The following is a 72,089-nucleotide window of genomic DNA, read 5'->3' as shown; positions in this document are numbered from 1 at the left end:
ATTTTGTCTATATTGTTGCTTTATATGCTTTTAAGTATTTTTATTCCTTATATGTATTTTCTGTGTAATATGTTATTACTGCTTTCCTTAAACTGGCATTCCGTTCATATTTCCTCCACTTTTGGAAAATTCACACTATCACACGTACACGCGAGGTGTGCTTAGCGCACCCGCAAATTTCTTCATAGAATCCAAATTTTAAGGGAGTTGGCGCATGCGCGGGGGTGCCCGAATAACGGGGACCGCGTAGCCTTCTCACTCGAGCAGTCCGCTCGGGAACCTTGTGTCTAGCAAACCCATTCTTAGTCTACTTAGGGTAGAGCGAAGCCAAAACCTTGTAAGAACATGCATCATTTTAAACCTAGGAGGCTTAATACCCTTGGTGTATTAAGTTCATTAGTCAACCTTACCAAATGTCCAAAAGAGTCCATGACTCTAAGTGACACTACTCACTATCTATGTGCATTATTTGAAGGATAAATATGTGGAATATGTAGACCTAGTACTCTATAGATAAGTATTTCAAGAAAAACTGATCTTTTGTTGCAGGTTGACGTGGAGCATCTAAAATTAATGTCGGAGGTTGAAGACAATTAAAAGAAATTAGTGGAGATAAAGCGTTAGATATCCTAGATCAACTTTAAATTGTATTATTAAACTGGCATGTAATAAATTTTATTTTCTTGTAAATTAGTTGTAAGAAGAGTTATGGAATGATACATAAAAGACATGTTTGTCCTTCAATGTTCGTTAGGCCTACCTCTGGCATAAAGAGGTCCCTTGCATTATAAAACGCGATGTATTATGTGCAATAATGTGTTTATATGCAATAATATTATCCTTACCGTATACTGACTCATTTTCCTTTCCTTTTTCTTGTTTTTATCTTTTTTCTTTTTAAACTTATTTTCAAAACAGAAAAGGTTGACTTGTGCTAAAAGGGAACTGGCGGAGCATCCATATTTCACACGGTCTAAAGCCAAGAAATCAGATTCTGACTCATCACTAATCACCTGGTTAACTAAAAGGACTCGTTCTAAAATGGAGCAAAGTTTGATCAATGCAACCACTTCATCTGAGCCATCTCTTAGTTTACCAATCACGAGTGATCCCACATCCTCTAATGAACCAGAAACACATTTGGAGACCATTGCTCGTCTGGAGCGACGAGTTGCCGAACTAAGTCATATGGTACTTCATAACCGGTCATTTTCTCAAACACCGCCACATATGACTCCGTCCCAGGGAGTTCGTCAAACTTTGCCTGTGCCACATCCATTCCCAAATTTGGACGAATTTAACCAAGCAAATTATTTCACCACTTCTCAGCCAGTTCGTTCCGAACACCTCACTCAAAATGCTCCCTTTTTATTTACAACCACCTCTTCAAAAGCTCAATTCATACCGCCAGCACATGACACACATCAAGTTCCGCCGGTGTATACTTATACCACAGCTCCACCCATGACACAGATTCAAGGACAATGTCGCACAGATGTTGATCATTATGTCGAAGTTGAAAATGAGGCACGGTCAGTTAATGATGAAATGATAAATAGAAAGCTCAAAAGTTTGGAAGATGCCATGAGAAGTTTGCGTGGACTTGGTAGTAACCAAAGCGTGAGATATGAAGAATTATGTGCATTTCCTGAGGTAGAATTGCCACCAGGTTACAAGATTCCAAAATTTGAGAAGTTTGATGGGTCGGGGAACCCTTTCTTCCATTTGAAGGTCTATTGTGAAAAGTTGATTGGTGTGGGGAAGAATGAAGGGATAAGAGTCAAACTATTCAATCAGAGTTTGAGTGGAAAAGCCTTGGAGTGGTATTCTAAGCAAGATACAACCAAATGGCGTACTTGGGATGATTTGGCAAATGCTTTTGTGGATCACTACAAGTTTCATGTTGAGATCGCTCCTGACAGAATCTCAATTACAAAGTTGAAGAAGAAGTTCACCGAATCATTTCGAGAATATGCTATACGGTGGAGGGAAGAAGCATCTAGGGTACACCCACCCATGGAGGAGACAGAAATGGTTACTTTCTTCATTCAAGCACTAGAACCGGAATACTATGAACGTTTGGTGACAATGAGTGGAAAAACTTTTGCAGAAGTGATCAAAGCTGGGGACATGATCGAAGAGGGCATTAAGACAGGGAGAATAACAAGTCTAGCAGCTTTGCAGTCTACCAGTAGGGCTATACAAACTGGTACTCTCGGAAATGGAAAGAAAAAAGAGAAAGAAGCAGCATCGGTGATGGCTTTGGGAAACACCTCGTACCGCCATCAACAACCACCACGATACCAGCCTAACGCTCCTCACTCACAGTATTTCCAATATTCTCCATATCCATACGACCAAACTTTGTCATCTTACCAACCTCAATCACCACAAATATCTTACCCCGTTTACAACACACAACCAGCATATCGAGCTCCACGGCCACCAACATATCCAGCTCCACCATCACAACCTCATCATCCAAACAATGCATCCGCACCTCGCCCAAATAAACCGTTTCGCAATTTCACACCATTGGGAGAACCACTGAGCGTTGTTTTCGAAAGACTGCAAGCTTCAGGCTTAGTACATCCTGTGGAAGGTAGAATTCCAGATCCATTACCCAGAAGCTTTGATCCCACTAAAACATGTGCATATCATTCGGGGGTAAAAGGCCATTCCACTGATCGTTGTTACGCATTGAAGCATAAGGTTGAGGATCTTATTGAAGCAAAACAGATCACGGTCAAACCACCAACACCAAATGTGGTTAACAATCCACTCCCGACCCATGATGGGGCCACGATAAATATGATTGGAATAGATGAAAATGTTGACGACCCAGCCGAATTTATAGTGCCTGTGGATCGTGTGGAGGAACATGATTTTGTAGCCGTTGCTTCTCCGGCTGTAGTGATAAGGGGTTGTGTGCCTGTCGAGATATTAGGAGCTTCATCAACGCCTGTGGAAGTAGTTCAAGCACCAAATCAGTTACTAGTGCTCGATACAAAAGCCGTACCATGGAATTATCAACAAACTGTGATGGAATGTCGAGGAAAGGGCACGATCACTGACAAGGTTAAGACATCAGGAATGACAAGGTCTGGAAGATGCTATTCTCCAGAAGAGCTAGTTAGATTGGGGCAAGTTAAGGAAACCAATGTACCTCCCAAAAGGGTCGTGACTGAATTCGAAGCAGAAGAATTTCTGAGGAAGATTAAGGCTAGTGAGTATTCAGTTGTGGATCAGTTGAAAAAGACCAATGCTCAAATTCCTATTCTCTCTTTGCTTTTGAGTTCAGATATGCACAGAAATGCACTGTTGAAGATCTTGAATGAAGCATATGTCCCAAGCGAAACAACTAGTGAGGCGTTAGCTGGGATGATTGAGCGCGTACTTGACAGCCATCGAATCAGCTTCGATAATGAAGAACTGCCGCCAGAAGGATGTATGCATAACAAAGCGCTCTATATAACTGTCAAGTGTCGTAACATGTTTGTGGCTAAAGTATTGATTGATGGGGGTTCTGGACTCAACATCTGTCCATTAGCAAGTCTGAAGAAGATCGGATATAATGTTAGTGAGCTCAAGACCAGTGATATGAATATTCGAGCATTTGATGGGGCTCAAAGGCGCCCTATTGGGGAAATAGAGTTGAAAGTGTTGATTGGCCCTGTTGAATTCATCATGGATTTTCAAGTACTCGATATTTCCACGACATACAACATGCTGTTAGGTAGACCGTGGATCCACCTGGCTGGGGCTGTACCATCCACTTTACACCAAACTGTCAAATTCGAATGGGATCAGCAACAAATATGTATACACGGAGAAGGAGACACGTCTTTCTATCTAGAGCAATCCACCCCATTCGTCGAGGCAGAAGGAGGGTTCGACGGAGCAACTTACCACGCTTGGGAGGTTGTGAATGTCACTAAGGAGAGTGAAGTATGTCAAACTCAAGAGTTCAAAAGATCATGTGCCGCAATTATGGTTGCAAAAGAAATGGTGAGAAATGGGTACCAACCTGGATTTGGGCTAGGGAAAACACTAAATGGGCGGGTTGAGCCAGTCGTTCTCCCTACGCAACAGTTTACATTCGGTTTGGGATATGAGCCAACTGAGGAAGAAGTGAAGAAAGCACGAAAAAATAAAATGAAGGAGATTGCATTGCCAAAACCTATTCCTACCATCGATAAAACTTTCTCAAAACCTTCAGATCTGATTGATGAAGTTGCCTATGATGATATCGTGGAGGGAGTCAAGAACCTGTTCGTGGAAGATGAAGATGATCATGCTGCGATAATCAAAGACTTTGCTGAAATATTGACTTTATAGGCTGCTGAGCCAGGACCTGAGTTGCAAAATTGAACTTCTATCTTAGCCCCGGTTCGTCGGGAGTTTCAGTTTTTCAGTTTAAATTTCCTTTTGTAGTAGGCCGGAGGCATCAACTAGAACATTTAGTTCCTTTTGTCATGTTGCCTCTATGTTTTGTTACGGCCTTTTTAAATTAAGATTCTGTCATTTTGTTTGTAACGAACTACGTTTGGCCTGACTTCCTGTTGGATACGTAGGCAGCCCACATCGGGTTCGGCCACTCTTTTCAAATCATTTCAGTATCTTTGTTTATGGTTGGAACTACGTTTGGCCTGACTTCCTGTTGGATACGTAGGCAGCCCACATCGGGTTCGGCCACTTTTTCAAAATATTTCAGTGTTTTTGTTGTATGGTTGGAACTACGTTTGGCCTGACTTCCTGTTGGATACGTAGGCAGCCCACATCGGGTTCGACCACTTTTTCAAAATATTTCAGTGTTTTTGTTGTATGAGTGGAACTACGTATGGCCTGATTTCCTTTTGGATACGTAGGCAACCCACATAGGGTTCGGCCCCTTTATTAAAAAACAAAAAAAACTCAAAAGTCTTTATTTGTATCACGAACTACGTCTGGCCTGATTCCTTTGGGATACGTAGGCAACCCGAGGCGGGTTCGGCCCTTCTATCTTAAAATTTTTATCTTCATTTTGTCCAAACATTTTGGTTCCTATAAAATACATAAGGATTTTTATACAAGACTTGGTCTTCCCACCGCTTAAATTCATGTGTCTTAGTATCTTGAAACTGGGACAAATTTTTGAAATCGGTCAAATCACTTTCAAAAAATTTTCATTACAATTTTCTCACTTTTCGATCGTTTAGAACCAAGCGTTTCCAGGACTTGAAACTGGGACAAATTTCGAAGTCGGTCAAATCACTTTCGAAAACTTTCATTATAAGTTCTTATTTTTCAATTGTCCAGAATCAAGCATCTCTAAGACTGAAACTGGGACAAATTTTTAGAAGTAGCATAAAAGTGGTCTTAAACAAAAGTCCATCCATATTTCTAAAATGTGAGTAAATTCAAAAATCGAGTCTTCTTAATCATGTTACATATTAGAGCCACTAAGTATTTCCTTTCAAAGTCATCTAAATCTCATTACTTTTATTTTCAAAATACATTTTTTTTATAACTGAAACTCCCCGGCAAAGCAAGATATGTGGTGAGACATCGAAGAACGCGGACGCGACCGAGACAAAAGTCAATTCAAGGGCCAAGTTCCCCGACATGCACAAGTCAACCAATTTTCTTTTAAACTCACAATTTTTCTTTGTTGAGACAGGTCCAATTAACATGAACACGGTGCATGTATTAAATTATGGGCGTGATCAAAAAGTTAACTTTCTTCAAAATGCAAATACTCTTCAGCGTGGATGCAAAGGTAGCTTATGCCGAACGGTGGGCGTCGTTCCACTCATCACGAAATTTCAATTGCAACAGTGGACACAAGTTCATCTTCTCAACCAAGGGCTGTAAGTATAATTCTTTTAGACCCAACTATTTATTCTTATCACTAACAATTGTTTTAGCTCGTGACATTCATCGATGGATCGAATACATATAATCATGGACACTGACCTTGATCACCTGTTATCGGTTACAATTCCTCAATTTCGACATCATTTCATACATATTCAAATCATTATCAAATTCTTTTAAAATGAGGTATTTTAATAAGATAGCAAGATCTAAATATTGCATCGTATATCAAATTGTGGGGTTAATTATAGATTTAATTTCCGTCACAACGGGACAGGGATTAAGATGTGGATATCTTTTTACAATACTATTTCTAAAGTGGACGTGGATTTACATTTACATTGTGGATGCGAGCATGGAAGTGAAAATAGAATTATATTACGGAAAATATACCTACAATTGTAGAAAGTGGATACAGATTTACGTTTTCGAAAGTAAAGTGGATTTATTTTGCGCCGTATAATACGGATGTGAAAGTAGATATAGGTTTGTTTTGCACCGTATAATACAGGCGTGAAAGTCGACGTGGATTTATATTTTGTACCGTGAAAAATGGGCATGGATTTACATTTTTGCACCATAGGAAGTGGACATGATTAGGCGCCCACCTTAGAATGCGGGTATGTCAATTTTCAATATAGGCGCCCACCTTAGAATGCGGGTATTTCGATTTTTAATTTAGGCGCCCACCTTAGAATGCGGGTATTTCGATTTTTAATTTAGGCACCCACCTTAGAATGCGGGTATTTCAAAATTTAATTTAGGCACCCACCTTAGAATGCGGGTATGTCAATTTTCAATTCAGGCACCCACCTTAGAATGCGGGTATTTCAATGTTCAATTCAGGCACCCACCTTAGAATGCGGGTATTTCAATGTTCAAATTAGGCGCCCACCTTAGAATGCGGGTATGTCAATTTCAATCTAGGCGCCCACCTTAGAATGCGGGTATGTCAATTTCAATCAAGGCACCCACCTTAGAATGCGGGTATGTCAATTTCAATCCAGGCACCCACCTTAGAATGCGGGTATTTCAATGTTCAATTCAGGCACCCACCTTAGAATGCGGGTATTCCAATGTTCAATTCAGGCACCCACCTTAAGAATGCGGGTATTTCAATGTTCAAATTAGGCACCCACCTTAGAATGCGGGTATGTCAATTTTCAATTTTGGCGCCCATCTTAGAATGCGGGTATTTCAATGTTCAGTTCAGGCACCCACCTCCGAATGCGGGTATCTTATATTTCAGTTCAGGCACCCACCTCCGAATGCGGGTATCTTATATTTCAGTTCAGGCACCCACCTCCGAATGCGGGTATTTTATATTCAAGTTCAGGCACCTACCTCCGAATGCGGGAATCTTATATTTCAGTTCCGGCATCCACCTCCGAATGTGGATTCAACTTTCGAAGCAGGGGTTGCAAGTGTAACTTCTCCAACCCTGCCTTATTTACATATATTTCTTTATTGCTAACATTTGTTTTTAGCTGATGGCTTTTGGTAATATCAAAGTTGGCATCACACATCAAATCGTGGAACTATTTCTTCGGCAGCGAACTGGGGCAATTTGTCGGGAAGGATAGTCAAACTTCCCGACACGGGTCAAAGATCTACCTCGAACACTCGTCTCTAATTGCAAGTATTCTCTTGCGTTCCAGCAATTCAATTTTTAGAATTCTAAAGTTTCTATCACAATACCCAGTGTTATCATAATTCAGCACTGGGACAATATTTTGCAAGTTTTGCGCCAATTGGGGTTCAAGTGTCGTAATTGTCCCAGAACTACACTCGACCTGATTCTCGTATAGCCCGAGATATGTAGGCAACTCAGAGACCGGAGTCCGGTCATAATCCTCTCAAGTTTCCTTTAGCCGGGACAAAATAGGCTACTAAGTCAACGTCTTTGCCCGACAACTCTTTTCATCATTACCGGGCAAAGAGGGACAAGTTGTTGACACCCAATTTTGTCCCGTCTCTCTGCCAAAATACCTATTTTTAAGCTTCTAATATTTTTGGAAAAAATAAAAAAATATATATTATGTTTACTATAATTATTAGCCTCTTATCAATACCGCTATTGTATCATTCTATCAATTATTATTATTTACCGTATTTTTATTATTATTATTATTATTCACAATTTTTATCATTTCAGTATTTTTACCAGCTTACGCACACACGTCGCATTTATCTTTGTATAATTAAATAATAGTATTTATCTTACTGTGGATTTTCGGAATATTATTGCACGGCTAGTACAACACCATTTTTTCTTATCCGAGCGTTGAAGATTGCATATTTTGTATTGAGAAATATTTAACACAAGTTATTTAAACAGATATTTTATTTAAATTTAGAAGCCAAACTATTTCTCGCACTCAGTCCGTATTTTGATTTATCGGATTCCAAATCAAAGTCCAATCAATTCATAAATATTTTTTAACCAGCCTATATTTTTACCTTAATTTTTAGACCAGTCCGTGTTTTAATTCGTTAGCCCATTCTTTTAATATCCGGTCTAAAAATTGACCCGGTCCGTAAATGAACCGGGTCTGACCCATTTCAGTGAAAATAAGGGGAACCCTTTTAGGGTTTCCCCTCATTTCTTTCCCACCTTCCTCCGCCTCCCTCTTCATCGTCACCTCCTCGTCTCCGCCTCCCCTCCCCTCTTTCCTCTCATCTCCGCCGCGGCTCTCCCTTCCCCTCCTCCCTTTTTCGCCCGCCGCTCCTTTCCTTCATCCCTTCCCTTTCCCTTAACCCTCCAAAACCCTAGCGCCGCAACCCTCTTCCCCCCACGTTACCCCCACTACTTTTCCGACATCATCACACCCATATCCATCATCTCCACTCACGCCCGACATCTCCACTCCTCACTGCCATTCCACTTCATCGTGTCGCTCCTCTGCCATCCCTCTGTTCCACTCCATCCTCACCACGTGACCCCCATCCTGCACCCATACCTCTGGCACCACGTGACCATCATCTCCATCACACCCATACCCCCACGTGCTCTGACATCACCACGTTACTTCTCCCTCTGTTCCTTTCGCCATTTTTGTCTTGAACCCAAAACCCTATAAAATGGGGTTGATTCATCGATAAAAGGGGGGATTATTGGATTCAGGAAGCCCCCCAAGGATTGAAACCTTAAAATCGAGAAAACCCCCCAAAAGAACGAAATCCTTGATTCTGAAAGTTTCCTCAATAACTGATTTTCGGTTCAAGGAATCCTTTGAAAAGTAATTTCTTTTAGCTGTCACAATATCCCGAAAACATCGAATCAAAAAAATATTTAAACAATTTTTTTCGTCTACTCTGCGTTTGTCGCGAATTCGAGTCTCGCGACATCGAATTTGAAGTGTTCGAGCATGAATCGAAGGCCCCGTACTCATTTCGCTGCACCTAGAAAAGGTCAGAGTAATCCCTAGTTTCTATCCTTAAAATTTCATCTTAATCTATGTTTGGCATATTGTTAGTATGTGATTAGTGTATATTTACTGCCTGTCTGGATTGCTGTTTGAATTAGAGTATTGTAAAATTATAGGAATTGTTTAGTTTGGAAAATAAAGATTATTGTGATCGTCTTAGTTAGTTTAGCTTAACTCTCATTTTTTTACTCAGCTTGATTAATATGTCATGAACTTAGTCGTTCCAGATTCAAATCGAGATATATGTTGATCCATGTTTAAACCAGTATAAATACGATATATTTCTGTCTTGGTTACATGCTTATCAGGAGTCCATCGTAATGAGAGACTATAATAAACTGGTCCTGTTGTCTATGCTCCCTTCTTCTCCCTCAATTCGTTTGACATGAATGATCCAAACCATCAGTTCTTATTTATTAAAAGATGTTTTAAATCCCAATGGTTTCCTTCAGTTATCATATTGAAGAATTAACTCAAAGCATGTGTTAGTTTGAATACTGATATGTTCAGCTACTGTTTATGTAAGATTGTGTGAAATGACATGACTAAACTCTTGAGATATGCTAATTTACTTGAACATGATTAAATCCCTGTTCAAAATTTTGCCTAACCATGAGAATATGCGAGGATCATTCATATAAAAAATGCATTTCTGTTTTCACTTTACTTATTAAATATTAAAACTTGGAAGGTATCTCACGAATTCTTTAGTTTATTTGGTTATGAGTCGATTCAGATCTTTTAAAATTTCTTAAAGCTCCTAAATGGCATGTCACTTATGTAGGTTTGATCCTAGTTTCTGTCCAGATCCCTCTGAGTCTCTTAATGTTCCTTGAGTCTTAATTGAAGCTGATCATTATTCAGATTCCTCTGAAACTTTAAATTTATCTGTGAGTTTGTTTGTTTCTTTTTTTATTCACTTAGGTTCTGCTGTTTTTTTCAAGCATCTGGTATATGCCAAGTTGAATATGAACCTTTGTATATCGGGTTGATGTTGTTGAATGTTGTGTCCCCTTTTGTGAAGTTGCCTTTTGTATATCTTGAAATAATGCCTGAAATACTTCAACTGTGTAGCCTTATGGTAATTTGTTTTCAGTATTGATTTGCCTAGTCTTTGTGTTCTTCTTAAATTAGTTAAAGGTATTCAGATTGGACAAATGAAAGATCAAGGTCCATCCATGTGAACTAATTTTACTTAATTGGAATAGAACATCTTTGGGATTCTTAACATACTAGAAAGCAGTTTTTAAAATGTGTAGATTGGAGTTGAGTTGTTAAAAACTATTCTTACCTTACACAATTCCATGTTGCTTCATGAATTTACTATTAGTTGAGTTTTCTTTAACCTGTATAACCAATGTCAGATTTGTTTAGACTGAATTCAGGCACACCCAGTTTGTATATTTTTTCCTCTTCTCTTTATGCTGCTCGTGTTGTAGAACACAAGTAGTGGGGTATTTGTTGTGTGTTTGAAGTATCTTGAAGTCTTTTTTTCGAAGGAATGAGTGAATACGCATTAGTTAAGCTCTATATATATTCCATAATGTCGGTATACATCTCGTTAGAATTCTGCATATGTTGCAAGTATATCTCGTTGAAGTATGTTTATGAATGAGATACACTTAAATATACATAGTATATGCACAATCTACTGATCTGTTTTTGAGCTCATATTCATATGTTTAGCCTTATTTATTGGTTATGTACTAACTCTTTTTCTCTCGTTTCTTTGCATAAACCTCGCGTATGAGCCCGAGGGACTCGTCTCCCTGCCGCATTTGATGTTGGGTTAAAAACCCAACTTAATTTCTCCGAGTCATTCGTCATTCAATCCATCCACAGCAAAATGAAATCTACTGGGCCAAAGCCCAATAGCAGCAGCTCTGCCGTCCAAATGGGCTGAGCCCACTCAACTTATTTACCCCTCTATTCTATTCCTTTATGTATTTATTTAGTATCACATGACTAACATTTTGTTCTTTTGTATTGATTTGGTTGAACTTTTTTTTAGGGAAATTAGTAAGTTTAGTAGTGGCTGGTTAGTTTAAAGAAGGTTAACAGTCGATAAGTTTATTTCCCCCTCTTCTCATATTAAATTATTTATAAGGTATATTTATTTTATTGAGAATAATTGATTTGCAAAACGGCACGACTATATATTTTAAGTAAAGAAAAAATTATATTTTATTCTTACTGTTATAGATATTTCAAAACAGCATTAATATGCGAATATAAGCTCAAGTATACTTTATAGATAAATTCTTCAAATTTGGAATTAATCATGCATATTTTTAACTAGGTATGATTAATAAGAAAATTCACTTCCGTTTGAAATCCTGTTTATAAGCTTAGATTTTCTTACATTGCTATAATCCAATAATACGATTTATTTAAAGGGCAAAACTGTCAAATCTCTTCTCAATAGCTATTATTTATGGGTAAATTATCATGTTTTATATATATAAAAAAAAAAACTTATATTAAACAGCATTCTATTTTAAAATTTAGCCACATTTATAAATCTTCCTTAAATGACATTTTATCTTAACAATGCTTGTAAGTTTTATTGCAAATTATCATATTATCTTATCATACACGCTATCATATTTCCTACAAATCTTATTAAATATTATCTTTTTTTCATTTAAGGTTTCATCAATATTTTTAGTCTCATTCCATATTTAGGATCTTCTTTTATGCACGCCATTATGTTTTCTACAAGTATTACTTCAAACAATATCATCATCACTTTCATTTAAAGTCTTAACAATATTTACAAGTTTCATAAAAAATGGCGTTTAAAGTTCCTTTACACAAATTATTATCCTTTTTCTCTAAATCTTATTTTTTATTAACATGATTTTCTTCTCAAAACTTTAGCAATATTTTAAAGTCATTTTTTTTTAAAATTTAATCCTACATTTAATTTAATTAATTAACCTAAGTTGGTCGGATAACCGTAAGTTAACGGATCCTAAAGGATGCCTAATCCCTTCCCTTTAGGATAATATAGAGCCCTTACCTAGAATCACACTGGTTAAGCAGACTATTAACAGAGGTTTAGTTTCAACTTTACCTTAGTTAACATTTAGATGTCCTAATTCATCGTTAAATTAATTAGGTGGCGACTCCTTAAAACAAACAAATAGGAATCACCAATACGTCATACTCCCTAAATCAACCCGGTTAAAATGGGGTGTGACATCACTAATACATATAAATATATACTTATACGAGATGTCTCAAGTAGTATTGTAAGGCATAAATAACAAAAGAATTTATTCTAAGAATATAAAATTCTATTAAATTAAATAATTGAGTGTTATGGTGGTCTGAGTGATTATCCGAGCTTTCACTCAAAGTTGAGTGACTTTTGGAAGACAAATCAAAGTTGAGTGATTATGGTGATCAATTATCCAAAGTTGAGTGACCATCCAAGCTTCTACCTCAAAATTGAGTGACTTTTGGAAGATAAAATAAAATTGAGTGACTATGATGGTCAACTACGCAAAATCGAGTGATCATCCAAGCTTCTAACTCTCAGTTTAATTCTTCGGTCAATGAAAAGGTATATATATATATATATATATATATATATATATATATATGTACCAAAAAGAATTGTACAATACCTTTCTTTTTTTGTACTCCGATATAAGATTATAGTACCAAGCTAAAACTATCTTCCCTACACAGAGTTTAGTAACAACAACTTCATTTGATAAATCATTAGAGTCAGCTACGCTCCACAAAAAATTACATACTAACAAGCTCTTGTATAGATTGACACGACACTTTGACTTGTCCCTTCTAGAATATAATAATCCGACAATATGCATGACTCGAACAACTTCACACTAATTCTTGAGGTCAAAACTCCACCAATAAGAAAGTCTTTTTCATTAAAATAATATTCTCTTTTGTAGCAAATAAACAATGCTTTTAAAAGGTGTTTTATGAGCTAGCCCCAGGACAAGGCGTACCCAAAATGCACGAGGCGCACCCAACATGCACGAGGCATACTAACGGAGTGTAAGTATTGTGGGGTGCAAGCCCCAACCTTCCGGGCATTCACCTAGACGTAAGCCCAAATATTCTAGACATTCATTTAGGGCGTAAGCTTCGAAAACTTTTTCAAATTTGAGCCAAATTGCTTTATAATTTTTTTTTAAAAAGTTAAATATTCAAAAGTTAACTCATTGTAAATTCTCAAAAAGTCAAAAGTTTTTTCTAATTGTTTATCTTAATATCATAATCTTACCTCTTTGATGTTTACGGAATAACATATACACTTTAGACCTTTGTATGCAATGTGCAAACTACAAAACAAAGAGTTTTTATGGTTGCATTTTCCTTCTTTATGCTTTATTTTCTTTAAATATTTTTTATTATTCTTTAATTTATCTTTTTCAAGGTAATTTTAGTTTTAAAATTTCTACTGGTATCACTCTAATTTAGATAATGTTTTGAAGACTTTATTCTGGCTATTTGTAGTATAATGAGTATTAATTTGTTATCTAGTTTTAGGTTTTAAACAATAACTTTATATTATTGTCATTTTTATCCTTAAATTATTAGGATAGCGCATCAATTTTACAGCACTAATTATGTTTCATCAGAGTCATGTTATTGATGTAAAGCATCTTTACATCATTCACATTTTCATTTTTTTTTTAAATGATTTGTGCACATGTTAATAGTAGATATATACATTTTCCTATTTTTTTTTTATAATTTTAATGTGTTTTTTTATTTATATTTATTTTGTTAATTTATAAAATATTAAGAATTAAATATCCATGGGCTTACGCCTCGTGCCTCGGGGCTTACCCTCGCCTTATACCCGCACGTTTTAAAACACTGTAAATAAGTTGGAGAAAAATCTCTTTTCTCAATCCTCTTTTTCACTACACCACCCTCACTTTTTTCAAGCACACTATACTATCCCACACTTCTCATACAGCAACACAAGGAAGAAACTATAAGTTCTTGTACCAATTCATGGCTTCTCTTCTTCCATAACCTCTCCTTTACAGGGACCATAAGCTCTACTACAAACAATATAACACGGTATGTTAACCAGACTAAATGCTGCAAGAACCAAATAATAGTAGTCATAATGGCCCTTGTTTATATTGCTTGATATCCAACTCTCTTGCCCTCCTCTTTTGGTCAAGTCGTCGATAGTGCTCATTAAAAAGCTAGCTAGTAAGCTTCCCACTCCCATACCAACTCCTAATAGAGCAGAAGCTACACTTGACATGCTTCTAGGAAATTCATTGGAATAATATTTAGTACTATTCGAATACAATATATGCAGCGAATTGGGATGTAAGTGAAGAAAACGAGCAAGTGAAATAGATCATAAGGCTCAGAAACCATCAGATTCAAACATCTAACAAATGCTCAACTGTGAAATTTTGAACTTAGACCCGCTTAAGTGAGAGTTATTTGTATTTTGCACCCATAATATAGGGAAAAAGGTCAAACATGCCCGTAAACTATTCAAAATTATTATCCGTTTGGCCATAGAAATTAAAAACTTTTTCACTTTTTTTTTTTGAAATTTTGGAGTTGGAGTTGGAGTTGGAGTTGTGTTTGGCCATAGTTTTTGCAAATAGTATTTTTTTTTTATTGAAATGTACTTTTTCAGCAAGGTTTTGGTTATGAAAAAAGTGAAAAACAAGTTTTTCTTGTTTTTTAAATTCCAAATACAATTTCAAGTTGTATTTGGAATTTTAATGACTAAACACTAATTTTTGAAAAATGTGAAAAAAAAATTCCGGGAAAAAGTGAATAATTCTTATGGCCAAACGGGTAATAAATCAAATTTTCCCTCCGTTATGTTTTTTGCTCAACGGGTAAATAGCTCAAAATTAACCTTCATATTAACGGTTGACTTTACCCTTTAGCTATTCAAAATGGCCCTCCATTTAAAGTTACAAGTGCTCTTAATTGTAGATACTGAATATTGTGAGAATCCCCACTTCGTAGTTCGTATACCTTCTTTGTTGATAAACCGAAGAGCTTTCTAATTTAGCAAAATGCTAAAGAAAATTCATGCGAATATTCAGCTCGCTTTGCCCGAACATGTTAAGAACTCCAATGCTAAAGAAAATTCATGCGAATATTTAGCTCGCTTTGACCTAGTTAAGTGAGAGTTATTTGTGCACCCTAATAGAAGGCACGGTTTGCACACTTTTATTCTCCGTCAAATATTTACTAACTCTACCTTTGAGATTTAACGGGATATGAAAAAAAATAAGCTGGAACTCACATTTAGAGGTATACTTCTTTAGGTATAGTTTCTGCTATTTTTAATCTATTTTTCAAGTCTGATGCAGCTTTTGAGATATAGTTTATGCTATTTTTTTTTATATATCTTTTTAATATCTAGTGCATTTTTTTATTGCATATTTTAGAATTTGACAGGATTTTCTTGTTGTTCATAGTCAAATCTTTTTTTCTATTGTTTCCGTCAAATCTAACTGACATAGTTCGATAAATATTTATAGAGACTAAAAGTGTTAACTTTTGGCAAACTTAAAGGACCAAAACTATCAAGTGCATACTTAAGGAGCCGTTTGGACATGGTTTGAAACCATGAGATGAAACCATGTTTGGACATGCAATTTGAATTTCTTAAGTTGTATTTTTTCTTATAGACATAAAAACCCCACAAGTTGTGAAAACTGTCAAAATATTTTCAATTCTTATACAATCTTACCAAATGAGCAAGTCATAGTTCATAACAAAATTAATACGCTACTAGAAGGCCTTTTTTAAAAAATACACTTTTCTAAAAAATACAACATCAATTGATCAAACTTTAGTTCATTAAAAAAGAAAATTTAACATGAATAGTAATGTAACTACTCTTTAATATAATCCTCCCACATAGTAGACATAAATAATGGTTGGTGGAAGTAATTGTTAAAAATATCCACTAACTTATGAGTCTTTATTTCAATAAATATAAATTTATGGGTCAAGTTTTATATTTTAAAAACTTAAAACCATGGTTTGAAACCCCAAATCATGCCTTTTTGGATGATTTGGGGTGTGAAACCATAAGATGAAATGCATGTCCAAACGCTGATTTCATCTCATGGTTTCAAACCGTGATTTCAAATCGCATGTCCACACGCCTACTTACGAATTAAGAAATTATTTTGAACCTCCCCTCAAACATAAGGGACCATTTTTGTCATTTTCTCACCCATAATATATGCACTTCTTTGATATGCGCCATATTCTTTTATCTTTTATGATTGCCCGCTAGCATATACCTATTCTTTACAAACTATAGAATGGTGTCATTTATGAGTAGACAAAACAGGAAACTTACCCACAAATGGTATTTATACCGCCCCAATAAATACATGACGCGTCTTCATGTATACCACTATTATCACTAAACTATAACTAATTAATACACCTACTTAGTGGCGGATTCAGGATTTTTACTCAGGGTGTTTGGAAAAATAACTGGACCTAAATATACACTATAATAAATGTTTAGAGTGTTCAAAAATTAATATATGTATATGAACACAGAAAATTTACCCGAAATATACACTATAATTTTTTGTCCAGGGTGTTCGGGTGAACACCCTGGCCTCTTACTGCATCCGCCCCTGCACCTACTCACCTTAATTTATGACATAACCATGGTAAATTAATATGATTTAGTGTAAACGTCGGGTGCGATTGAATTTTTACCTGTTGGAGGTGTAATTATATTTTTCGCGTGCAATGCGAGAGGATATCTTTGTATCCTTCGTACAATCCAGGAGAACTTCCAAATGTACAATCCAGGAGGACTTCCAAAACGAACTATACAAAAATATTTTTTCAAGTATGTAAAGTTATATACAACAAGCTAAAACTATCTTCCCCACAGAGTTTAGTGAGTACAACTTCATTTGATACATACATTAGCATCAGCCATGAAGAGAGAAGTATACATACTGGTACTATTTATAAGCACTTGTATAAATTGAAATGATACTCTATGGATAATGGATTGGTAACCGTGGCACCTTAGCTAAGGTACATAAGAAGTGCTTGTACCCATTCATGGCTTCTCTTCTTCAGCTACCTCTTCTTTGCAGGGGCCATAAGCTCTGCTACAAACAGTATAACACAATATGTTAACCAGACTAAATCCTGCAAGAACCAAGTAATAGTAGTCGTAATGGCCCTTGTTTATATTGCTCGATACCCAACTCTCTTGCCCTCCTATTTTGGTCAAGTCGTTCATAGTACTCATTATAAAGCTAGCAAATAAGCTGCCCACTCCCATACCAACTCCTAATAGAGCAGCAGCTACACTTGACATGCTTCTTGGAAATTCTGAAATATAGAATTCGTTTTGGCCGATGGCATTCAGGGCCTCTGCAAAGCCAGCAAGGAAATTCTGGGGAAGTAGCCACATTGCTGACATAGGGATCACGCCTTGTGGATCATCCAAGTACCCCTCCTTGAATGCTATACTTCTCCGAACAACTTCGACAACTGCCGTCGCTAAGACTGACAGGAAGGAAATAAATAAACCAAATCCCATTCTCTCTTTTGTGCTGAAATGAGCAGGTTTTCCAGTCAATTTTGATGCTACGGGAAGAATCAAACAATCGTAGAGGACAATCCAAAGTATAGCAGAGATGACAGCGAAGATGCCAAAGGAGGCAGCTGGGATTTCAAAGCTTGAACCAATATGTCGATCCATGGTATTCGCTTGAAGTACTGGAAAAGAGTTCTGGCTTATATTTATGGACATTACAGCTCCCGTCAACCAGATTGGAACAACTTTGAGTAATGCTTTCAGCTCCTCTACTTGATCTACAGTGCAAAGACGCCAAGGATCTGTTGCTTCTCCATCTGGGCTCAAATCTAGCTGAGGATCTTGTACAATGCAAGCTTTATTTAGAAACCTAAAGGCAATAAATTGAAGTTAAAACACAATACGAAGAAGTATATCAGGATCAGAAAAGGCATCCAAAATCATCACGAATCTTGAACAGCATCACATGAGGTCCCTTAAACAATAAAAGCTGGAGTCTGTAGTACATCGAGTTATATTTGTCATCAGCTGGTGCAGGTCAAAACAATGAATTTCACAATTTCCTATAGAGGAGAAGCACAATAGCTATAAAATGATAGATCAAATAATAGTTTAGTTCAGGACAAAAAAGCATACAAGCTAAATAAACAAACAACAATTTACCATTACAGGGGTTGTCTTTCAAGCACATGCAGAAAGAAAGATGACCAACACAAAAGCTAACAATTGGTAAGAATGAAGTTACCTTAGTTTTTCACTTGGAAGAACTACGGCTGACCCTTTTTTCTGATGGTATAGTACATCTGCACTCTGTGACGACAATCTGAGACGTCTATTTCTATAAGAGGCTACAATCACTTGAAAAAGGCCAGTGATTAAGCTCGATTTAGGATTCAGCTTCACGTAGAATGGAGTACCCAAATAAATTAAAAGAGTTGAAAACAACATTAGCAAAACAGGAGCTCCAAAACCTAAAGCCCACCCCATGTTGACTTGGATATAAACAAGACACGTGAGAGCAACCAGGACAGACAAAACTATCACAGCATAGTACCAGCTGAAGTAGCTCTCCATTGCACGCGCATTTTCTGGATATACTTCCCGTTTCAACTGATCAGAACCAAATGCTAAAGATGAGGATTTGATTGCACCTGCTCCAATGGCAACGACGCCCAAAGAGAAACACAGGAAGAAGAGTTGGAACATCTCTGCTGATCTGCAAATGTTGTTGGAAGCGACACAGGGTGGGGGCCTTGCTTGCGGAATCACTGATGTCAGCCAAAACAGAAACATTCCCTTCAAAACACATAGAAAATCTAGAATTATTATCGGTAAATTTCAAAATTTCAAAATAGAATTATGATTATTCATATTACAAATTTGCAACAGATGGGTGATAGAATCATTGTTGGAAGAACAAGGACAGAATTTTCTATATTTAAACTCTTGATACTGTAAATATGGCTCTCAAGTCTCAACACAGACTTATTATGACAATATATATAATTTGTTATCTTTCTTAAAAAAAAAAAAAAAAAAAGTCTTTCCTTCTTGCAACTACTTACATGTACATGCATCTATTTGTAAACCGATGGGCCTTTTCCCTTTCTCTTTTAGGCATATAAAGGAGGAAAAGTTTCATCCCCTTCCCTTTTGTAAGAATTTTCTAAAGTACTACTGCTTCCGTTTCATTTTATGTGTTAGTTTCACTGGGCACGGACATTGGCGGAGCCAGGATTTCCGCCGAGGGGGTTCAAAACATAAAAAAGTAAACATACGAAGAAGCCTAAGGGGGTTCAACATCTACTATATATACATAAAAAATAATTTTAACCTTGTAAAAACAGTGTTTTTTTCCGCCGAGTGGGTTCGGATGAACACCCTCGGCATAGTGTGGCTCCGCCACTGGGCACGGAGGTCAAAAAGTTAAGGAAGACTTTTGGATTTTGTGACCTTCAACTAAAGATCTGTGTAATGCACCAAGACGTCTTTTAAATATTGTGGTCTCAAACATGTCATGTGGGATCTTGATATTAAAGAGTTATTAAGTATAGAAAGTTACCTTCTCCTTGAAATATAAGAAAAAAGAAAGTAAGACACATAAATTGAAACAAAGGGAGTATATCTCACCTTGAGCTCCACGGTTGAGACGAGTTTCCTTGAAAAGATTAATGGAAACATAATTAAGGTTTGGACCTAAAAGGGATGGCTAAAATGGTTACTTCCTGTGATTTCTTACATTTTGCACTTCATACATCCCGGTTTCAGATTGAGGACTGCACCGGAGTACTCTAGCTTAACTTAGGCTTTCAAATCACTAACAAGACTGTTTCACTTATGCACACAAACGACAAACTAGACTAAGATATCACATTTCAAATCACAAGACCTGAGATAAGTTTGTTGAGTTGATACTATGCTATTTATTAAAATAATGTCATCTGAAGAGCCTCCTTCCTCATGTTTTACACATAAATGCATAATAAAGGCATTCGTTTAGAAGAAACAAAATAAAGGGAGATACGAGTTATATATGGACAATACTTGTCCCTCTCGTCTAATTGAAATTAGGTAAAACAAGACTATCTGAAGAAAGGAGACGAGGTACTCAATACCAAAAAGGAAATGTTCCCATAGAAATGACAAAGAAAACTAGTAAAAATATAAAAGGGCCATGAATGTGCATTAAGGTTCCTCGTAATCAACCAAGGTCCTCCAATTAGTAAAAGTTATGGGTATGTTCGATATGATGGATGTCATTTCCAGGAAAATGTTCTACATGAGGAAGTCATTTTCTAGCGTTTGGTTACCATAAGGAAAGCATCTTCCGTGGTGGAAAAATGACTTCCCTCTCATTTTCCTTGCAACTATCTAAACTTTCAACTTCATATTATTTGCTCCAACTAACACTGTGTTGTCACTTTTGTTCCTTAAAACATAAGGTAACTAACGAAAGAAACCAACTCAGTTAATGAATTTACCACAAAGGTAACAACAGATCCCAATCCTATCATCCGGAACCGACCCACAAAAGAATCCGCCATAAAAGCCCCAAGAACTGGAGCGATGTTGGTAACTGCTGACCAGATGTAGAGAATATTGGACCCAGTAGTCATATCCATGTGATATTCATTCATCAAATATAGAATCATATTAGGAGTTAAAGCAAACGTCGCCGCATTCATCAAAGCCGCATTTCCTATCCAAAGATTAAACACAGAATTAAGGACTTCCCAATTGTTTCATTGGAATTCCATGGACAAACAAATATCATATTCACCCACTTCTTTTGATTTCACGTTAAACTCATGACTGACGAATCAACAACTAGGTAAAAAAATATCAAATTGAACTTCCATAAAGAGCAATTACAGGTGTTTATGAAGAAATTGTCATATAAATGAACTTCCTCCTCAAAGTTATTCGACAAAAAATCAAAAAGGAAAACAAATAGGAGAGTACCCCATACCAAAAATCAAAGCCATTTCCTAATTATTATTATTTTTTTAAAAATGGTTAAAGATTAAGCAAGGAAGAGGATGCTCCAACTGTTTCATTGAACCCATGACTGATGAATCAACAGTTAGGAACAAAATTTCAAATTGAACCTCCCTTCTTCACTTTTACTTTTACTTATCCATTTTTTATTTTGTACATTCTTTACGAAATAATAAATTACGTGCATAATATATATATTTTTATTGGATTTAAAAAATTATTTGAGGTGAATAATTAATACTATGAGTAAAATGAAAAAAAAAATTGTCTTGTCAAGTATGCTAAAGTGACAAGTAAAAGTGAAAATTTATTTTTAGAATACTGAACAAGTAAAAGTGAACGCAAGGAATAATAAGGCGAGAAGAGTACTCTCCAACTGTAACCCATGACTGACGATTACACGTGTTTATCAAGAAATCAACACATAAATACTTGTTCCTACAAGTTATTTTAACAGGAAAAAACGTACGAAACTCAGAAAAAAAAAAAAAGAAAAAAGAAAAATGAATATACCAAGTATAAAAGGCAGAGTTCTGAAGCCACCCTTTTGAATTTCAGAAGCATCTAACAAAGGTTGTTCGATAATTTCAGAAGTTTCCATGTGTATGATCACTCTAGAAAAATAAAACTCCCTCTCTCTTTCAACTTTGTAGCAGCAGACAGAGACACACACACTCCACTGCGACATCAACAAAGCGCGTGCTAATTTAATACAACTACTGTCGACTACATTCAAACAAAGACCAAAATTAGAGCTCCCATTTTCCATGACATGCTACGTGTCCATACCATATGCCTCTTTGTCACTATCAAGTTTGGTTACTTCAAAGTTGATGTTTTGCTTGGGATTTCTTATTCTCAAAAAATAAAAATAATTAAAATTTACTATTTAAAATAAATTATTGATATTTACGTAGTCGTAAATAATACTCCTTCCATCTCAAGTAAATATTTGATTAATTTTCCCTCACTTTATGACTTGTCATCCAGCCTCCTACCATAAAAAAATTCAGTCAACTTGGAATAGACTCATCTTTAGGCTTCGCATCTTCGTGGAGTTATAATATCTCTTCACTAAATATTTACTCTATTTATTTGTCATCTTTATAAATGCGAAAATTTTGCTAAAGATAAAATGGGAAAAAATAATCAATTGTGTAGTTGAACTTCTAAACTATTTAGTAAGTGTTATAATTTGAGACTGAGGGAATAGAAGAAGCTTTCCTTCAGATTTCTTATTCTGGAGTTATATTAATATTATAAATAGTTATTGTTACTAATACTTCGTCCATTCTATAATACTTGTCCTCATTCATTTTCGAGAGTCAAACTATCTTAATTTTGATTAATATTCTAAGATATATATTTTTCAGTATTAATATGAAAATAATTGCAATAGTTTTTTAAATATCTATTAAAATATTAAATTATTTTCTATTAAAATATTAAATTATTCTAATCTAATTTAATTTAAAAAATTAATTAAATGGACATGCGACTAACATGAGAGGGACTATCGGTTATTCCAGGTTACAAAACATGAAAGGGAGTAATGAAAATGAAGTAATGGATTGACATACTAAAATTTTGTTGCCAAAATTATCCATACTCGGTATTCACACAGACCAAATACATATGACATATACTTTCACATACCTCTATTATCACTGAATTATAATTAATTAATGTTTATTTTCACCTTAATTTATGGCTTAATCATGGTAGATTCGCTTATACGGAGTGACTCTTTAACTATTTTGGGGATCGAATAAATATTACAATACAGTCAGACCTCTCTATGACAGCATCCGCATATAACAACATCTTTCTGTAGCAGCTAAGTTTCTTCGGAACCGATTTTTTATGTTATATTTTATTTATCTATAACAACATTTTACCGATAATAGCAACGACCAACTTTATAATAGTACGTTTTTTGTAAAATTTCCCCTCATATAACAACTATCTTCTTTTTTTGGTAATATAATAATTATCCATCTCTATAAAAATAAAATAACTATGATTACCAATAATAAGTGTAGAGACTTTGACCAAATATTAAGTTTCATATTTTGATAGACAATATTTATAACAGAATATTACATATGAATACATCTTTGTAATCTAAAAAATTCATTGTTTTCTATTTTTATTTACAAATAATTTTCAAAAAGGAAAACAATGTGAATAAGGAGTATGAATCCTATTCTTTAGAGCAAGCAAAGAGACAAATCTTGATTCCTAATCCTTTGAAAACGAACCAATGAAACCAGTTACAATTATAAATTCTTCCATCATTCTTGAAAGAATTTAATTTTTAAGTAGATTTAAAATGTGTGACTTAGAGCTTAAAACTTTATAGTTTATTCATTCAATTATTGAAATTGTATTATCTTTCTTTAATGTCTAAGTAGTGAAGTATGCATATCTTTGAGTTTTAAAATCTAAATAATTTTGTTAATTTTTTATAACACTGAAAAATAAAAAATTAGATTTTAGGCATTTTTTTTGTCTATAACAATCGACTATTATTTAAATGACAAATATTATTATAGGTGTAGAACAAATTAAGAACAATTTTTTATAACAACCAAAAAATTTCAAACCCAACGATGTTATAATAGAGAGGTTTGACTGTACATCTTGCTATAACAATTTATGCTTAATTCCCAAGAATACAATTATTCAGTCAATAGAATTGTACAAAACCTTTTTTGGTACTATAAGAGGAGTAAGCACACAGCATGTCAACATGCCTGCTTAGACTTTGGAGGGCAATTTGGCCATTTCGGTAAAATTTAATCAATATGGTTGGGTGAAAAAAAAACTACTGTAGCTGCTATAGAAATTAAAAGTGCCTTTGACTAATTTGCCCTTTTACTTGTGTCATCATTTATCATCCCTGCAACTCCAGCAGTTACATTTTAAGTATTTGTTTTAGATTTTTCCTCTTTGATAATCACACACAAAGTTTCAAAATGGAGCCATCAAAGCACGTGTATTCCACCTTTTTGGTTCTTCGCTTCTTTTTCTCCTACTTTCAACCAGCAATTACTCCATATTATTTTAAAAAAGGTTTACTATGCTTAACCTAACATATTATATATCTGAAATAATGTTATATCTTTGGAAGCAATTGGATTTTTGTTTGCTTATTATTATTACTAGAGGTGATTAGCCCGTGCACAGAACGGGCCCAATATTTGAATATTAACATATATGTTTCATCTTTTCCACCTAAAAATCAGTATAAACATATAAAATTCACTATTAATTAGTATCATGTTTGGTTCTTCTTCTTTATTTTTCTCATAAACAGGAGTAATACATAAGTTATGCGGGATTTTCGTGCCTTTTTTTTAACGGAAAAGGGCCAAAATTACTCCTGAACTTTGGGAAATAGTTCATTCATACCCTTCGTTATACTTTAGGGCCAATTATACCCTTACCGTTATACTATGGGGTCAATTATACCCTTATGTCTAACAGCTGCCACGTGGCATCATCCCAGCTCTTCAAAATTATTTTCCTCTCAAATAATTTTTTACCCACTAAAATAACCCGACCCAACCCGATTTTTTTTTCTTTCTAGCCAAGGGGTATTGGGTTGGGTCCGTATCAGTTTGGCTGGAAAAAAAATCGGGTCGGGTTGAGTTATTTTAGTGGGTAAAAAATTATTTGAGGGGAAAATAATTTTGAAGGGCTGGGATGATGCCACGTGGCAGCTGTTAGACATAAGGGTATAATTGACCCCATAGTATTACGGTAAGGGTATAATTGGCCCTAAAGTACAACGAAGGGTATGGATAAACTATTTTTCAAAGTTCAGGGATAATTTTGACCCTTTTCCGTTTTTTTAATTATATATATACACGATATTTGCATTAGTAATGCATGCATCACATGAATCCGTATATTACTGATTTTTGCATTTATAATTCTTACTAATACCTATAATATTAATCTCTATATAACTTATGTCTTAAACAAATGACCCCTTAAGTAATAGCTTAGTTTAAGGTCCAACTGAAATGTGCATCTTATAATTAGTACAAACATAAATGTATTATTTTTTCATTCAAACTCATATATCATACAATTTAAATTATGATAATGGAAAATATGTGAGGACGTTAGTCTTACATTTTAATCAGCTAATGTATGCTTTACTTTTTCAGATGCTATTATATTTTAGTTTTTTTATTAATTTGCATTATAGAAAAGGTAAACTAAAAATACCTAGGACAGGCAGGACCTTTTAAAGAAAAAAAGAATTGGATTATGGAAATTACTACTCCCACCGTCCCAAAAAGATTGTCTTCTTTAACTTGACACAAAATTTAAGAAATAAAAGAAGATTTTTGAAATGTGTGGTTCAATACCGGAACCCACATTCCAGAATGACATAAGCATAGCCTATACAAAGTAGAAGGGTGTAATAGTCAAAGTTGTAAAAGTATTTATCAAGTAGCTACAGTGAGATTCTTTTCTAACCAATGAGAAACAAATTTATCAGCCTAAATTACCTAACTACCTCGGGACAGACAGGCATGTTGACGTCGTACCTGCTTATCCCCCTTATTAGTTAGTAGAATTATGTTTTGAGAATTCTTTTGTTGCTTATGATACCTGTTAGAGTAATGTGGAAATTTGATTTTTTCACTGATAAATTTTGTCAATTTAAAAGTGAAAAGTGCATAGTTTCATTCATTAGCGACGCTAATTAGTCTTCTATAATTCAAATTTTGAATATATCTTCTTATTTATTTATATATGAATTTTGAGTTTGAATTAAAAAAAAATCTTTATTTATAGTGCATATTCGTTTATACAATTATAAGAAAAATAATATCGTAATTATTTGTATTTTTTAAAATTAGAGAATTCAAATAATATTTAGTTGAGGTTTAAAATATTTAAAGTACAAGTTCAAAAAAGAGTGTATGGATGTTATTATAACTATGTTTAGACATGAAAATAACTTGAAAAAGAAAGGTTGAAAATTGTGAGTAGTAGCCTTATTTCTTTAGTATGTAATGCCGATTAAATAAATTTTTCAATATTTCGTCATTGTTTCAAATACTAACATTAATGATAATTACATTACTGAGTACAAAACAACTATTTAAACTTCTTAAGTTTTGATTTATTGTTCAAAACTCTACCATACCTTATTAGTTATTAACTAAGTGTTATGTTTAATTATCATTCCTTGATTTTTATCTATAAATATAAATGACATGATTTTTTATATTAGACCACTAATATGGTTATTAAATAAGAAAAAAGCATCACCGTATTAATAAAATCAAACATGCGAAACTATTAATTTCAGACAGTGTGATTGGGCCAATGCAGAGCACGGGCTTTCCCTTTCTAGTAAGATTATAGTACCAAGCTAAAACTATCTTCCCTACACAGAGTTTAGTGAAAACTTCATTTGATAAATACATTAGCATCAACAACGCTCTGCAGAAAAATATACATACTAACAAGCTCTTGTATAGATTGACATGACACTTTAACTTGTTCCCTCAAAAATACAACAGTCCGACAATATTGCATGACTCGAACTCCAGACTAGTTGTTGAGGCCAAAGCTCCACCAATAAGAACACTTTCTTTAACAAAATAACACAATAATATTCTCTTTTGTAGCAAATAAGCAGTGTTTTCAAAAGGTGATTTCTGGGCGAGGCGTACCCAAAACGCAACGAGACATACTGGTGGGGCGTAAGCCCCCACCTTCTAGGCATTCATTTATATCATTGTCATTTTTATCTTTGAATTATTATGATAGAGTATCATTTACAACTCTAATAATGTTTCATCAGAGTCATGTTATTGGTGTAATGCATCTTTACGTCATTCACATTTTCAAGATTTTTCTTAAAGGTTCGTGTATATAACGCATGTTAATAATAAATATATACATTTTCCTACTACTTTTTTTTATAATAATTTTGATGTATTTTTTAATTAGATGGTTATTTTATTGATTTATAAAAATACTAAGAATTAAATATCTATGGGGCTTACGCCTCACGAGGCATATTTAAACGCCTCGCCTTTTAAAACACCGCAAATAAGTTGGAGACTTAAAAAAAATTCTCTTTTCTCAATCGTCTTTTTCGCCACACCACCCTCACTTTTTTCAAGCCCACTATACTACTTTCCCACACTTCTCATACACAAGGAAGAAACTATAAGAAGTACCAATTCATGGCTTCTCTTCTTCCCTAACGTCTCCTTCCTCTCCTTTACAGGGACCATAAGCTCTACTACAAACAATATAACACAGTATGTTAACCAGACTAAATCCTGCAAGAACCAAATAATAGTAGTCGTAATGGCCCTTGTCTATATTGCTTGATATCCAACTCTCTTGCCCTCCGCTTTTGGTCAAGTCGTCGATAGTGCTCATTAAAAAGCTAGCTAGTAAGCTTCCCACTCCCATACCTACTCCTAATAGAGCAGAAGCTACACTTGACATGCTTCTAGGAAATTCTGAAATATAAAATTCGTTTTGCCCGATGACATGCAGGGCCTCTGCAAAGCCAGCCAGGGAGTTCTGTGGAAGTAGCCACATTGCTGACATAGGGATCACGCCTTGTGGATCATCCGAGTACCCCTCCTTGATTGCAATACTTCTCCGGACACCTTCTACAGCTGCCACCACTAAGACTGACAGGAAGGAAAGAAATAACCCAAACCCCATTCTCTCTTTTGTGCTGAAATGAGAAGGTTTTCCAGTCATTTTTGATGCTACAGGAAGAATCAAACTATCATAAAGGACGATCCAAAGAATAGCAGAGATGACAACAAAGATGCCAAAGGAGGCAGCTGGGATTTCAAAGCTTGAACCAATATGTCTGTCCATGGTATTCGCTTGAAGTACTGGAAAAGAGTTTTGGCTTATATTTATGGACATCACAACTCCCGTCAACCAGATTGGAACAATTTTAAGTAATGCTTTCAGCTCCTCTACTTGATCTACAGTGCAAAGACGCCAAGGATCTGTTGCTTCTCCATCTGGGCTCAAATCTAGCTGAGGATCTTGTACAATGCAAGCTTTATTCAGAAACCTAAAAGCAATAAATTCAAGTTAAAACACAATGAGAACAAGTATATCAGGAGCATAAAAGGCATCCAAAATCATTATGAATATTGAACAGCATGACATGAGGTCCCTTAAACAATAAAAGCTGGAGTCAGTACACGTCGAGTTATATTTGTCATCAGTTGGCACATGTCGAAATAGCCCGGTGCACTAAGCTCCCGCTATGCACGGGGTCAATGAAAGGGCTCGACCACAAGGGTTTATTGTACGTAGCCTTTGCAAGAGGCAGTTTCCACGGCTCGAACCCATGACCTCCTGGTCACATGGCGGCAACAAAGTCGAAACAATGAACTTCACAATTTACTATAGAGGTGAGAGAAGCACACAGCTATAAAATGATAGATAAAATAATAGTTTAGTTCTGGACGAAAAAGCGTACAGGCTAAATAACCAAATAACAATTTACCACAACATAGGTCCTCTTTCAAGCATAAGCAGAAAGTAAGATGACCAATAGAAAAGCTAACAATTGGTAAGAATGGACTTACATTAGTTTTTCACTTGGAAGAACTATGGCTGACCCTTTTTTCTGATGGTATAGTATATCTGCACTCTTTGGCGACAATCTGAGACATCTATTTCTATAAGAGGCTACAATCACTTGAAAGAAGCCAGTGATTAAGCTCGATTTAGGCTTCAGCTTCACGTACAATGGAGTACCCAAATAAATAAAAAGAGTTGAAAACAACATTAGCAAAAGAGGAGCTCCAAAACCTAAAGCCCACCCCATGTTAACTTGGATATAAACAAGACACGTGAGAGCAACCAGGACAGACAAACCGCTCACAGCATAGTACCAGCTGAAGTAGATTTCTACTGCACGCACATTTCCTTGATATACTTCCCGTTTCAACTGATCAGAACCAAAAGCTAAAGAAGAGGATTTGATTGCACCTGCTCCAATGGAAATGATGCCCAAAGAGAAACACAGGAAGAAGAGTTGGAATATCTCTGCTGATCTGCAAATGCTGTTGAAAGCGACACAGGGTGGGGGCCTTGCTTGCGGAATCACTGATGTCAGCCAAAACAGAAACATTCCCTTCAAAACACATAGAAAATCTAGAATTATTATCGGCAAATTTAAAAAGTTCAAATAGAATTATGATTATTCATATTACAAATTTGCAACAGATGGGTGATAATGATTCCTCCATTTCTCAAACTGTGAAGAGGGATCAAGCAATTAATGGGAATACAGGTTGCTACCTCCTCCTCATTCCCTCAAGTTAAAACTCATCAAATGGAAACATAGGTCGTGCTTTTATGTATGCATAATCATACTGTTAAGCTTGTGGCTACTTTTTCTAGAGCTTTGGGTTTACATATGATCACATTTGCTGAGGCTACTGCTATTCATGTTGGTCACAGCTTTGTATCGAAGGTGGATAATATTTTGTGCATATTGAATGCGACTCTAAGTTGTTAGTTATAGTAATTGAAGGTGCTGCAAACATACAACGCCAAAAACAAGATATTGTGCTGAAGATTAAATACTTACTGAGCTTGCTAACCTACAAGTTGAATCATTGTTATCTTGAGGTAAATCGGATTACTTAGCTATACAGTGCTCCTTGAATGTGGAGTCTGAATTTTCTTCAGCAAGTGTCCTGCTAGCTTCTTTGTTAAGTCTACTTCAATGCTGCTCAAGTTCCCGAGTTTAGGTTCAACAAGCTTAGACATTTAGTCTTTTTGTGCAGCAGCCAGCATGGTTAATCTTTTGCACATAAGAAGTCTTTGCTTCTTCCGTATAAGGTGTTGGCTGCTTTGTTTGGTAAATTGGAATACTTAGCTAAATGGTGCTCCTTGAAAGAGGCACGTTTGACTCAGGTAAATTTGAAAAAGAAGGGGGATCCAACTATGCTAAAGATGTTATTTGTGTTGAAAGGAACCAAGACCAAAACTCATCTCTTTTTGCACTAGGAAGTGACTGACCAACTCTGGAAGCTATTTTTTGGAAGAACTGCTGATTTGCTGGCCTGCTGGAACAGCTTTGGAAGACTTTCCAGACAATAGAACAGGTGGAGAACGGTCCCTGCTTGCATTTGGTAGACTATTTGGAGAGAGAAATTCAAGATGCTTTGAAAACAAGTGCAGCCCAGTCCAGAAGATCAGGATGGATCATCTTCTTTTGTTCCACTTATGGTGTAAAGTGGTATTCAGAGAGATATAGAATCTCTATTAAATGTGATAGAATCCTGGTAAGAAGAACAAGGACAGAATTTTCGCGGGTTTTTTTTAATTTAATTTTGACATTGTAAATATGGGAAACTCTTTGTTTGAGGCCAAATCCCTTTGACACACCTGTCAAACATGGGAAACCTCTTACATACCAAACCCTTCGGTGTGTCTAATACACACCTCTTTTGCACTTCATACATCCCAGTTTCAGATCGAGGACTGCAACGGAGTACTCTAGCTTAATCTACGCATCCAAATCACTAACAAGACTGTTTCAGTTGTGCACAGAAACGACAAACTAGACTAAGATATCACATTTCAAATCAAAAGACCTGAGATAAAGCTATTTGTAGACGAACCAAACTAAAGAGAGGATACGAGTTATATATGGAGACAATACTTGTTCACCTGGTCTAATTGAAAGGTAGGTAAAATAAGACTATCAGAAGAGAGAACACGAGGTATTTAATGCCAGACGAAATGCTCCCGTAGAAATGATAAAGAAAACTAGTAAAAAATAGTAAAGGGCCAGAAATGTGCATTAAGGTTCCGTGTAATCAACCATGGTCCTCCAATTAGTAAAAAATAAGGGAAGCCATTAAAAAGCATGAAAAATGAACAATTATGGGTATGTTCGATATGACAGAAATTATTTCCAGGAATATGCGTTCCATGAGGAAGTCATTTTCTAGCTATTGGTTACCAGAAGGAAAACATTTTCTGTGGTGGAAATTAACTTCCCTCTCACTTCCTTATAGTTATCTAAACTTTCAACTTCATAGTTCATATTACTTGCGCCGACTAACACTACAACTAAAACTTAAGGCAACTAACAGAAGAAACCAACTCAGTTAGTGAACTTTACCACAAGGGTGACAACAGATCCCAATCCTATCATCCGGAACCGACCCACAAAAGAATCCGCCATAAAAGCCCCAACAACTGGAGCGAAGTTGGTAACTGCTGACCAGATGTAGAGAATATTGGACCCAGTAGCCATATCCATGTGATATTCATTCATCAAATACAGAATCATGTTAGGAGTTAAAGCAGATGTCGCCGCATTCATCAAAGCCACATTTCCTAACCCAAAAAAAAAAAAAAAGATTAAACAGAGAATTAAGGACTCCCCAACTGTTTCATTGGAACTTCCATGGACAAAATCATATTTAACCCCCTTCTGATTACACGTTGAACCCATGACTAACGAATAAATAACTAGGTAAAACTTATCAAATTGAACCTTAGTAAAGAACAATTACAGGTGTTCATCAAGAGATTAACACATAAATGAACTCGTTCCTAAAAATTATTCGACAAAAAATCAAAAGGAAAACGAACAGGAGGGTAGGCCATACCAAAAATAAAAAGCCGCATTTCCTAACCAAAACTCTCTGACTGACGAATCAACAACTAGGTAAAAGTTATCATATTGAACCTCGATAAAGAGCAATTACAGGTGTTTATCCAGAACTTAATACATAAATGAACTTGTTCCTAAAAGTTACTCGACAAAATCAAAAGGAAAACGAATTGGAGGGCACCCCATACCAAAACTTCAAAGCCACATTTCCTAACCAACAACAACATACCCAGTTGATGAGTTATAGCAATTCTTAGTTTTGATGATTTGACAAACTGGCGAAGGACCAGGTCCTCCATCAGGTCCCATTGGAGTACTGCACCGTACTTAACAGCTATAAAGTTGCTGCACTGTTCAGGCAGAACTGCAGCAGCACAGCTGTATGTGTGCTAGAAACTGAAAGCCCTTGAAAAGTCACCATCCATGGTCACATGCTCTCTATTTGGTCTCATATTTATACAAAATGTTGGGCATTATTTAACCTAACACTTGCAAATCTAAAAAGGCCTTTTTTCTCTGAAGTGTGGCGGCCACCTTTCTCAAGGTGCCCACAAGAACAAGATCTCAACAATCTGAGGGACCAGTTCCTGCCACTAAAGACATCTGAAGTCCTTAGGATTGTTGAGTCTTGTTTCATGTTCTTAATTTGTAATTCCTACACTGCTTGTCAAGAAGTATTTTAGTAGGACAGATTTCAATCTTTGTAACTTTGTTTTCTTGGCTAGAGTTAACTAACTATCAGTTGAGTCGTTGGCTAGAGGTAGTCAAGACTTGAAGCTTTGCAATAGAGTTATTGTAAAGGTGCTTGCAATGGGTGTGTTGTGAGGGTTAGAGATTAAGAGTTTAATTCCTAGGTTGCAATAGGTTGTAATCTGAAGTTGCTCAGTTTAGTGAAGTTGGAAATCCTACTGGGGTAGGTCGTGATTTTTAATCCCTTGAGCAAGGAGTTTTCCACGTAAATATCTTGCCTTATTTACTTTCCATCATTATCTATGAAAACGGTTCAAGGACCAGGTCCCCTAGACTGTTTTGGCTAACTTTCAGGTTGTGAACTAGCAAACTGTGAACCCATAGGTTCTATCACCAGTGGAATCCCACAATGTCGGATCTGGGGAGGGTAGAGTGTACATTTCCTAACCAAAAAAATATATTAAAGATTAAGCAGAGGAGAGGATTCTCCAACTGTGTCATTAAGCCCATGACTAACGAATCAACAACTAAGTAAACATTATCAAAACCGCGGTGCGAGCAATTACAGGCAGAGGCAGAGCTAGCATTTTGAGTTTATGGTTTTTCGATTTTAGGAATGAAATAATCTCTCTTCATTGAATATTTACCCTCTTTATGTGTCATAATTGAGGTGTTTGTACAATGGCGGAACCAAGATTTTTACTAGGGGTTCAAAAATATAAATAAGTAAGCACACGAAGAACCAAGGGGGTTCAACATCTACTATATATACATGAAATATAATTTTAACTTTATATATACAGTGTAATTTTTCGTCGAAGGGTGTTCATCCCCGCTGGCTCCGCCCCTATGTTTGTATCTTCAAGAACAATTATTACTAAGGGTAAATTGGAAAAAAAAAAGTCAATTCTATCTTGAACTTCTAAAATGAAATTTTGAGACATATATTATTACAAAGGACGACAAGTATTTTGAGACAAGGGAGTAGAAGATTCTTAAACACAAATACATGGTTGAACCTAACAGATGTATTTATCAAGAAACTAACACATAAATGAACCTGTACCTAAAAGTTATTCGACATGAAAAAGTATAGGAAATTCAGAAAAAAATTAAAAGGAAAATGAATACCAAGAATGAAAGGCAAAGTTCTGAAGCCACCATTTTGAGTTTCAGAAACATCTACCAGCAAAGGTTGTTCAATCATTTCACCTTTTTCACTTGATGAATTTTCCATGTGTATGATCACTCTAAGAAAAAGTTTATCCCTCTTTCAATTTTTTTTTGTCAACTTTGTAGTAGGAGAGGCACTCACACTCCACTGAGAGAGTAAGGACAGTTACTCTGCGACCACAACGAAGTATATGCTTATCTGTCCTGGTTCCTAAAATATAGTAAGTCTCGAATTATTTATGTTTTAGGAATTCAACGTACAATTAATTATTATTATTTTCTATTTTACCTTTGGTACTTCCACCGTCTCAAATTATGATTTTTTTGGTTCACACGCTTATAGGAGTATTAAATGAGCGGGTTAAAATAGATTGAGTTAATAAATGAGAGGGTTATTGACCCGTTCAAAAGTTACTTAGTTTGAAATAGGTTAAAAAGCGGGTCATAACTCAACCTGTCCAGTTTTTACTAAGTTTTAATTTCTTTATTTAATCTTTTATAATTTTTTAGTGCTAATAAAATTATTTTCTGTCTTTATTATGGCTATATATAATATATCAAGTAAAAATATACTCCCTCTATTTTAATTTATGTGAACCTATTTTCTTTTTAATTAGTGCTAAAATGAATGACCTCTTTCCTAATTTGAAAATAAATTCACTTTACGAAATGATTTACAGCCACACAAATATTCAAGACTTATTTTAAACCACAAGTTTCAAAAGTCTTCACTCTTTCTTAAATGTCGTGTCCAGTCAAATGAGTTCACATAAATTGAAACGGAGGAAGTATATATTTTAAAATATTTTGACAAAATGTTTCATGAGTTAATTTGGGCTACATATCAACCCAGCCTTTTATGAGCTGAAATGGATAAGCTAATAATCATTTTTTTGCACGGATTGCCCTTCTTATGGTGTGGTCTTTAATTTTTGCCCCTCAAATTGGTAGTCTTTAATTTTTACCCTTTGCCTAATACTCCGAGGTTCTGGGTTAGAACCTCAGCTCAGTAAAAAAAAAAAATATCAAGGTAGAGGTTTGGATACGCAAGGCAAAATTTTGCCTTCAAAACTCTGCTCGAATCATGCAAAATTCTACCTTAAAATTCTATTGCATTTCTAGAAGAATCTCTGTTGGAAGCAGGGGTGGATCCACCCTTTGGGGTGGGGGTGGCATGGCACCCCTCGATTAATAATTTTTTTATATACTTATGTTGTAATTTGCTTAAATTAGGTTAAATATTTGATTCTGCCACCCCCAGTCGTAAATTAGACAAAGGTGCCACGGCTGATAGACACAATTTTGAATATATCTTTAACATTTTTCGATTCCCATTTTTCTTTGCGCTTTTTACTTTCTTTGTACCAGTAATTCCCTTTTCGGCCCTCCCAATTTTCTATTTATCTTTTATTATTTATATTACCTTTCCTCTTTTCTATTATTTTATCTGTGATCTGTAGCGAGAACACACAAATAGAAACTTCAAAATCCCTTAAATTAAGCATTTCTCTTAATCTCAAATCTGTGAGTATTAAATCGAAAAACTTGGGTTTCAATGGGAATTTTGGATTGAGATCAAAATTCATTTTTTTTAATAATTTATTTTGTTTATTACTCTCTCCGTCCATGTTTACTTGTCTATATTTAACTTGGGACACTCTTAATAAGCAATAAATAAAATGAGAAAAGAATTGGAGTACTTACTAATAAGGGTAAAATAGGTATAAAATGGTAAATTATGTCTTGTTTTTCAAACTATATAACTTACAAGTAAAAGTGGACATATAATTTTATTATGATGGACAAAGAAAAATGGACGGAGGGAGTGTATTATAAAAATTTATGCTATTTTATAATTGTTAAATTCAATTTAAATCACTCTACTACTTAAATTGTGATAAAAACTTCGTAAGCACTGCTTAGAAAAACATGAAATTTATGATTTATTGTTGAGAACTTGTAGTTTATCTAATTCTACATTTACTTATGGGGTGTATTTACATATTGAAGAGTTTTTCTATTATTTTTCTTATTTTGATTGGTGTAATTCCCTTATTGAAGATGTTATTTTACTTGTGCAAATTCATTTTTTAATATACATAAGAGATGCAAGTTCCTCGGTGAAAATGTTGATTTTACTTCTGTTGTTAATGGGTGTTAATGAGTGTGATTCCTTGTTTAAGATGCTAATTATGTTCGTTTCTTGATTTTTGAGATGTAATTTTCATATTTGCAAATAAAACAAAACTATTAAGTTGACCCGAATAAACTAAAAAAAGATGGACCCAACCCAAATACACGTTCCTAACAAGATGTACATTGAAAAAAATTGTGACACCCGCCACCTTCAAATCCTAGATACGCCTGCTGGAAGGCCATGTAAATTACCTAAAACTTCCACAACCAGCAAACACTTATTTGCAAAGCTGCTCATTTTTGTTGTTAGTCATCTGATACTGCATCTTATCTTTTTGCTTCAAATCTTGCAGATATTTGGTCGCAACTTATTCTGGTATGCTGCTGTATTTGAAACTATAACAGCTATAAGCCGGGCTGCAATAACAGATGAGCTTCTTGTCCTTGACCCACAAGGAGCAATGTCACTTGTTGTCCAACATACATACAATATGCCAAAGAGATGGCGAGGGAAAGAAAACACCTTAAGGTACAATTTTATCTTCAAAACTCTGCTCGAATCATGCAAAATTCTACCTTAAAAACTCTGCCTCACGAATTTTTTTAATTTTGACTAAGCGGGGGGTTCGAACCTGAAATCAAGAGGTTCTAACGAAGGGTAAAAATTAAAGACCACCAATTTAATGGGCAAAAATTAAAGACCACCCCAAAATAAGGGCATTCCAGTGAATTGCCCGCTAATAATTGTGCGGGTCAATGATCAGCCCTAATTTTGGCGGGCTGGGCAGGTCATGTTTTCATGGGCTGATTTTGTCACTTCTACACACCCCTTAAGAAATATTAATTAATTAGGATGTGTATTTGACTAACTTTATCCTTATTTATGTCTAAGTTATAATCTCTCTCCATTAAATGTTTACGTTATTTATGTATCATCTCCATTAATGACAAAATTCTACTAAAGCTAAAATGGAGAAAAAATAATTAATTGTGCCTTAAACTTCTAAAACAACAAATAATTTGAGATGGAAGGAGTAATATTTAGCCATTAATATAGATAACACATAAATATTTACTGGGGAGATGACTTAGACATGAATAAGTATAAAATTAGTCAAATATCTCATCTAATTAATTGAGACAGAAGAAGTACAGTCAGACCTCTCTATAACTGCCAAGTTTTTTCAAAATCGACTTTTTATATTATATTTTACTTCTACATAACAACATTTCACCTATAACAATAACAACCAACTTTATAATATTACGCTCGTTGTAAAATTACCTCCCATATAACATCTATCTTCCTTTTGATAATATAATAATTAATCATCTTTATAAAAATAGAATATCTGTGATCACCAATAATAAGTGTAGGGATTTTGACCAAATATTTGATCCTTTAATGCACTATTTATGACAAAAATATCATATGAATATATATATATATTGTCATCATTAAAAGATTTTCATTCATTATATAAAGTGTGATTAAGTTTAGAATTTGATAATTAAAAATAAAAAATTAAATTTTATGCATCTTTTTTGCTTGTAACAGAAAAATATTATTTAAATATTAATATTATTATAAATATAAATAGTAATTTTTTTTAACCCAATAATGCTGTTACAAAGAGATTTCACTGTACTACTAATGTCGATTACATACAAACAAAGAGCAAAATTGCGGGAGCTAGCGGAAAACGATTTGGCTTGGCCCTACTTCGTTGAGTTTCCCATATTCCATGAACTTCTTGCTTCTGCGTGTCACAGCACCTGTCAGTCTCAAGTTTGGGTACTTCTAGGTTCAGTATTGCTTCAGATTTTTAATTCTGAAATTATATTATTTTAGGCTTAATGCATATGCAGCCCTATAAATTTGTCCCTTTTTTTTTATTTTGGCACCTCAACTGTTGTTTCTATTGAATCCCTAAACTCATCTTCAAGTGTGTTTATCAAATTCTCTAAATATGATTTTTATTAGAAGCAAAAAATAAATTGTGGTAATGAAGGTAAAGTAATATTTTAGACGTGTGGTAAGCTATTCTTTAGGTCATGGATGTGCGGTTTTTGCTGGTTCTGCTCTTTCACTGTCAGCTTAATTAAGAGCTTACTCTTTTTTTCCCTCTCAATTGCTGCTAATCTTAGCTAAAAAACGGCATAATTAAATTAGAATATATGTTAGCATGTTGCTACATTAAAGATATAATACTATATAAGTCAGATTGTGTTTGATAGACACACTTGAGGACGAGTTCAGGGGTTCAATAGGAACAACAGTTAGCTGAGATGTCAAAATGAAAAAAAAAGACAAGTTCAGGGGGCTGCATATGCATTAAGCCATTATTTTAAGTAGTTATTGTTACTACTGCTAAGGGTTGTCTGCTTTGCGGACTAACTTATTTCGGAATTATATTTTTTGGACTCATTTATACAATGAATTAAGTTTGGGATCAAATTCATACTTTGTTTCGTTGAAGGTGTATATATTTATATTGGAATTACCTTCAACCAAACAAAGTATAAATTTAATCCGAAACTTAATCTTGAAATATCCATCTTATCCATGAACCAAACGAGTTGTAGTTATTCCATACTCCCTGTCCAATTTGAAAAACCAATAGATTATTTATCATTTTACTCTTATTATTATTATTTTGATTATTTTTATTTTCTAACATTAGATGACTTAAAATAACTAGGGGTGATGTAATAAAATTATCATTTTATTTATTGCTTTTTAATAAATGTGTTAAGTCATACATGGATAAGTAAAAATCGACCGAGGGGGTATGACAAGGCATGAAAGGGACTAGGCCTCATTTGTTTTCATTAACATTAAGACGTCTGAATCTGAATGCACATCTGAATCATTAAGATGTTGTCTCTGGGTCTGAACACTGAATGATTAAGACTGTTTGTTTTTCAATATCTGAATATGCATAATGTATTTATTTAAACATAATAAATATACAATTCAAATTAAAAAGTAACTAAATAGTAGAAAATAAATACAAATTTAATAAAAAAATATTATTTGATTAAAAAAAATGAAACATTTATGCTCACTAGTAATGGTGGAGATGTTTTGTAGTCGTGATGGGTAGTGAGTAGGGGTGGAGGGGTGAGTGGGTGGTGGGTGGTTGGGGTGAGGGGTGGGAGGTAGTGAGGGTGGGGTTGGCGGGAAGTGGGGGTGGTGGTGGGAGATGGGGGTAGTGGGGGGTGAAGAGTGGGGGTGGTGTGGGGTAGGGGTTGATGGTGGGGTGGGGGTGGTGGGTTGGAGTGGAGGGTGGGTGGCTGGTGGGGTGGGGTTGGAGTGGAGAGCGGGTGGGGGTGGGGTTGAGGTGGAGGGTTGGGGTTGGAGTTGGTGATAAAAAAGTTCCATACAAAAATATCTTTTAATGATATTAAGATTTGATTCAAGATCTTAATGATTAAGATCTATTCCGACCCAATAAGTGTTTAGATCTTAATGCAAACAAATGCACTTAATGGCTTAAGGTCTGAACCATTCAGATTCAGACCTCCAATGAGTGCAAACAAATGAGGCCTAAGGGGGTAATGAAAATGAGGTAATGGATTGACATAATAGTTTGGGTCAAACTTATCCTTATTTGATATTCACACGGAACTAATAAATATGACATATTTTCACATACCTCTATTATCACTGAATTACAGTTGACTTAATATTATTCTTTATCTTATATTATAGCTTAATCACGGTAGAGTAAATTTTTATCTATTTGGGGTGTAATGATCCAGTCCAGATAAATATGACAGTACATCTTACTAAAGCAATCCATATGCTTAATTCCCAAGAATACAACTCTTCAGTTTAATCTTCCCTGATAAAATAATTTTGGCTGTACCAACATCTAGGTACTCAAAAGGTATATATACGTACCAATAAGAATTGTAAAATTTATGTTTTAAGTATATAAGGTTATAGTACCATGCTAAAACTATCTTCCTGCACAAAGCTTAGTGACTAGAACTTCATTTGATACATTATGCATACATTAGCATCAGCCATGCCCAAAAGAAAGTATACATACTAATAAGCTCTCCATAGAAAGACATGAAACTTGCCTTGTCCCTTCCAAAATATAACCCGACAATATAGTATGACCCAAACAACTCTAGACTTGAGTGACCGAGTGCAAAACTCCACCAATAAAAACACATTCCTTCAATAAAATAATATTCTCTTTTGTAGCAAATAGGTTGGAAACTTAAATTTTTTCTCTTTTCTCAATCCTCTTTTTCACTACACCATCCTCACTTTTTTTGAGCACACTACAATACTTTCCCACACATCTCAGACACCAACACAAGGAAGAAACTATAGATTCTTGTACCAATTCATGGCTTCTCTTCTTCCATAAAGTCTCCTTCCTCTCCTTTACAGGGACCATAAGCTCTACTACAAACAATATAATACAGTATGTTAATTAGACTAAATCCTGCAAGAACCAAATAATAGTAGTCGTAATGGCCCTTGTTTATATTGCTTGATATCCAACTCTCCTGCCCTCCTCTTTTAGTCAAGTCGTCGATGGTACTCATTAAAAAGCTAGCTAGTAAGCTTCCCACTCCCGTACCAAATCCTACTAGGGCAGAAGCTACACTTGACATGCTTCTAGGAAATTCTGAAATATAAAATTCGTTTTGGCCAATGGCGTGCAGGGCCACTGCAGAGCCAGCAAGGGAATTCTGGGGAAGTAGCCACATTGCTGACATAGGGATCACGCCTTGTGGATCATCCGAGTATCCCTCCATTATTGCGATACTTCTCCGGACACCTTCTACAGCTGCCACCTCTAAGACTGACAGGAAAGAAAGAAATAAACCAAACCCCATTCTCTCTTTGGTGCTGAAATGAACAGATTTTCCAGTCAATTTTGATGCTATGGGAAGAATCAAAGGATCGTAGAGGACAATCCAAAGTAAAGCAGATATGACACCAAAGATGCCAAAGGAGCCAGCTGGGATTTCAAAGCTGGAACCAATATGTCGATCCATGGTAGTCGCTTGAAGAACTGGGAAAGAGTTCTGGTTTATATTTATGGACATTACAACTCCCGTCAACCAGATTGGAACAACTTTGAGTAATGCTTTCAGCTCTTCTACTTGATCTACAGTGCAAAGACGCCAAGGATCTGTTGCTTCTCCATCTGGGCTCAAATCTACTCGAGGATCTTGTACCATGCAAGCTTTATTCAAAAACCTAAAAGCAATAAATTCAAGTTAAAACACCATGAGAACAAGTATATCAGGAGCATAAAAAGCATCCAAAAGCATCATGAATTTTGAACAAGATGACATGAGGTCTCTTAAACAATAAAAGCTGGAGTCAGTAGCACAGTGAGTTATATTTGTCATCAGCTGGCGCAGATCGAAACAATGAAATTCACAACTTCCTATAGAGGTGAGAGAAGCGCAACATCTATAAAATGATGGATCAAATAATAGTTTAGTTCAGGAGGAAAAAGCATACAGGCTAATAACCAAACAACAATTTACCATTACATAGGTTGTCTTCCAAGCATATGCAGAAAGTAAGATGACCAACAGAAATCTAACGATTGGTAAGAATGAAGTTACCTTAGTTTTTCACTTGGAAGAACTATGGCTGACCCTTTTTTCTGATAATATAGTATATCTGCACTCTGTGACGACAATCTGAGACCTCTCTTTCTATAAGAGGTTACAATCACTTGAAGAAGGCCAGTGATTAAACTCGATTTAGGCTTCAGCTTCAGGTAGAATGGAGTACCCAAATAAATTACAAGAGTTGAAAACAACATTAGCAAAACGAGGGCTCCAAAACCTAAAGCCCACCCCATGTTAACTTGGATATAAACAAGACACGTGAGAGCAACCAGGACAGACAAACTGCACATAGCATAGTACCAGCTGAAGTAGCTCTCCATTGCACACGCATTTCCTTGATATACTTCCCGTTTCAACTGATCCGAACCAAATGCTAAAGATGAGGATTTGATTGCACCATCTCCAATGGCAATGATCCCCAAAGAGAAACACAGGAAGAAGAGTTGGAACATCTCTGCTGATCTGCAAATGCTGTTGGAAGCGACACAGGGTGGGGGCCTTGCTTGCGGAATCACTGATGTCAGCCAAAACAGAAACATCCCCTTCAAAACACATAGAATATCAAGAATTAAAATCAGTAAATTTACCAAGTTCAAAACAGATTATTATGATTCTTCATATTACAAATTTGCAACAGATGGGTGATAACGACTCCTCTAATTCTCAAACTGTGAAGAGGGATCAAGCAAGTAATGGGCATACAGGTTGCTATCTCCTCCCCCTCATTCCCTCAAATTAAAGCTCATCAAATGGGAACACATTGTGCTTTTATGTCTGCATAATCATACTGGTAAGCTTGTGGCTGTTTTTTCTAGAACTTCGCATTTGCATACGATCACATTTGTTGAGGCCACTGCTATTCATGTTGGTCACAGCTTTGTATCACAGGTGGAAAACATTTTGTCCATATTGAATGCAACTCTAAGTTGTTAGTTACAGTCATTCAAGGTGCTGCAAACATACAATGCCATAACACAAGACATTGGGCTGAAGATTAAATACTTGCTGAGCTTGCTAACCTACAAGTTGAATAATTGTTATCATGAGGTCAATTGTTCCCCTCGTCTAATTGAAAGTTAGGTAAAACAAGACTAGCAGAAGAGAGGACACGAGGTATTCAATGCCAAACGAATTGTCCCTGTAGATATGACAAAGAAAAAAATAAAGGGCCAGAAAATGTTCATAAGGTTCTTCGTAATCAACCAAGGTCCTCCAATTAGTATAAATTATGGGAATCCATTAACAAACACGAAAATAAACAATTATGAGTATGTTCGATTTGATGGATTTTGTTGCCAGAAGGAAACCATTTACCGTGGTGCTCATTTTCCTTACAACTATCTAAACTTTCAACTTCATATTGCTTGCTACAGCTAACACTACGTCATCAATTTGTTTCTTAAAACTTAAGGGAACTAACAAAAGAAACCAACTCAGTTAATGAACTTTACCACAAGAGTGACAACAGATCCCACCCCTATCATCTGGAACCGACCCACAAAAGAATCCGCCATAAAGGCCCCAACAACTGGAACGATGTTGGTAACTGCTGACCAGATGTAGAGAATATTTGATCCAGTAGTCATATCCATGTGATATTCATTCATCAAATACAGGATCATATTTGGAGTTAGAGCAGACAACGCCGCAAACATCAAAGCCGCACCTCCTAACCAAAAAAAAAAAAAGTTTAAACAGAGAAGAGGACTCTCCAACTATTTCATTGGAATCTCTATGGACAACAAAATCATATTCACCTACTTCTTTTGATCTCATGCTAAATCCATGACTGACGAATCAACTACTAGATCAAATTGAACTTCAATGAAGAGCAACTTTAGGTGTTTATCAAAAACTTAACACGTAAATGAACTCGTTCCTAACAGTTATACGACAATAAATCAATAGGAAACGAATAGGAGGTACGCCAAAACAAAAATCAAAGCCGTATTTTCCAAACCAAAAAAAAAAAAAGCAGAGGAGGATTGTCCAACTGTTTCATTTAACCCATGACTGACGAATCAACAATTAGGTACAAAGTATCACGTTGAACTTCCGTAAAGAGCAATTACAGGTATCTATGAAGAAACTATCACAAAAATGAACTTGTACATAAAAGTTACTCGAGGAACATGAATAGGAGGTTAGGCCAAAGCAAAAATCAAAGCCACATTTCCAAACTAAAAAAAAAATAAAAAAATTGTTAAAGATTAAGCAGAGAAGAGGATTCTCCAACTGTGAACTCATGACTGTCAATAACTAAGTAATAATATTCAAAACCTCAGTGAGGATAATTATAGGCAGAGCCGGAGTTAGAATTTTGAGTTGATGATCTTTGATTCCACAAAAGACGGCTTAATGGGTTCTGAATAAATTATTTCTACATATTTAGTCACAAATACACGGTCAAACCTAGAAGACATAATTGTAGCTCCGTCCGCCCATGATTACATGTGTTTATCAAGAAATTAACACATAAAGCAGCCAAGGGTGTGGCCTAGTGATCAATCAAGTGGGTTAAATACTATGTGATTTCATTTCATCTATTCTAGCTTTGATAGATAAAGTTACCTGATATCGGTTGCTGGTGGGAGCAGGTAGGTACCATGGGCGGATCTAGCGGGGTTTGAGGGTGTTCACGAACACTCTCGGCAAGAAGTTACACAATATATATAACATACTAGTTGTCGGAGGCCCGTGCTAAGCTCGAACCCAAACTCAAAATATAAATATAATGCGTAAGTTTTATCAAATAAGTATAAATTGGGTTACTTTTTTTAGTACATAATTAATTTAATGTAATTGCGGGTTAATCATATTTTGTTTATAAATTTTTTTAAGAAAAATATTTATGAGAAAATAAGTTTGGTAGGGCAATTAGCAAATACCAAAAGGGCGCAAGTAATTCGATATTCTATAAACTAACATGATAAAGTATGATAATTACAACTCGTCGAAGATCATAAATTGGAAATTATTTTTGCATTTTTATGAATTTGTGAGCATGCTATTGTTATTTATAGATAGAGATAGATTTCTTTTGATATTTATTAATTTTTCACTCATTATTCTACGCGTCAAGGCTTTATGTTAGTCAAATGAGTTTTTTAACCTTAGTTCAGACAAAATTCAATAAATAAATAAATTCATAAAATGAACCTCGAGAATCAATTTAGTTATTCATATATGTTTTATGCTTAAAAAAAATATTTTTTGGTTAATCAAACAAGAGATCTTAAAGATAATCTAATCTTGACTGATAACTGTACCTTTATTTTCAACATTAAACAATGTCATTCAATAATTTTTTACTTTCTGTATTTGTAAGCACATATGATATCACTAAAGAAGTAAAACGTTGGATGTTTAATAGAGAGAAACATACAGAGAGGAACATATGGTGTAGGGCATGTTTAACTATAAACTAAGACCTAATAAATGCTTTAGCTGGAACAAAAAGTTTGGCTCTAACAAATCACTCATATCTAGAAATTTAAAAGTCTTTTCACTAAATTATACTTAATTAAATATTATCAATTTTATATGGTTTCTTGATTTTGTATATAAAAGTTAATTTATCTAAATGAGGATACATGGGCCCCTTAACTTTTGGAAAAAATTCTTAATAGTTGCCAAGTGTCCTCCACCTTTGTTGCTTGTTGGAGTATAATTGCCATCAAATTTTTCAAAATTTACCAAATTACATATAGGTAACTATGCAAATAAAGGCCAAAATAGGGGTAAAAATGAAAGTTTTGAGGTTGTGAGGACTACAAAACTCATGGATCCCCACTTAAATCATCTTAATTAAAGATTGCCCATTTAATATGATTTTTTGATTGTGTAAAAATTCACTTATCTAAATAATGATAAATTTGGTATACAAGACTATTAATATCTTCTTAATTATATAAAAAAAATATTTATTTGGACTAAATATGAAAGCTAAAAGTACCATGGAATTTTTTTTTACAAAAAGTACAATAAATATCAATATACCACAATTTTAGGGACCCTCGTATAAATGGATAAGAAAAAAAGAAAAGTCAAAAGGAAAGCCACATGTCACAATATTAGAGGATCAAATTTTTTGTGAGGATTACAAAAAACTTGGATCCTCACTTATATTAAGTAGTAAATTTTCTTATTATTTATGTGCATATATAGATTTTGAACCCCCTAACCACAAGACTAGAGGTTGGCTTTGTGGTTGGGGGGTTCAAACTTTACCTTGAGGTTCTAGGTTCAAACCTCAAGAACTATATTTTATTTTTGAACCCCTTAATGAAAATCCAAGATCTGCCGCCGTGGTATGGCGTAGAATTAATCAAGATGCATGCAAGTTGGCCCGGACACTATGATTATTAAAAATATTTAACACAAATGAACATGTACCAAAAGTACAAAAAACAATAACAATAATATATTAGTGTATTATCACAAGTAGAGTCTGGGGAGGGTGCGATGCATGCAGATATTACTCCTACCTTTGTGGGGCGGGATAAAGAGTTTGTTCCGATAGACGCTCGGCTCAAAAGAAGTGAAATCCAAACATGATAGGAAAACAACGCCATCAAAATAACAAGATAAATAAAACAAATGAAACAACAAGTAGGTAAATAAGGATGAAAGGAAAAAAGTAGGAAAACGAATACCAAGGATGAAAGGCAAGGTTCTGAAGCCACCCTTCTGAGTTTCAGAAGCATCTAACAAAGGCTCTTCCATCATTTCGCCTTTTTCACTTGATGAATTCTCCATGTGTACGTGTCACTCTACAAGAAAAAAACTCTCTTTCAAGTTTGTAGTAGCAAGCACACACTCCACTTAGTGAGTAAGGACAGTTATTCTGCGACAGCAACAAAGCGTACGCTAATTTAATACCCCTCGTCTTCCTATTTATATTCAAACTTTTATATTCCCATGATAAAATAAATATATATATTTGAGTCACAAGAATTAACAATCTAAAATATATAAAAGATATACGAATAAATTATGATAAAAATATTCTTATTTGACTTTCAATTTTAATTATGTCATATAAATTGAGACAGAGGGAGTACTGGGGTTGACTACATACTGTTTTACCGTGATTTTTTGCTTTCGTATTTCATTTTCATACTGCTTTGAATAGCTTGTCCTTATTTGACCTTTTTTTGTCGTACTTTCTCTTGAGCCGAGAGTCTTTCGGAAACAACCTCCCTACCTTCCCAGGTAGGAGTAAGGTTTGTGTATACTTTACCCTCCCCAGATCCCACATTGTGGGATTTCACTAGGTATGTTGTTGTTGTATTGATTTTTTTTTTTTTTTAAAAGTCAATGTTACGCTAGGGCAGATCTAGAAGTCGGTTATAGATTCACATAAATTCATTAGTTTTTGGCGAGTTACTTATTTACTAAATATCTATAAATAATTAATTGTAATCGTATTATTTTAATTGTAACATTAACTTAAGGTCGATGTTGAACCATAAACTTGAAATTCTGAATCCTCTTTTTCAGGCCCCTTTGATATCTTATTAGTCAAGCGGGCTTGGGCTGGCACATTAACAGGATATTCAATTTGTGATAACGATGGCGGATAAACCAGATAATAATCTTACTTGTCACCTGCATGAAGTCCATCAATAGTACTTTAGCTTTTTCAATCAATCTTCTTTCTTTTGTGCTACGATCCCAATTGTCTGATCCACTTTGACTAAAGCTTTTCTGAACAACACTTCTAACTATATTATGCTATAGGCTGGATTATCAAAAAATACAACTTATACCATAAAAAATAAAAATAAAAAATTGTTTTAGGCCATTCGAATTATTGTGTTTTCTCTAGTAGCATGTCCATTCTTATTTGTCCATCCCTCTAGAGGTATCAGATAAAAGGACCTCGTGGCCATGTACCTATTCATTTTGCAAGCTAAGATCCTTGTTAACGCAAAGCCGATAAAAAAATAATATTATCATTATTATTAAAATCTCAAGATACTATACGAAAAATATTTAAGTTACAATTCTTTTCATGTAAATATGATTAAAAAAAAATATTTTAAAATATTAGTTGGTGAAAGTTCACATAGCATGAATTTTGAAAAGCAAGAAGTGTCACATATATTAGAACATAGACTATATCTTTTTGTGAATGCAACCATTATTTCACTTAAAATTATTTCTTAAAATAGTGTTTTTAACTCAAAGTATCCTATTTAAATTGAAAGTTGAAATGATGAACGAATATGAATGGCCAAATTTCAACGCCACTAACTTGGGGACCAAATCTACAGTTCTGCCAAATTACTTGGTGGGTTGGTGGGAGATACGTTTCTCGACCGACCTTGAAATTACGAAATGAAGGTTCACCTGGACCCACCCACCTAGATACGTTACTCGACCGACCTTAAAGAATTTTTAAAGTTAAATTGGGTCTTTTGATGTCAGTATGTTGAAAAATTTTATTTTAAAATATCGGTCAAAGTTAACATAATTTGAATTTCAAAAAGAAAAAAAGCACCCACATAAATAAGGCCGGAGGAATTACTCCCTCAGTCTATTTTTATTTGTTATGTATTGACTTGACACATCGAGCTTTAAATAGAATGATAATTTTATTATATCACTCTTAATTATTACTAAGTTATCTATCTAATAATTGAAATCAATCAAACATACTTTAAAAGTTGTGCAGCCACTTACAATTCCTTGAATTTTCCATCCCAATGATCAACAATAAGAATAAAATAAAAACAAAATGGTAAAAATGGACACAAATCAATTTCTTTAACAAGTAAAAACGAATAACTTATTTTAATATACAAATCTATATCTATATTATTTTAAAAGCATGAATATAAATGTTAGTTGACCAAAATAGTCTTACCCTTACAATTACTACTAACGTTACTAATTACTATTCCTATTTCTACTGAACTACATTCCCAACTATTACTACTAACATTACTAATTACTAATTCTATTTTGTTGATCACCTAACGAAACATCTAATACTACAAACAACGTCCATTACTACAAAATCTTGAGGACCCTTTGTTGGAAACCCCATCTTAGATCTCTACCAATATTTTCTCATCCATATTGGTGGCAAAAAGAACGCTATAAACGACTTATATGCCCTTCATAAACAGAGCCGTCTCAACAAGATTGGCGGCCTAAGTCAAACCTCAAAGAGAGGCCAAACTTTCAATGACAAACTTTCAATAAAAAAGTAAAAAATAAAATTAGAATAATAAAATCAGCTGAAGAATTTAATAAGTTGATAAATGATATCGAAATAATGTAACGTTGCTTCAATATAATGATTGCTTATTATAATGCTTGAAATTTTGAAGAAGACCCCAAAAAATAAATTTTGATCTTTTATAACTTGTAAGCCACAATAAATTCTCGTTTGAGAGGCTTTTCAATACTGAGAATAAGAGCAATAGAAGAGAGAATCAAAAACTGAAATATATGAATAATAATGTGGCTTCATATTAGTTGTTAGGATATAAATGAGGGATTAAAATAGGTACTCAACTACCCACATAAGAAAAAAAAATCCCTAAATGTAAATATTTAATAGAAAGATATTATAACTTAAAGTCTTAGACATAATTAAAAATAAAATTAATTAAATATCCCTCATAATAATTAATATTTTAAAAAAGCGTGTAAAATAAAAAACTGACGGATAATTTGTGAAGGAGCTAGTACTACTAATGCCGACTACACAAAGACAAAGAGCAAAAGTGTGGGGAGGTGGCGCAAAACAATCTGGGTTGGCCCTACTACGTTGAATTTCAGATTGCATGAGCTTCTGCTTGTGACAGCACCTGTCAGTGTCAAGTTTGGTCACTTCTAGGTTCAGTATTGCTTCAGATTTTTAATTCTGAAATTATATTATTTTAAGTAGTCATTGTTACTGCTACTAAGGGTTGTTTGCTTTGGGGACATTCCGAAATTATAATTTTTGGATTAATTTATACAATGAAATTAAGTTTGGAATTAAATTCATATTTTATTTGGTTGAAGGTGTATATATTTATATTATTAAATATATTTTCATCTAAACAAAGTATAAATTTAATACAAAATTTAATCTTGAACTTATCCATGAACCAAACGAGCCGTAGTTATTCAATATTCCTTGTCCAATTTGAAATATCAGTAGATTATTTATCATTTTATATCTATTTTACTCTTATTATTAATGCGTTAATTATTTTTATTTTCTAACATTAGATGACTTATAGTAATTAAGAGTGATGTGGTAAAATTATTATTTTATTGAGAAACAATAAATATGTCAAATCTTAAAAAAAAAAAAAAGTGTCAAATCATGCATGGACAAGTAAAAATTGACCAAGGGAGTATTACAAGACGTGAAAGGGAACAAGGGAGTAATAAAAATGAGGGAGTCTTGCGACTTTTCTAGCGCAAAAAAAAAAAGTTGAACTAAACTAGTATAAAAAAAAATACATTAGTAGGTTTCACGCACGAAATTCGTGCGTTAAGGCTCTTGTGTTTTTTTTTTTTTAGTATTACCTTTCAAATCACATTTTTTTTCATACTTTAGGCAAAGATTAGTCATATTTCAAAATCCCAAAATATCAATATTTTATATAAAACTTAATATCTTTTTTTGCTTACAATAATATCGGCTCATTACATCAAGTCCACCTAAACGTTTAGATCGTCTTTTTAGGGGTTCTAAAGTGCCCCGAAGTAAGTTTTGAAACTTGTCATATTTATAGGGTTTTGATTTAAGTGTTTTATTATATTTGAATGTACAAATATAAATATTTTATTTAATAATAATTCATCTAATACGAGAGGTTTATACTAATTAAAAAATAATTCATTCCATTTAATTACAGTACTAATTCAAAGCAATACAATAATAAATTACAATAATAATACAATCTTCAAGTTCTAGACGCTCTATTGCTTCGCGACGTGCTTGTACTACTACGGTCTTGTTGCCCACACGAACGCTTGTCATGGCCATATTGCTTACATGTAGAGCACTTGCGAGAATAAGTTCTTTCACTAACATCCATTTGATTGGGTCTACGACTCCGTGAGTTAATGCCCAATTTCCTGATGTAATCCTTGTTAGCAACCATTTAAAACGGCTCGTTTGGCCAATAAGCTTCATTACCAAGTGGGTGGAATTGGCCGGAATATGCTCTAAGGTAACTGTGGACCTTGTATTCCCCCGCCACATAACTTGTTACCGTTTTTCTCATTCTCTCGAAGCACTTGACAACATGAGAACACGGCATGTGGCATGTTTGCCACTTACCTCAAGTGCATGTTCTTGTTGCCTCATAAACGGTAAGCACGTTTTCACCCTTACCGTTGCGATAACTCATCCTAACTTCATACACATATTGAATTGGGTTATACTCGGTCATTTGGTGATGCTCACTTTTTTTTTCTATAATGCTCCATATTTTTTAAGGGTTTTGGCATCCATGTCCCGCCGTCGGCTAATATCGCTCTAGCCTGCCTTGTCCTAACAACAAATCGCTCCACAGCCTGCTTGAAATTCATTCTCACAATTGCGGTGACAGGTAGTCCTCGAGCAGATTTCAGCAAGCCATTGAAAGACTCTGAACTGTTTGTTGTGAGCATGCCCCATCTTTTGCCTCCATCTTTTGAATGACTTGTAAGACTTAGAAGTTGATGAGTTTTTCACTCTTCAAGCCTTCAAGTTAAATAGACCACTCAAAATTGTAATGCGTGGTGTGTTGTCAAATCAACACTTAGATTGCGCATTAAAATGGTGCACAATACAAGTCGTGTTAAAACGGTCAAATAATGCAGCAATGTATTGTCAAATCAAGGCTTTATGTGTCATAGATTCCTGAAATTGTCATGCGTGGTGTTACATTGCGCATTAAAATGGTGCGCAATACAAGTCATGTTAAAATGGTCAAATAATGCAGCAACGTATTGTCAAATCAAGGCTTTATGTGTCATAGATTCCTGAAATTGTCATGCGTGGTGTGTTGTCAAATCAATACTTACAATGCGCATTAAAATGGTGCGCAATACAAGTCGTGTTAAAACGGTCAAATAATGCAGCAACGTATTGTCAAATCAAGGCTTTATGTATCATAAATTCCTGAAATTGTCATGTGTGGTGTTACATTGGGCATTAAAATAGTGCGCAATACAAGTCTTGTTAAAACGGTCAAATAATGCATTGTCAAATCAAGGTGTTGGGGGAGGGAGGCCTTTTCACGCACGAAATTAGTGCGTGAAAGGATAAAAGCCTTTCACGCACAGTTTCTGTGCGTGAAAGGTTAATTTTCCTAACACTTTAAGATGTTAGGCCTCCTGAATTCGTGCGTGAAACCTATTAATGTGTTTTTTTTTTGTACTAGTTTGGTTCAAATTTTTTTTTATTGTGCTAGAAAAGTCGCGGATTCAAAAATGAGGTCATGATTGACATAATAGTTTGGGTCAAACTTATCCGCATTTGATATTCACACAAAACTAATAAATATAATCAAATCTCTCTATAACAGCATCGGCGGATCCAAAATTTTCCAACAGTTATAGAGAATAGCTATTATACACCTATAACAACATTGACATTTCAATAATACTTTACTGTTATAGGCAAAAAGAATGCATAAAATCTAATTGTCAAATTCTAGGCTTAATCACACTTTAGATAACGAAGGAAGACAGTTTAATGATGAAAATATATATATTCATATGATATTATTTGTCATAAATAGTGTATTAAATGATCAAATATTTGGTCAAAATCTCTACACTTATTATTGGTAATCATAGGTATTCTATTTGTATAAAGATGGTTAATTATTATATTGCTAAAAAAAAGAAAATAATTGTTATATGGGGGATAATTTTACAAAAAGCGTACTGTTATAAAGTTGGTTGCGGCTGTTATAGGTGAAATACTGTTATACATAAGTAAAATATAACATAAAAAATTGATTCCGAAAAAACTTAACTGTTAAAGAGAGGTGTTGTTATATGCGAGTGCCGTTATAGAGAGATTTGACTGAATGACACATATTTTCACATACCTCTATCATCACTGAATTAACTCCCTCCATCCTATATTACTTAGCCACTTTTCATTTTACACACCCTTTAAAAATTCATAAATAAAAATCTATTTTTACTATATTACCCTTATCTCTATCCAATTAATTACACCCTAATCAATATTGGTTACTTTAGAAAATAATTAATGTTAAGGGCAAAATATAAAAAACCTAATTAATTAATTCTATCTTAATTTTGCAAATGAACAAGCATTTTGGGACAAATATTTATAGAAATATGGACAACTAATATGGGACAGGGGAGTAGTTAAATTAATAGTATTCTTTATCTTAAATTATAGCTTAATCTGGTAGAGTAAATTCTTACCTATTTGGGGTGTAATGATCCGGTCCGGATAAATATTATAGTACATCTTACTACAGATATCTATATGCTTAATTCCCAAGAATACAACTCTTCAATTTAATCTTCCCTGATAAGATAATTTTGGCTGTACCAACATGTAGCTACTCAAAAGGTATATATATGTACCCAAAAGAATTGTACAATTTTTGTTCGAGTATATAAGACTATAGTACCCATGCGAAAACTATCTTCCCAGCACAAAGCTTAGTGACTACAACTTCATTTGATACATTATACATACATTAGCATCAGCCATGACCAAAAGAAAGTATACATACTAATAAGCTCTTCTATAAATGACATGATACTTGTTTGTCCCCTCTAGAATACCACAACCCGACAATATAGTATGACCCAAACAACTCTAGACTAGTTGTTGAGTGACTTAGTCCAAAACTCCACCAATGAGAACACCTTCCTTCAATAAAATAATATTCTCTTTTGTAGCAAATAAGTTGGAGACTTTAATTTTTTCTTTTTTCTAAATTCTCTTTTTCACTACACCATCCTCACTTTCTTCGAGCACACTACAATACTTTCCCACACTTCTCATACACCAAGTAAGAAACTATAAATTCTTGTACAATTTCATGGCTTCTCTTCTTCCATAACCACTCTTTCCTCTCCTTTAAAGGACCATAAGCTCTACTACAAACAATATAACACAGTACGTTAACCAGACTAAATCCTGCAAGAACCAAATAATAGTAGTCATAATAGCCCTTGTTTATATTGCTTGATATCCAACTCTCTTGCCCTCCTCTTTTAGTCAAGTCGTCGATGGTACTCATTAAAAAGCTAGCTAGTAAGCTTCCTACTCCCGTACCAACTCCTAATAGAGCAGAAGCTACACTTGACATGCTTCTAGGAAATTCTGAAATATAAAATTCGTTTTGGCCAATGGCGTGCAGGGCCACTGCAAAGCCAGCAAGGGAATTCTGGGGAAGTAGCCACATTGCTGACATAGGGATCACGCCTTGTGGATCATCCGAGTAGCCCTCCTTGATTGCGATACTTCTCCGGACACATTCTACAGCTGCCACCACTAAGACTGACAGGAAAGAAAGAAATAAACCAAACCCCATTCTCTCTTTGGTGCTGAAATGAACAGGTTTTCCAGTCAATTTTGATGCTATGAGAAGAATCAAAGGATCGTAGAGGACAATCCAAAGTATAGCAGAGATGACACCAAAGATGCCAAAGGAGCCAGCTGGGATTTCAAAGCTGGAACCAATATGTCGGTCCATGGTAGTCGCTTGAAGAACTGGGAAAGAGTTCTGGTTTATATTTATGGACATTACAACTCCCGTCAACCAGATTGGAACAACTTTGATTAATGCTTTCAGCTCTTCTACTTGATCTACAGTGCAAAGGCGCCAAGGATCTATGGCTTCTCCATCTGGGCTCAAATCTAGCTGAGGATCTTGTACAATGCAAGATTTATTCAGAAACCTAAAGTCATTAAATTGAAGTTTAAACGCAATATGAACGAGTATATCAGGACCGGAAAAAGCATCCAAAAGCATCATGAATTTTGAACAAGATGACATGAGGTCTCTTAAACAATAAAAGCTGGAGTCAGTAGCACATTGAGTTATATTTGTCATCAGCTGGCGCAGATCGAAACAATGAAATTCACAATTTCCTATATATATAGGTGAGAGAAGCGCAACATCTATAAAATGATGGATCAAATAATAGTTTAGTTCAGGAAGAAAAAGCATACAGGCTAATAACCAAACAACAATTTACCATTACACAGGTTGTCTTCCAAGCATATGCAGAAAGTAAGATGACCAACAGAAAGCTAACGATTGGTAAGAATGAAGTTACCTTAGTTTTTCACTTGCAATTTTAATTATGTAATATAAATTGAGACAGAGGGAGTACTGGTGTTGACTACATACTGTTTTACCGTGATTTTTTGCTTTCGTATTTCATTTTCATACTGCGTTGAATAGCTTGTCCTTATTTGACCTTTTCTTGTCATACTTTATCTTGAGCTGAGAGTCTTTCGGAAATAACCTCTCTACCTTCCCAGATAAGAGTAAGGTTTGTATATACTTTACCCTCCCTAGATCTCACATTGTGGGATTTCACTAGGTATGTTTTTGTTGTATTGATTTTTTTTTTTTAAAGTCAATGTTACGCTAGGGCAAATCTAGAAGTCAGTTATAGATTCACATAAATTCATTAGTTTTTGGCGAGTTACTTATTTACTAAATATCTATAAATAATTAATTGTGATCACTATTATTTTAATTGTAATATTAACTTAAGATCGATGTTGAACCATAAATTTGAAATCCTGAATCCTCTTTTTCAGGCCCATTAGATATCTTATTAGTCAAGCGGGCTAGGGCTGGCACATTAACAGAATATTCAATTTGTGATAACGATGGCAGATAAACCAGCTAATAATCTTACTTGTCCCCTACATGAAGTCCATCAATAGTACTTTAGCTTTTTCAATCAATCTTCTTGTGCTACGATCCCAATTGTCTGATCCACTTTGACTAAAGCTTTTCTGAACAACACTTCTAACTATATTATGCTATAGGCTGGATTACAAAAAATACAACTTATGCCATAAAAAATAAAAATAAAAAATTGTTTTAGGCCATTCGAATTATTGTGTTTTCTCTAGTAGCATGTCCATTCTTATTTGTGCATCCCTCTAGAGGTATCAGATAAAAGGACCTCCTGGCCATGTACCTATTCATTTTGCAAGCTAAGATCCTTGTTAACGCAAAGTCAATAAAAAAAAACATTATCATTATTATTAAAATCTCAAGATACTATACGAAAAATATTTAGGTTGTAATTTTTTTATGTCAATATGATTAAAAAAAAATATTTTAAAATATTAGTTGGTGAAAGTTCACATAGCATGAATTTCGAAAAGCAAAAAGTGTCATATATATTAAAACATAGACTATAACTTTTTGTGAATGCAACCATTATTTCACTTAAAATTATTTCTTAAAATAGTGTTTTTAACTCAAAGTATCCTATTTAAATTGAAAGTTGAAATGATGAACGAATATGAATGGCCAAATTTCAAGGCCACTAACTTGGGGACCAAATCTACAGTTCTGCCAAATTACTTGGTGGGTTGGTGGGAGATACGTTTCTCGACCGACCTTGAAATTACGAAATGAAGGTTCACCTGGACCCACTCACCTAGATACGTTACTCGACCGACCTTAAAGAATTTTTGAAGTTAAATTGGGTCTTTTCACGTCAGTATGTTGAAATTTTTTATTTTAAAATAGTGGTCAAAGGTAACATAATTTGAATTTCAAAAAGAAAAAAAGGCACCCACATAAATAAGGACGGAGGAATTACTTCCTCAATCTATTTTTATTTGTTATGTATTGACTTGGCACACCGAGCTTTAAATAGAATGATAATTTTATTATATCACTCTTAATTATTACTAAGTTATCTATTTAATAATTGAAATCAACAAACATACTTTAAAAGTTGTTCAGCCACTTACAATTCCTTGAACTTTCCAACTCAATGATCAACAATAAGAATGAAATAAAAACAGAATGGTAAAAATGGACACAAATCAATTTCTTTAACAAGTAAAAACGAATAACTAATTTTAATATACAAATCTATATCTATATTATTTTAAAAGCATGAATATAAATGTTAGTTGATCAAAATAATCTTACCGTTACAATTAGTACTAACGTCACTAATTACTAATCCTATTTCTACTGAACTACATTCCCAACTATTACTACTAACATTACTAATTACTAATTCTATTTTGTTGATCACCTAACGAAACATCTAGTACTAAAAACAACGTCCATTACTACAAAATCTTCAGGACCCTTTGTTGGAAACCCCATCTTAGATCTCTACCAATATTTTCTCATCCATATTGGTGGCAAAAAGAACGCTATGAACGACTTATATGCCCTTCATAAACAGAGCCGTCTCAACAAGATTGACGACCTAAGTCAAACCTCAAAGAGAGGCCCTAAGTAAGAATATCAGCAATGAAAAACTTTCAATAAAAAAGTATAAAATAAAATTAGAATAATAAAATCGGCTGAAGAATTTAATAAGTTGATAAATGATATCGAAATAATGTAACGTTACTTCAATATAATGATTGCTTGTTGTAATGCTTGAAATTTTGAAGAAGACCCCAAAAAATAAATTTTGATCTTTTGTAACTTGTAAGCCACAGTAAATTCTCATTTGAGAGGTTTTTCAATATTGAGAATAAGAACAATAAAAGAGAGAATGAAAAAGTGAAATATAGGAATAATAATGTGGCTCCATATTAGTTGTTAGGATATAAATGAGGGATTAAAATAGGTACTCAACTACTCACGGAAGGAAACAATTCCCTAAATGTAGGGTTGTTCACGGTTTTGGTTAAAACCAAAATCAAACCGAAAATTTAACCAAACAGAATAAAAAAAACAACATTTGGTTTGGTTTGATTTGGTTTTAAATTTTAAAAACTGATAATATTTGGTTTGGTTATGGTTATATTAAAAAATAACCGAATAAATAACCGAACCAAACTGATAAATTATATACATAATTTTTGTAATATTTATATGCATAATATTAGTTTTTCATAAATAATTATAAATATTTTGTACCTTTTAGTCATTAATTTGATTTTTGGTCTACTTATTTCACATGATTGTTTAAGACCCATGTTTTTAAGAATATGTCCAAGCCCATGTCTTTAAGTCTTTTAACACTTTAAGTGTTAAGTGTAAACCTACTAACATAAGCTCACGTTAGAGTCTAATGTCTTTAACTTAAATTTTTAGCCTTTCTTTGTCAGCCATTTGATTTTAGGTTGTTTCTTCTTTTTTCCCTGAATTTATACCTTTCTTTTTTCTTGTCTGAATGAGTCCTAAACTTCTAATTTTTTCATATGAAAAGGACAGAGGTTGTAGATTTGGAGGTTCCTATAGAAGATACTTCAGTAACATTAGCATTTGCTGCAACTCAAGCACATGGTAATGCCTTAATACTTCTTCCGTGGGTAATCCTTCTAAAAGGCAGAAAAGAACAACTCTTTGTAGTCGAAACCTTAGCCCTGAGGATAATGATAGAAAAACATCTGAAGTTTGGGATCATTACACAAAGTGTTTTTAATAAAATGGGAGAATTGAGGACAAAATGCAAGTATTGCCCCAAAGTTTGGGATCATTACACAAAGTTTTTTTATTTCATATATTTTCATTTTAATTTTAGGTAGTCTTTATGTTTAATTAATATGTATGTTTGTAACAACAACTAAAAGCTCCTATATATGCTCTACTTTATTTCCAGGTATGTGTATTAAGATGACAAAAATGGTGCAGTCACTACTTAGTTAGTTTTTAGCTCTATATGTAATAGTTTAGCAACTTTGGGTAACTTGAGTATGACACTATCACTAATAGTAAAAATATTTCTATGATGTATGTTCTACCTTAAACGATAAATAGAAGTTATCGTTTGAACAAAAAAAAAAGACATGTCTTTTTCAACTTTTTAATGTTTTACTGATAAGTCTCATGGCTGCTAGTCATAAATTGAAAAATCCAACTAAACCGAACCAAACCGACAATAATCAAACCGGTGGTTATTATTTTATTTGGTTTGGTTATGATTTTAGACATTTAAAAATCGACTAAATTGGTTTGGTTATGGTTTTAATCAATAACCGACTCAAACCGAACCATGAACACCCCTACCTAAATGTAAATATTTAATAGAGAGATATTATATAACTTAAAGTCTTAGACAAAATTAAAAATAAAACTAGTTAAATATCTCTCGTAATAATTAATATTTTTTAAAAGCGTGTAAAATAAAAAACTGACGGATAATATGAGAAGGAGCTAGTACCACTAATGTCGACTACATAAAGACAAACAGCAAAAGTGTGGGGGAGGTGGTGCAAAACAATTTGGGTTGGCCCTACTTCGTTGAATTTTCAGATTGCATGAGCTTCTGCTTGTGACAGCACGTGTCAGTTGTCAAGTTTGGTCACTTCTAGGTTCAGTATTGCTTCAGATTTTTAATTCTGAAATTATATTATTTTAAGTAGTCATTGTTACTGCTACTAAGGGTTGTTTGCTTTGCGGACATTCTGAAATTATAATTTTTGAATTAATTTATACAATGAAATTAAGTTTGAAATTAAATTCATATTTTATTTGGCTGAAGGTGTATATATTTATCTTGAGATTAAATATATCTTCATCTAAACAAAGTATAAATTTAATACGAAATTTAATCTTGAACTTATCCATGAACCAAACGAGCCGTAGTTATTCAATATTCCTTGTCCAATTTGAAAAACTAATAAATTATTTATCATTTTATATCTATTTTACTCTTATTATTAATGCGTTAATTATTTTTATTTTCTAACATTAGATGACTTATGATAATTAAGAGTGATGTGGTAAAATTATTATTTTATTGAGAAACAATAAATATGTCAAATCTTAAAAAAAAAGTGTCAAATCATGCATGGACAAGTAATCGACCAAGGGAGTATTACAAGACGTGAAAGGGAACAAGGGAGTAACAAAAATGAGGTCATGATCGACATAATAGTTTGGGTCAAATTATTATTTTATTGAGAAACAATAAATATGTCAAATCTTAAAAAAAAAAGTGTCAAATCATGCATGGACAACTAAAAATCGACCAAGGGAGTATTACAAGACGTGAAAGGGTACAAGGGAGTAATAAAAATGAGGTCATGATCAAAACTAATAAATATAGTCAAATCTCTATATAACAACATCATCGGATTTAAAATTTTCCAATAGTTATAGAGAATAGCTGTTATACACCTATAACAGCATTGACATTTCAATAATACTTCATTGTTATAGACAAAAAAGATGCATAAAATCTAATTTTCAAATTTAATTGTCAAATTCTAAGCTTAATCACACTTTATATAACGAAGGAAGATAGTTTAATGATGAAAATATATATATTCATATGATATTATTTGTCATAAATAGTGTATTAAATGATCTGCGTACACTCTACCCTCCCCAGACCTCACGTTGTGGGATTTCACTGGGATGTTGTTGTTGTTGTCGTCACATAAATGATCAAATATTTGGTCAAAATCTCTACACTTATTATTGGTAATCATAGGTATTCTATTTGTATAAAGATAGTTAATTATTATATTGCTAAAAAAAGAAAATAGTTGTTATATGGGGGGTAATTTTACAAAAAGCGTACTGTTATAAAGTTGGTTGCGGCTGTTTTAGGTGAAATGCTGTTATAAAGAAGTAAAATATAACATAAAAAATCGATTCCGAAAAAACTTAACTGTTAAAGAGAGGTGTTATATGCGAGTGCCGTTATAGAGAGGTTTGACTGTATGACACATATTTTCACATACCTCTATCATCACTGAATTAACTCCCTCCATCCTATATTACTTAGCCACTTTTCATTTTACACGCCCTTTAAAAATTCATAAATAAAAATATATTTTTACTACATTACCCTTATCTCTATCCAATTAATTGCACCCTAATCAATATTGTTACTTTAGAAAATAATTAATGTTAAGGGTAAAATAGAAAAAACTTAATTAATTAATTCTATCTTAATTTTACAAATGGACAAGTATTTTGGGACAAATATTTATAGAAGTATGGACAACTAATATGGGACAGGGGAGTAGTTAAATTAATAGTATTCTTTATCTTAAATTATAGCTTAATCTGGTAGAGTAAATTCTTACCTATTTGGGGTGTAATGATCCAGTCCGGATAAATATTACAGTACATCTTACTACAGATATCTATATGCTTAATTCCCAAGAATACAACTCTTAAATTTAATCTTCCCTGATAAGATAATTTTGGTTGTACCAACATGTAGCTACTCAAAAGGTATATATATGTACCCAAAAGAATTGTACAATTTTTGTTCAAGTATATAAGGCTATAGTACCCATGCGAAAACTATCTTCCCAGCACAAAGCTTAGTGACTACAACTTCATTTGATACATTATACATACATTAGCATCAGCCATGCCCAAAAGAAAGTATACATACTAATAAGCTCTTCTATAGAATGACATGATACTTGCCTGTCCCCTCTAGAATACCACAACTCGACAATATAGTATGACCCAAACAACTCTAGACTAGTTGTTGAGTGACTTAGTCCAAAACTCCACCAATAAGAACACCTTCCTTCAATAAAATAATATTCTCTTTTATAGCAAATAAGTTGGAGACTTTAATTTTTTCTGTTTTCTAAATTCTCTTTTTCACTACACCATCCTCACTTTCTTCGAGCACACTACAATACTTTCCCACACTTCTCATACACCAAGTAAGAAACTATAAATTCTTGTACAATTTCATGGCTTCTCTTCTTCCATAACCTCTCTTTCCTCTCCTTTGCAGGGACCATAAGCTCTACTACAAACAATATAACACAGTATGTTAACCAGACTAAATCCTGCAAGAACCAAATAATAGTAGTCATAATGGCCCTTGTTTATATTGCTTGATATCCAACTCTCTTGCCCTCCTCTTTTAGTCAAGTCGTCGATGGTACTCATTAAAAAGCTAGCTAGTAAGCTTCCCACTCCCGTACCAACTCCTAATAGAGCAGAAGCTACACTTGACATGCTTCTAGGAAATTCTGAAATATAAAATTCGTTTTGGCCAATGGCGTGCAGGGCCACTGCAAAGCCAGCAAGGGAATTCTGGGGAAGTAGCCACATTGCTGACATAGGGATCACGCCTTGTGGATCATCCGAGTAGCCCTCCTTGATTGCGATACTTCTCCGGACACATTCTACGGCTGCCACCACTAAGACTGACAGGAAAGAAAGAAATAAACCAAACCCCATTCTCTCTTTGGTGCTGAAATGAGCAGGTTTTCCAGTCAATTTTGATGCTATGGGAAGAATCAAAGGATCGTAGAGGACAATCCAAAGTATAGCAGATATGACACCAAAGATGCCAAAGGAGCCAGCTGGGATTTCAAAGCTGGAACCAATATGTCGATCCATGGTAGTTGCTTGAAGAACTGGGAAAGAGTTCTGGTTTATATTTATGGACATTACAACTCCTGTCAACCAGATTGGAACAACTTTGAGTAATGCTTTCAGCTCTTCTACTTGATCTACAGCGCAAAGGCGCCAAGGATCTATGGCTTCTCCATCTGGGCTCAAATCTAGCTGAGGATCTTGTACAATGCAAGCTTTATTCAGAAACCTAAAGTCAATAAATAGAAGTTTAAACGCAATATGAACAAGTATATCAGGACCGGAAAAAGCATCCAAAAGCATCATGAATTCTGAACAAGATGACATGAGGTCTCTTAAACAATAAAAGCTGGAGTCAGTAGCACATTGAGTTATATTTGTCATCAGCTGGTGTAGATGGAAACAATGAAATTCACAATTTCCTATAGAGGTGAGAGAAGCTCAACATCTATAAAATGATGGATCAAATAATAGTTTAGTTCAGGAGGAAAAAGCATACAGGCTAATAACCAAACAACAATTTACCATTACATAGGTTGTCTTCCAAGCATATGCAGAAAGTAAGATGACCAACAGAAAGCTAACGATTGGTAAGAATGAAGTTACCTTAGTTTTTCACTTGGAAGAACTATGGCTGACCCTTTTTTCTGATAATATAGTATATCTGGACTCTGTGACGACAATCTGAGACCTCTCTTTCTATAAGAGGTTACAATCACTTGAAGAAGGCCAGTGATTAAACTCGATTTAGGCTTCAGTTTCACGTAGAATGGAGTACCCAAATAAATTACAAGAGTTGAAAACAACATTAGCAAAACGAGGGCTCCAAAACCTAAAGCCCACCCCATGTTGACTTGGATATAAACAAGACACGTGAGAGCAACCAGGACAGACAAAGCATACAAGGCATAGTACCAGCTGAAATATCTCTCAATTGCACGTGCATTTCCTTGATATACTTCCTGGCTCAACTGATCAGAACCAAATGCTAAAGATGAGGATTTGATTGCACCATCTCCAATGGCAATGATCCCCAAAGAGAAACACAGGAAGAAGAGTTGGAACATCTCTGCTGATCTGCAAATGTTGTTAGAATCGCCACAGGGTGGGGGCCTTGCTTGCGGAATCACTGATGTCAGCCAAAACAGAAACATCCCCTTCAAAACACAGAGAATATCAAGAATTATTATCGATAAATTTACCTAGTTCAAAACAGATTATTATGACTCTTCATATTACAAATTGCAACAGATGGGTGATAACGATTCCTCCAATTCTCAAATTTTGAAGAGGGATCAAGCAATTAATGGGCATACATGTTGCTACCTCTTCCCCCTCGTTCCCTCAAATTAAAAATCATCAAATGGGAACACAAGTTGTGCTTTTATGTCTGCATAATCATACTGGTAAACTTGTGGCTGCTTTTACTGGAATTTCGCTTCTACATACTATCACATTTGCTGAGGCTACTGCTATTCATGTTGGTCATAGCTTTGTATCACAGCTGGAAGATATTTTGTGCATATTGAATGTGACTCTAAGTTGTTAGTTATAATCATTCAAGGTGCTGCAAACATACAATGCCATAACACAAGATATTAGGCTGAAGATTAAATACTTGCTGAGCTTGCTAACCTACAAGTTGAATAATTGTTATCATGAGGTCAATCGGATTACTTAGCTAAACAGCGCGCCTCGAATGTGGAGTCTGAATGTGTACTGGTAGCTGCTTTGCTAAGTCTACTTTCTTCAGATGCTGATCAGGTTCCCGTATTTAGGTTCAATAAACTTAGACGTTAGTCTCTTTGTACAGCATGGTCAAATCTTTTGTACAGAAGAGGTCTTTCTATCTTCCATATATAGTGGCTTGCTTTGTTTGGCTTGTAGCAAAGAGGCATGTTTAACTCAAGAAAATTTGAAAAAAGGGGGTTCCAACTTATGCTGAAGATGTTATTTGTGTGGAATGGAACTAGAGACCAACAGTCATATCTTTTTGCACTGTGAAGTGACTGACCAACTCCAAAAGCTATTTTTAGTGATTAAGGGTGTCAGATGGACAATGCCAGGAACAACTGCTAATTTACTGCCATTCATGCTGGAATAGCTTTGGAAGAGTGACTAGAAAAAAGAACAGGTGTAGCACGATCCCAGCTTGCATTTGGTGGACTATTTGGAAAAGAGGGAAATTCAAGATACTTTGAGGACCAGTGCAGCCAAGATGAACTGTCTTCTCTTATTTTTGTTTCACTTTTGGTGTAAAGAGGAATTCAGGTATAACACAGAATCTGTATTAGATGAGATACTTGTAAGAAGAACTAGCACAGAACTTCTGCTGCTTCTTTAGTGTAATTTTTGACATTGTAAATATGGATCTCAGGCCTCAGCACAGTCTTTATGCTGATTATATACATATATATTTGTTACCTGTTTCAGTTAAAAATAAAAAATAAAAAAAGAAGAAGAAGAGGAGATAGGGCTTGTCCCTTTGTCTTGTAGGCATAAAGGTAGAAAGGTTTCATCCCCCTTCCTTTTGTGCAAATCTTCTAAAATATTACTTCCTCCATTTCTTTTTATGTGTACTAGAGAGTTACTAAATATAGATAGTGACATTCTTTTTAAAATAGATTAGACAAGAAAGTAAGACACATATATTGAAACGGAGTAATACAATATCTAACCTAGAGCTCCACAGTTGAGACTAGTTTCTTAGAAAAGACTAATGGAAACATAATTAAGATTTGGACCTAAAAGGAATGGCTAAAATGGTTACTTCCTGTGACTTCTTACATGTTGAACTTCACACATCCCGATTTCAGATTGAGGACTGCACCAGAGTACTATAGCTTAATCTACAGATTCAAATCACTAGCAAGACTCTTTCAGTTACTCACGGAAACAACAAACTAGACTAAGATATCACATTTCAAATGACAAGATAAGTTCGTTGAATTGATATTAGACTATTTACTAAAATGATCTCATCTGAAGAACCTTTTTTCTGATGTTCTATGCAGAAATGCATTCCGACACATAAAGCCATTTTTAAATGAAACAAACTAAGCAGAGGACACGACATTATATGGAAAATACTTGTTCCCCTCGTCTAATTGGAAGTTAGGTAAAATAAGACTAGCAGAAGAGAGGACACGAGGTATTCAATGCCAAACGAAATGTCCCCGTAGATATGACAAAGAAAACTAGTAGAAAAATGAAGGGCCAGAAAATGTTCATTAAGGTTCTTCGTAATCAACCAAGGTCCTCCAATCAGTATAAATTATGGGAATCCATTAACAAACAAGAAAATAAACAATTATGAGTATGTTCGATTTGATGGATTTGGTTGCCAGAAGGAAACCATTTTCCGTGGTGGAAAATGACTTCCCTCTCATTTTCCTTACAACTATCTAAACTTTCAACTTCATATTACTTGCTACAGCTAACACTACGTCATCAATTTGTTCCTTAAAACTTAAGGGAACTAACAAAAGAAACCAACTCAGTTAATGAACTTTACCACAACAGTGACAACAGATCCCAACCCTATCATCTGGAACCGACCCACAAAAGAATCTGCCATAAAGGCCCCAACAACTGGAGCGATGTTGGTAACTGCTGACCAGATGTAGAGAATATTTGATCCAGTGGTCATATCCATGTGATATTCATCCATCAAATACAGGATCATGTTTGGAGTTAGAGCAGACAACGCCACAAACATCAAAGCCGCACTTCCTAACCAAAAAAAAAAAGATTAAATGGAGAAGAGGACTCTCTAACTGTTTCGTTGAAATCTCTATGGACAACAAAATCATATTCACCCACTTCTTTTGATTTCCGTTAAATCCATGACTGACGAATCAACAACTAGGTAAAGATTATCAAATTTAACTTCAATGAAGAGCAACTTTAGGTGTTTATCAAAAACTTAACACATAAATGAACTCGTTCCTAAAATTTATACGACAATAAATCAATAGGAAACGAATAGGAGGTACGCCATAACAAAAATCAAAGCCGAAATTTCCTAACCCAAAAAAAAAAAAATGCAGAGGAGGATTCTCCAACTGTTTCATTTAACCCATGACTGACGAATCAACATTTAGATATAAAGTATCACATTGAACTTCCATGAAGAGCAATTACAGGTATCTCAACAAAAATCAAAGGAAAATGAATAGGAGGGTAGGCCATAGAAAAACTAAAAGCTGCATTTCCTAACTAAAGAAAAAGTGTTAAAGATTAAGCAGAGAAGAGTATTCTCCAACTGTTTCATTGAACCCATGACTGTTAACAACTAAGTAAAAATATTCAAAACCTCAGTGAGAGTAATTATATGCAAAGCCGGAGCTAGCATTTTGAGTTTATGGTTTTTGATTCTACCAAAGACAACTTAATGAGTTCTGAATAAATATTTATTCATATTAGTAGATTTTTAAACACAAATACACGGTCAAACCCAGTAGACATAATTATAGCTCTGTCCGCCCATGATTATAGGTGTTTATTAAGAAATTAACACATAAAGCAGTCAAGGGTGTGGCCTAGTGATCAATCAAGTGGTTGCGCACCATGAGGTCTCAGGTTCAATTCTCAGCAGAAACACTAAAACACTAAACGATTTCTTCTCATTTGTTCTAGTCTTGATGGACAGAGTTACCTAGTACATGTTACTGGTGGGGTTGGTAGGTTGTTTCCGATAGACGCTCGACTCAAAATAAGTGAAATCCAAACAGGAAAGGAAAATAGCCTGATAAATAAAGCAAAAAGTAATAAGTAGGATGGATGAAATCAAAAAAAAAAAAAAAAAATATATCAGAATCAAAAGGAAAACGGATACCAAGGATGAAAGGCATGGTTCTGAAGCCACCCTTCTGAGTTTCAGAAGCATCTACCAGCAAAGGCTCTTCCATCATTTCGTTTTTTTCACTTGATGAATTCTCCATGTGTACGTATCACTCTAGAAAAAAAAAAAAAAACTCTCTCTTTCAAGTTTGTAGCAGCAAACACAAACTCCACTTAGTGAGTAGGGACAGTTACTCTGCGACAGCAACAAAGCGTATGCTAATTTAATACTCCTTCTCTTCCCATTTATATTGACACAGTTCAGATTTTAAGAGTCAAATTTTTACATATCTACATTAAAAAGTAATAATCATATTTGAGTAAAAAGTCACAAGAGTTAACAATCTAAAATATATAAAAGATATGCGAATAAATTATGATAAAAAATTGTTTGACTTTAAATCCTAACTATGTCATATAAATTGAGATGAATGTAGTATTAATGTCGACCACATACAAACAAACAGCAATATCCTGGGGAGCTGGCTAAAAACGAATTGGCTTGGCCCTACTTTTCTAAGTTTCCCATTTTCCATGGCCTGTGTCTCACATGCCCCTGTCAAGTTTTAGTCACTTCCAGGTTCAGTATAGCTTGATTAATGCTCCGGATTTTTTATTCTGAAATTATTTTAATCTATTTATTATTACTACTACATTAGTTATTCGATGTTACAAAACGTAGGACTTTCACATTATTATACTATAAATAAACTAAAATAAATAATACTGACAGAATCTAGTACAAAAAAAGGGTCTCTAAAATTTCTTTTTTGCAACAAAAGGGATCGTTTAGCATAAGAACATTAACTTTCTATATAAGATAATATAATATTGATTGGTCACATAAGAAATAATTTTTTTTAACTTGATGGTCAATCTAGACTCCTTCCCCTTTTCCATTATGAAAATCCAGAGGGGCCAGAATAGGTTCGTTGAGCATTTGTCTCGACAAAGAATCATGCTATTTTCCCCCTATTGTATTGAATCACCAAAAAAAACAAAGAGGTCAATGCTATGATCTCCTATTGTATGATTCAATATTGTTCGGGGACGACTCCACTTTCACGAACTCCTTAGTGATTCTTGCTTTTAAGAATCACGTCTTGCATAATCTAATTTCTTTAAAGTAATAAAAATTTCAGATGACGCCATTGCAGCTTAAGAGATCATATCAAAATATAGAAATATGAAGGCCAAATGCAAGTACCTTTTAAAGTTGGAATAGTCTTTTATTTATAGAGCTTTAGGCCAATTGAATTTTAAAAAATTTACTAAACTTATCATGTAGTTCGTTTTTCTAGTAGCCTGGTCATCTCAATTATGAAAATCTAGAGGGGCTAGAATAGGTATTCTTAGCATATGGAGGATTCGTTAAGCATCTGTCTCGACAGAGAATTGTGCGATTTTCCCCTAATTATATTGAATCACCATAAAAAATAAAAAATAAAAAAGAGGTCAATGTTGTGATCTCCTATTGTTTGATTCAATATTGTTCGGGGACGAGCCTCTACTTTCATGAACTCCTTAGTGATCCTTGCTTTTAAGAATCAAGTCTTGCATAATTTAATTTCTTTAAAGTAATAAAAGTTTTAGATGACGTCATTGCAGTTTAAGAGATCATATCAAAATATAGAAAAATGTAGGGCCAAATGCTAGTACCTTTTAAAGTTGGAATGGTCTTTTATTTATAGAGCTATGGGCCATTTGAATTTTAAAGAAATATACTAAACTTATCATGTAGTTCGTTTATTTCTAGTAGCATGTTCATCTTTATAATGAAAGGCAGCTTTTTTTTTAAAACCCTCTTAGGGATCGTTTGATATGCGCGATGGGATAATTATACATGACAGCTATCTAAGACTGTAATGATTATTATTTGAACAAAAACTAATGAAGCGGAGCCGCTCCCTATATGCAACACGTCATATTATCAAAAAATACAATTTATACCATAGTCTGCTTACAAATAAGGGTGTGACCTAGTGGTCAATCAAGTGGGTTAAACACCATGTGATTTCTTCTCATCTGTTCTAGCTTTGGTAGACAAAGTTACCTGATATCGGTTGCTGGTGGGAGCAGGTAGGTACCATGGGCGGATCTAGCGGAGTTCGAGGGTGTTCACGAACACCCTCGGCAAGAAGTTACAGAGTATATATAGATTTTGAATCCCCTAACCACAAGACTAGAGGTTAGCTCTATGGTTAGGGGGTTCAAACTTTACCTTGAGGTTCTAAGTTCAAACCTCAAGAACTATATTTTTATTTTTTGAACCCCTTAATGAAAATTCTAGATCTGTCGCCGCAGGTATGGCGTAGAATTAGTCAAGATGCACACAAGTTGACCCGGACACTATGATTATTAAAAATATTTAACACATAAATGAACATGTACCAAAAGTGCAAAAAACAATAACAATAATATATTAGCGTATTATCACAAGAAGGGTCTAGGGAGGGTGATGTATGCAGATATTACTCCTACCTTTGTGGGGTGGGATAAAGAGTTTGTTCTGATAGACGCTCGGGTCAAAAGAAGTGAAATCCAAACATGATAGGAAAACAGCGCCATCAAAATAACAAGATAAACCAAACAAATGAAACAACAAGTAAGTAAGTAAGGATGAAAGGAAAAGAGTAGGAAAACGAATACCAAGGATGAAAGGCAAGGTTCTGAAGCCACCCTTCTGAGTTTCAGAAGCATCTACCAGCAAAGGCTCTTCCATCATTTCGATTTTTTCACTTGATGAATTCTCCATGTGTACGTGTCACTCTAGAAGAAAAAAACTCTCTCTCAAGTTTGTAGTAGCAAACACACACTCCACTTAGTAAGGACAGTTATTCTAACCACTTAGTAAGGACAGTTATTCTAAGACAGCAACAAAGCGTACGCTAATTTAATACCCCTCCTCTTCCTATTTATATTCAAACTTTTATATTCCGACGATAAAAATAATATATATATTTGAGTCACAAGAATTAACAATCTAAAATATATAAAAAACATACGAATAAATTATGATAAAAATATTCTTATTTGACTTTCAATTTTAATTATGTCATATAAATTGAGACAGAGGGAGTACTGGTGTTGACTACATACTGTTTTACTGTGATTTTTTGCTTTCGTATTTCATTTTCATACTGCTTTAAATTGTTTGTCCTTATCTGATCTTTTTTTGTCATACTTTCTCTTGAGCCAAGAGTCTTTCGGAAACAACCTCCCTACCTTCCCAGGTAGGAGTAAGGTTTGTGTGTACTTTACCCTCCCTAGATCCCACATCGTGAGATTTCACTAGGTATATTGTTGTTGTATTGAATTAAATTTTTTTTTAAAAAAAAGTCAGTGTCACGCTAGGGTAGATCTAGAAGTCGGTTATAGATTCACATAAATTCATTAGTTTTTGACGAGTTACTTATTTACTAAATATCTATAAATAATTAATTGTGATCACTATTATTTTAATTGTAATATTAACTTAAGGTCGATGTTAAACCATAAATTTGAAATCCTGAATCCTCTTGTGCTACGATCCCAATTGTCTGATCCACTTTGACTAAAGCTTTTCTGAACAACACTTCTAACTATATTATGCTATAGGCTGGATTATCAAAAAAATACAACTTATACCATAAAAAATAAAAATAAAAAATTGTTTTAGGCCATTCGAATTATTGTGTTTTCTCTAGTAGCATGTCCATTCTTATTTGTCCATCCCTCTAGAGGTATCAGATAAAAGGACCTCGTGGCCATGTACCTATTCATTTTGCAAGCTAAGTTCCTTGTTAACGCAAAGTCGATAAAAAAATTATTATTATTATTATTATTATTATTAAAATCTCAAGATACTATACGAAAAATATTTAAGTTGCAATTTTTTTCATGTCAATATAATTAAAAAAAAAATATTTTAAAATATTAATTGGTGAAAGTTCACATAACATGAATTTCAAAAAGCAAGAAGTGTCACATATATTAGAACATAGACTATATCTTTTTGTGAATGCAACCATTATTTCACTTAAAATTATTTCTTAAAATAGTGTTTTTAACTCAAAGTATCCTATTTAAATTGAAAGTTGAAATGATGAACGAATATGAATGGCCAAATTTCAACGCCACTAACTTGAGAATAAGAACAGTAAAAGAGAATGAAAAAGCGAAATATAGGAATAATAATGTGGCTCCATATTAGTTGTTAGGATATAAATGAGGGATTAAAATAGGTACTCAACTACCCATGTAAGGAAAAATATTCCCTAAATATAAATATTTAATAGAGAGATATTATAACTTAAAGTCTTGGACATAATTAAAAATAAAATTAGTTAAATATCTCTCATATTAATTAATATTTCTTAAAAGCGTGTAAAATAAAAAATTCAATAATAATTAATATTTCTTAAAAACGTGTAAAATAAAAAACTCACGGATAATTTGAGAAGGAGCTCGTACTACTAATGTCGACTACACAAAGACAAAGAGCAAAAGTGTGGGGAGTTGGCGCAAAACAATTTGGATTGGCCCTACTTCGTTGAATTTTCAGATTGCATGAGCTTCTGCTTGTGACAGCACCTGTCAGTGTCAAGTTTGGTCACTTCTAGGTTCAGTATTGCTTCAGATTTTTAATCCTGAAATTATATTATTTTAAGTAGTCATTGTTACTGCTACTAAGGGTTGTTTGCTTAGCGGACATTCCGAAATTATAATTTTTGGATTAATTTATACAATGAAATTAAGTTTGAAATTAAATTCATATTTTATTTGATTGAAGGTGTATATATTTATATTGAGATTAAATATATCTTCATCTAAACAAAGTATAAATTTAATACGAAATTTAATCTTGAACTTATCCATGAATCAAACGAGCCGTAGTTATTCAAAATTCCTTGTCCAATTTGAAAAATCAATAGATTTTTTATCATTTTATATCTATTTTACTCTTATTATTAATGCGTTAATTATTTTTATTTTCTAACATTAGATGACTTATAATAATTAAGAGTGATGTAATAAAATTATTATTTTATTAAAAAGTAATAAATATGTCAATTCTTAAAAAAAAGTGTCAAATCATGCATGGACAAGTAAAAATCGACCAAGGGAGTATTACAAGACGTGAAAGGGAACAAGGGAGTAACAAAAATGAGGTCATGATC

The 72,089-nt window shown here is 34.2% G+C and overlaps 4 protein-coding genes across 15 annotated transcripts; all 4 read right to left on the bottom strand.

Moving 5' to 3' along the window:
* Positions 1 to 17,173: 17,173 nt before the first annotated feature.
* On the bottom strand, positions 17,174 to 22,011 carry LOC132604211 (protein NRT1/ PTR FAMILY 1.2-like). Its single transcript, XM_060317609.1, has 4 exons — positions 21,859 to 22,011; positions 20,829 to 21,046; positions 18,593 to 19,143; positions 17,174 to 18,217 (listed from the first exon to the last, which is right to left on the bottom strand). The coding sequence occupies exons 1-4, from the start codon at positions 21,944 to 21,946 to the stop codon at positions 17,362 to 17,364; spliced, it is 1,713 nt and encodes a 570-aa protein (XP_060173592.1). The 5' UTR covers positions 21,947 to 22,011; the 3' UTR covers positions 17,174 to 17,361.
* A 5,324-nt stretch (positions 22,012 to 27,335) lies between these two features.
* On the bottom strand, positions 27,336 to 46,474 carry LOC132604210 (protein NRT1/ PTR FAMILY 1.2-like). Of its 5 annotated transcripts, none has more exons than XM_060317606.1 (4): positions 46,276 to 46,474; positions 43,072 to 43,289; positions 41,612 to 42,162; positions 27,336 to 28,429 (listed from the first exon to the last, which is right to left on the bottom strand). In XM_060317606.1, exons 1-4 carry the CDS (start codon positions 46,376 to 46,378, stop codon positions 27,565 to 27,567), a joined length of 1,737 nt encoding a protein of 578 aa, XP_060173589.1. In that variant the 5' UTR covers positions 46,379 to 46,474; the 3' UTR covers positions 27,336 to 27,564. The 5 variants fall into 5 exon arrangements, with proteins under 5 accessions (XP_060173589.1, XP_060173590.1, XP_060173586.1 ...); XM_060317603.1 differs by lacking the exons at positions 41,612 to 42,162; positions 43,072 to 43,289; positions 46,276 to 46,474 and adding exons at positions 28,953 to 29,503; positions 31,508 to 31,725; positions 33,827 to 34,067 and having other exon boundaries at positions 27,349 to 28,429; XM_060317604.1 differs by lacking the exon at positions 27,336 to 28,429 and adding an exon at positions 39,846 to 41,234.
* A 7,118-nt stretch (positions 46,475 to 53,592) lies between these two features.
* Positions 53,593 to 54,672, bottom strand: LOC132601903 (protein NRT1/ PTR FAMILY 1.2-like). Its single transcript, XM_060314952.1, has one exon. The coding sequence runs from the start codon at positions 54,670 to 54,672 to the stop codon at positions 53,593 to 53,595; it is 1,080 nt and encodes a 359-aa protein (XP_060170935.1).
* A 6,224-nt stretch (positions 54,673 to 60,896) lies between these two features.
* On the bottom strand, positions 60,897 to 69,806 carry LOC132604208 (protein NRT1/ PTR FAMILY 1.2-like). Of its 8 annotated transcripts, none has more exons than XM_060317595.1 (5): positions 69,580 to 69,718; positions 66,926 to 67,126; positions 65,603 to 65,820; positions 62,695 to 63,245; positions 60,897 to 62,317 (listed from the first exon to the last, which is right to left on the bottom strand). In XM_060317595.1, exons 2-5 carry the CDS (start codon positions 67,029 to 67,031, stop codon positions 61,453 to 61,455), a joined length of 1,740 nt encoding a protein of 579 aa, XP_060173578.1. In that variant the 5' UTR covers positions 67,032 to 67,126; positions 69,580 to 69,718; the 3' UTR covers positions 60,897 to 61,452. The 8 variants fall into 8 exon arrangements, with proteins under 8 accessions (XP_060173578.1, XP_060173579.1, XP_060173581.1 ...); XM_060317596.1 differs by having other exon boundaries at positions 66,926 to 67,045; XM_060317598.1 differs by lacking the exon at positions 69,580 to 69,718 and adding an exon at positions 66,746 to 66,835 and having other exon boundaries at positions 66,926 to 67,047.
* Between the last annotated feature and the right edge of the window lie 2,283 nt (positions 69,807 to 72,089).

The sequence above is a fragment of the Lycium barbarum genome, chromosome 7 (assembly GCF_019175385.1).
Source record: "Lycium barbarum isolate Lr01 chromosome 7, ASM1917538v2, whole genome shotgun sequence".
NCBI classification, from domain to species: Eukaryota; Viridiplantae; Streptophyta; class Magnoliopsida; order Solanales; family Solanaceae; genus Lycium; species Lycium barbarum.
The sequence above is the reverse complement of the archived record's forward strand: the minus strand, read 5'-3'. Positions and strand labels throughout refer to the sequence as shown.

Bases quoted from the DNA above. Each gene is read 5' to 3' on its own strand.
- LOC132604211 (XM_060317609.1), bottom strand. From the start codon at position 21,946: ATGGAAACTTCTGAAATTATCGAACAACCTTTGTTAGATGCTTCTGAA. The intron at 21,047-21,858 runs GTATATTCATTT...ATCTTTGGATAG, and splicing joins AACTCTGCCTTTTATACTTG to GAAATGCGGCTTTGATGAAT. The intron at 18,218-18,592 runs GTAACTTCATTC...TATTGCCTTTAG, and splicing joins CTTCCAAGTGAAAAACTAAG to GTTTCTAAATAAAGCTTGCA.
- LOC132604210 (XM_060317603.1), bottom strand. From the start codon at position 33,932: ATGGAAAATTCATCAAGTGAAAAAGGTGAAATGATTGAACAACCTTTG. The intron at 29,504-31,507 runs GTAAAGTTCACT...TGTGTTTTGAAG, and splicing joins GATCTGTTGTCACCCTTGTG to GGAATGTTTCTGTTTTGGCT. The intron at 28,430-28,952 runs GTAAGTCCATTC...TATTGCTTTTAG, and splicing joins CTTCCAAGTGAAAAACTAAT to GTTTCTGAATAAAGCTTGCA.
- LOC132601903 (XM_060314952.1), bottom strand. From the start codon at position 54,672: ATGACAAATATAACTCAATGTGCTACTGACTCCAGCTTTTATTGTTTA.
- LOC132604208 (XM_060317597.1), bottom strand. From the start codon at position 69,685: ATGGAGAATTCATCAAGTGAAAAAATCGAAATGATGGAAGAGCCTTTG. The intron at 65,821-69,579 runs GTATTCGTTTTC...TTTTTTGGTTAG, and splicing joins AACCTTGCCTTTCATCCTTG to GAAGTGCGGCTTTGATGTTT. The intron at 63,246-65,602 runs GTAAAGTTCATT...TGTGTTTTGAAG, and splicing joins GATCTGTTGTCACTGTTGTG to GGGATGTTTCTGTTTTGGCT.